At 47.9% G+C, this 60948-nt stretch overlaps 2 protein-coding genes across 7 annotated transcripts; one reads left to right on the plus strand and one right to left on the minus strand.

The window, feature by feature from the left end:
- Nucleotides 1-16192: 16192 nt before the first annotated feature.
- RPS6KL1 (ribosomal protein S6 kinase like 1) lies at nt 16193-32188 on the plus strand. Of its 6 annotated transcripts, XM_061156612.1 has the most exons (12): nt 16203-16317; nt 16476-16606; nt 17713-17997; nt 19341-19465; nt 20383-20475; nt 26017-26064; nt 26450-26582; nt 27522-28133; nt 28577-28666; nt 28821-28903; nt 30313-30408; nt 30658-32188. In XM_061156612.1, the coding sequence occupies exons 3-12, from the start codon at nt 17733-17735 to the stop codon at nt 30766-30768; spliced, it is 1656 nt and encodes a 551-aa protein (XP_061012595.1). In that variant the 5' UTR covers nt 16203-16317; nt 16476-16606; nt 17713-17732; the 3' UTR covers nt 30769-32188. The 6 variants fall into 6 exon arrangements, with proteins under 6 accessions (XP_061012596.1, XP_061012595.1, XP_061012600.1 ...); XM_061156613.1 differs by lacking the exon at nt 16476-16606 and having other exon boundaries at nt 16193-16317; XM_061156617.1 differs by lacking the exon at nt 30313-30408.
- Nucleotides 32189-33308: 1120 nt separating this feature from the next.
- On the minus strand, nt 33309-52487 carry DLST (dihydrolipoamide S-succinyltransferase). The gene is made up of 15 exons (XM_061156622.1): nt 52363-52487; nt 51738-51771; nt 48646-48694; nt 45827-45882; nt 45621-45695; nt 45326-45381; nt 44712-44823; nt 43084-43239; nt 42638-42714; nt 41665-41762; nt 38291-38421; nt 36805-36878; nt 36415-36498; nt 35858-36025; nt 33309-34868 (listed from the first exon to the last, which is right to left on the minus strand). Exons 1-15 carry the CDS (start codon nt 52423-52425, stop codon nt 34734-34736), a joined length of 1368 nt encoding a protein of 455 aa, XP_061012605.1. The 5' UTR covers nt 52426-52487; the 3' UTR covers nt 33309-34733.
- Nucleotides 52488-60948: the final 8461 nt, after the last annotated feature.

Genomic DNA, 60948 nt, shown 5'->3' on the forward strand with positions numbered 1-60948 from the left:
GATAATAAGTATGGGGTGTGAAGGAAGTGACTTGGGAAATGTTGCTACACTACTTCGCTAATGTTGAAGGCCCTAATTTTTTGTTTTGCTTTGGTTTTTTAGCTCTGTAGCTTGTGGCATCACAGTTCCCCCACCAGGAATTGAAACTGAGCCCCTGGCAGTGGAAACACAGAGTCTTAACCACTGCCCTGCCAGAGAATTCCCAAAGATGCTAGTGTTCGTGTCTTTAAATTTTATTTATTTGTTTATTATGTTTGGCTGCCCTGGGTCTTCATTGCTTTCTCTAGTTGCAGTGAGCAGGGGCTACTCCCTAGTTGCCGTGGGCAGGTTTCTCATTGCAGTGGCTTCTGTTGATGCAGAACACAGGCTGTAGGCATATGAACTTCAGTAGTTGTGGCGTACAGGCTTAGTTGGCCTAGCACATGTGGAACCTTCCCGGACCAGGGATCTAAACCTATGTCCCCTGCATTGGCAGGCAGATTCTTAAACAATGGACTACCAGGGATGTCCAGCCCTAATGTTCTTAGGCAGAAGCAGAGTCTAGTGAAAAACCTGGATTAGCTGGGTTGTACAGAGAGATATATATATAAGGCTTCTTATATATATATAGACATCCATATAGATATATCAGTTCAGTTCAGTCGCTCAGTCGTGTCCAACTCTTTGCGACCCCATGAACCACAGCACGCCACGCCTCCCTGCCATCACCAACTCCCAGAGTTTACTCAAACTCATGTCTATCGAGTTGGTGATGCCGTCCAGCCATCTCATCCTCTGTCGTCCCCTTCTCCTCCTGCCCCCAATCCCTCCCAGCATCAGGGTCTTTTCCAATGAGTCAACTCTTCGCATGAGGTGGCCAAAGTACTGGAGTTTCAGCTTCAGCATCAGTCCTCCCAATGAACACCCAGGACTGATCTCCTTTAGGATGGGCTGGTTGGATCTCCTTGCAGTCCAAGGGACTCACAAGAGTCTTCTCCAACACCACAGTTCAAAAGCATCAGTTTTTCGGGGCTCAGCTTTCTTCACAGTCCAACTCTCACATCCATACATGACTACTGGAAAAACCATAGCCTTGACTAGATGGACCTTTGTTGGCAAAGTAATGTCTTTGCTTTTTAGCATGCTGTCTAGGTTGGTCATAACTTTCCTTCCAAGGAGTAAGCGTCTTTTAATTTCATGGCTGCAGTCACCATCTGCAGTGATTTTGGAGCCCAAAAAAATGAAGTCTGACACTGTTTCCACTGTCTCCCCATCTATTTCCCATGAGGTGATGGGACCAGATGCCATGATCTTAGTTTTCTGAATGTTAAGCTTTAAGCCAACTTTTTCACTCTCCTCTTTCACTTTCATCAAGAGGCTTTTTAGTTCCTCTTCACTCTCTGCCATAAGTGTGGTGTCATCTGCATATCTGAGGTTATTGATATTTCTCCCAGCAATCTTGATTCCAGCTTGTGCTTCTTCCAGCCCAGCGTGTTTCATGATGTACTCTGCATATAAGTTAAATAAGCAGGGTGACAATATACAGCCTTGACGTACTCCTTTTCCTATTTGGACCCAGTCTGTTGTTCCATGTCCAGTTCTAACTGTTGCTTCCTGACTTGTATACAGGTTTCTCAAGAGGCAGGTCAGGTGGTCTGGTATTCCCATCTCTTTCAGAATTTTCCACAGTTTATTGTGATCCACACAGTCGAAGGCTTTCACGTAGTCAATAAAGCAGAAATAGATGTTTTTCTGGAACTCTCTTGCTTTTTCGATGATCCAACGGATATTGGCAATTTGATCTCTGGTTCCTCTGCCTTTTATAAAACCAGCTTGAACATCTGGAAGTTCTCGGTTCACGTATTGCTGAAGCCTGGCTTGGAGAATTTTGAGCATTACTTTACTAGCGTGTGAGATGAGTGCAATTGTGCGGTAGTTTGAGGGCTATATAAAAAATAGATACGTAGGGCTATATATTCCTATATATAGAGAGATATATATAGGGCCAGGGCTTCTATATTTTTCTGTATATACAGATATATATAGGGCTAGGGTTTCCCAGGTGGCACTAGTGGTAAAGAACTCCCCTGCCAATGCAGGAGACATAAGAGACTCAGGTTCAATCCCTGGATTGGGAAGATCACTTGGAGGAAGGCGTGGCAACCCACTCCAGTATTCTTGCCTGGAAAATCCATGGACAGAGGAGCCTGGCAGGCTACAGTGCATTGATTTACAAAGAGTCGGACACAACGAAGCGACTTAGCACATGCATATACACACACATACAGAGACAGTTAAGATATTTTCCCTGACCCTAAAAAGAGAGTCAAAGGAATCAGATACACACAGATGATCACAATAGAAGGGGAAAAGTCCATGTAGATTCAGTAAGTGCAGATGGAGTGCTATTAAAGTAGTCTGAACCAATTTACACATGGGGGAAATCAGGGTCAGATTCGCAAAGGCAGTGACATTGAGGAATAGGCCAGATTGAGTGTGGGGAGATGGCTGGGGAACCCATTAACAGGTTGGAGAAAACCCATTAACAAAGACCCAGGGTAGAAAAGCCAGGGGTTTTCAAGTGGTTCAGTGTAGCTGATGTGATGCCTAAGGTACCAGTAGACAGAAAAGGCAGGAAGGGGAAGGTGGGCTGGACCCCAGACACCATCCTAGGGAATTATGACTTTGCAAAGCAGTGGGAGGCACTGAAATGTTTTAAGCATGAGTGTGGCATGATCTTGGCACTCAAGGTTGAAAGAAAACTTAGAAATAATCCATTTCTGTCTCCTTATCTTGCAAATGAAGAAGCTGAGACACAAGGATCAAACTGGATGTCCTGCATTGCAAGCAGATTCTTTACCCTCTGAGCCACCAGGGAAGCCCAAAAGCTGAGGCCCAGGTGTGTCCAAAGCTATCAAAGTTAAGTGAGCCAGAATTTCATGACTGACCTGTGACTGGAATGGATTTGAATCCTGATCTGAATCCAGAACCTGTGCTGTCTACCCTTCACCATATCAACTCGTCTCAGGATGGAGCACAGAGGAGAGGAGGCAGGGAGGCGAACGGTGTCTGCTCCAAATCTGAGAAGCAGGCCAGACATCTATGAGGTGGGTCCACAGAACAGGCCCCTCTGCACACTCCGGTGGGAAACCAAGGCTCCAGACAGGGCGGTGACAGGACAGGGCTGTGGTGTGGAAAGATGGTTCTGTCAGCACCAAAGCCCAGCAGCTGTTTTTTCTAGAGAAAGCTGAACCTCCCCTTTCCTGAGGGGAGCCTGGAGCTCCCCTCCTGGCCCCCCACCGCCCACCCAACATTGGCTGTGACTGAGGCAGATGAGAGCCGGTCCCTGCTGGCTGGCTGTGGGCCCCACCTCCCAGGCTATGGGGCTCCAGGCCAACAAGATGGCGTGTTTCTAGTTTCTGAGGTAACTTTGTTACCATAGAAACCACTAGGCAGGGAGGAGGGTCAGGGCTTCCCCACAGAGCTGGGCAACCCCCACCCCCACCCCACCGCCTCCATTTCTCTCACTTGAGAGGGCGTCACCTGGATGACAGGCAGAGGGTCCAGCTCCCTGTCCTCATTGGACTTAGAATAGGAGAGGACCCTGCCCACCCCCACCCCCCTCCCGACCCCTATCTCGAAGTCTCCCCCTTCTTCTCTCCCCTCTAAGGCCCCTGTCCCACCCACCCAGCCGTCAGCCAGGGTCCCCCATGAGTCACCATGTGGGCCACTCGGTAACGCGAGCCTCTGCACTCACACAGCCGGGCCAGCAGCACTGGTTGTTTACAGACATGTGATTGCCTGACGCCCCCAGTGGGGCCTGAGGTTTAGGCTGTAACTGTGATATCCTCCCCTCCTTGAGCTCTTGATCCCTCTCAAAGCCGTCTCTGCCACAGCCCTCTTTCTGAAGCCTGTGAAGTCTTCTCGTTTGCCAGACAAGCTGGAAGGCAGTATTGAGACGGTGAGAAATCTGCCCAGGGAATTCCAGCCCCAGAGTCTCTGGAGGGTCTGGGGGGCCTGACAGCTGGCCGCGGCTGCCATGCAGGGTGAGGCAGAGGCCGAGGCCTCGCAGGCTCTGATCTGCTTGTGGACCGGAGGGCCGGCCCTGCGGGGTCATGGAGGGCATCACTCAGGAGGGAGGAGGGCCCAGTCAGAACCTGAGGGTGGGGGGTGCCCAGGGGCTACTGAGAAGGACTGAGTAGCCCATCAACATGAAATACACCCTCTCACCAGGCCGGGGGGAGGTAAGGAGCAGGTAGGACTCTTCCCTCACGACCACGTCCTGAGTTCAAATCCAGGAAACTCTGGGTGTCTTTGGGATCCTTCTTTAGAAACCAGTCCTGGCTAATGGGGATTAGCTCCAACACAAAGGCCCCACCTGGGCTATTTCACTGAGACCATTCATCTTCATGTATGTGTAGATTGTCCTGCTGTCTCAGTCCTTCTTCCCTAAGAAAATAACATTTTGCATCCTCTTAGGAAGAGATGAATTGCTGGGAATCCCTGGCTGTCCAGTGGTTAAGATTCAGTGCTCTCACTGCCAGGGGCCTGGGTTTGATCCCTGGTCAGGGAACTAAGGTCTCACATGCCACGGCAGCATGCCCCCCCTCAACACACACACAAAGATAAGTTGTTAGGTAGCAAGTGAGTCTTAACACCGATGGCATTACCGACTCAATGGACCTGAGTGTGAGCAAGTTCTGGGAGCTGGTGATGGACAGCGAGGCCTGGCGTGCTGCAGTCCATGGGGTCGCAAACAGTCAGACACGGCTGAGCAAAACTGAACTGAACTGAACTCTTAACACCAGGTATAAGCCTCGCTTCTATGAGAACTTGCTTCAGTAACCTGGAATTTCGTGCTCAACCAGTAACGGCCCACCTTTCTGAGAACAACCAGGCAGCAGCTGCCTCACTCCATTGACCGTGGTTCTAGAAGGTCAACCATTCCTAAACCCTCTGGAAGCTGACCCTTTGCTGTACTCCTCAATTCCCCAAAGCCTGTGAGAGATGACCCCTCTGCCTTGCTCAGATCCTGCCTTGCAAGAACGGCTCTCCCTTGCTGTCCACAGCAAGCAGTGGACTCAAAGGCTCTTGTTTCAGGTAGTGAGTGGTCACATTTTCCTTTAAAACTGCACGCCCACTCCAAATCTTTCTTGTAACCTATTATATATTCCTCCAAAGTCTAGAGGATGAACAATACATTTTTTTTCAGCTTTGGTATAAAGTTAGCCTAAGCTGGGGCCATAATGCCTTCCTTCCTATCCTCTGCCCTCCCCACAACATCCCAGCTCCATCCTGAACCCACATGGAGCATCCACAAGACAAACAGACTTCTCTTTTGATAAAGTGGATCACTTCCCTTGGTATAATTTTTGCCATGTTTCATTATGTCAAAAGACCCCCTCCTCTCACCCCACCAGGCATGAAGATGGGGAGGAAGGTAGAGGTGGAGGAGACTTCCCGATATCAAAATGAGATCATAACATACTCATTATGTTATAACTGGCTTCTTAAGCCTAATACGCTATAGAACTTAATATGTTCCCCCACAACAATAGATATTATTCTACAAAATGATTTTTTAAGCACTGAATTGCTTTAGAGGAAGATGTGACCACTCATTGTCTGAAACAAGAGTCTGAGTATACTATTGTTTGCTTTGCATCACTTGGATATTCCATTATTCAACAAATTGAACTGTTGTTGGACATTTAAGTTCTTTTTATTGTAATAAACAGTGCTATGGTGAACATTCTTGTGGATGTGTCTTTGGGTGTAAATCTTTCTCATCTTAAATATAACAACAGCCAGCCTAAGTTAAACTCAGCTTTCAATGGCTTGTTCACCCTCCAGGTGCCTCTCTATCCCAGCCTCATCCTTCAGAGTCACATGTTTTGTGAATTGTCAAGGACAACCCACTCCAGTATTCTTGTCTGGAGAATCCCATGGACGGAGGAGCCTGGTGGGTCCATGGGGTCGCAAGACTCAGACGTGACTTAGTGACTGCAACACCACTACATCTTCAGTCTCTTTCTTGGCCTTTCTACCCACCGCCATGACACAGCCCTGCAAAAATGACTCCAGGGATTTCTGTGGTGCCATCAGTGTTCAGTTTTCACCTTACCCAACAGCACACCCTATTCTGAGAATTAAATTCCCAGGCCTTTCCTCAGCCTACCAGCCTCCATGAGGTTGGATGCCTGCCCACATCTCCAGCCTCATTTCAAGCTATGTTCCCTCTTTTTCTGGAGCCCAACACACTTGCCTTGTCTTAGTCCTGGGGGTGTGTGATGCCCCCATCAGGACTGTTGCTCATGCTGTTTCCTCTGCTAGGAAATCTATGCCCCCACGCCCCATCCACACCCAACTCCTCACCCTTGCTGAGTAACACACACACATCATCCACCACTCAGCTCAAAGACACTTCCTCAGGAAAGTTTCCCAAACACCACTCCCCATCAAACCAGGTCTAGCCCACCATTAGAGGCTGATGGAGCACTGCCTACTAGCATCAATCACTGTATTCTTCTTTTAGAAATATTTGATTATTTATTTGGCTGCATTGGGCCTTTGTTGCAGCACGCAGACTTCTCTCCAGCTGCGGTGCACAGGCTCAGTTGCCCTATGGCATGTGGGATGTTAGTTCCCTGATCAGAAATTGAACCTACATGACCCTACATTGGAAGGCACCAAGAAAGTCCTGTGAATCACCACGTTCTGAAAAGTAATTCTGTAATTTCATGTATTGGGTTGGTAAGAGAAAGCTTTTTGGCCCACTCAATATAATATTTAATATCATTTTAAATGCATCTATTTAAAATTAATTTATTATCACAAATAATATACCAGTTTACTTTGCCCTTTAAAAACATAGAACATTACAGGTATTTTAGAGCTTTATTTGCCCACTGACCATCTCCTCTCCCAAGTCTTGGTCCCTGCCTCCCCCACTCCCTGGATAACACCACTGTTAGAAGCTTAATATGATCAGCATAGGGGTCCAGAGCTTGGTTCTGGAGCCAGACTGCTTAGATTTGATTCCCAGTGCTCCTCCTTCTTAAGTGGGTAAGACTAAGCAAATTACTTAACCTCAGTTCTATCATCTGTAAAGTAAGGATTAATAATAGTAAATAATAGTGTAGGATTAAGATTCACATAAGGTGTTCCTTGTTAAATAACTGGGGTAGTGCCAAGCTTGTAGTAAGTGCTGGATAGATGTTAGCTATTACTGTCAGTGATAGTTAATTTTATGTGTCAACTTGACTGGGTCATGGAGTACCCAGATATTTGATTAAACACTATGTCTGGATCTGTCTGTGAGAGGGTTTCCAGATGAGATTAGCATTAATTGGTAGACTAAGTAAAGCAGATGGCCTTCCCCAACGTGGATGCGTACGTGCACGCTCAGTTGCTCAGTTGTATCCAACTCTTTGCAACCCTATGGACTGTAGGCTGCCAGGCTCCTCTGTCCAGGGGATTCTCCAGGCAAGAATACTGGAGTGGGTTGCCATTTCCTCTTCCAGGGGATCTTCCTGATCCAGGGATTGAATGGATGTCTTCCGTCTCCTGCGTCTCCTGCATTGGCAGGTAGATTCTTTACCCCTGAGCACCTGGGAAGCCCCCAAAGTGGATGAGCATCATTCAATCCACTGAGGGCCTGAATAGAACAATAAAGTGGAGGAGGGGAGAATTTACTCTCTCTGCCTGACTGAGCTGGGACACTGATCTGAGACTTAGACCATCCTTGTGCCTCGTTCTCAGGTCTTCAGACTCAGACTGGAACTGTGCCAGGCTTTTCTAGGTCTACAGCATGCAGACAGAGCAGCAGATCATGGGATAATTGCCTCCATAATTGCACAAGTCAATGTCTTACAGTAAGAGTATCTGTCTATCTACTGTCTATCCATCCTATTGGTTCCGTTTCTCTGGAGAATCCTAACAGTCTGCAAAATATGGGTAACATTTAGTATTGACTTGGTGTGTACTTTAAAAATATAAATATAAATGGCATCAAATTGTAGGTAGCTTTTAGGAAATGACTGTTTTTACTCAACAAATCATTTTTGAGATCTTGCATGTTTGTACATATAGACTTAGCCCTAGTTCATTCTTTTAAAATGCCGAATAACTAATAACAAATCAATATATAAATACACCTCATTTTATTAATTCTAGTCTACACTGATATTCCACAATACATGAAATTTGGAATTTTTCCAAATTTTTTTAATATTGCAGGCAATGCTACAATGAATATCCACATATATCCTTATGAATCTGGGCTGGTGTTTTTTTTTTCCTTAAATATCTAGAAGTAGAATTGATAGGTTATAGATAATTTAGGTTAAGTGTATTTCCACTTAAATAGTTCTGATTAATCACCCTCCAAAATGCATTAATTTATATATCCCTCTCTACCAAGAATATTTAAAGGTATTTTCTACCTAAAGATCTTGCTGACAATTCTTTAATTCTTATAAAATTGTGAGGCTGTTCTCTTTTTTTTAATTTAGAATTTGAAACATGAATTTATTTTTGTATATATTGTGAGGAAGGGATCGATTTTTTTCCCTTAAGTCAATTGTCCTAACAACTCTCATGAAGAGTTGTCCTTACCCCACTGGTTCAAAATGCTTTCCTTATCCTAAGTCAAATCCCCCTCAGATGCATGAAGTGCTTTTATCTTTTTTTTTTTTTTTTGGACTCTAGTCTTTTCTTACAGAATTGGTTGACCAAAAAAAAATTTCTTCCATAAGCAGCCTGTTGTCTTTAATTTCATTCAAAACAATTTTGTTGGATTGTATTGTGACAGCTGTTATATCAGCATGTGTTTTTAAAGAAACTTATCAAAATTGGTGAATTTTTGTGTAGCCATTTTAATATTGAAGATGGAAAAAGAAGGAACATTTCAGCATATGCTTTATTATCACAAGAAAGGTAAAAATGCAATTAAAACGCAAAGGAAAAAAAGAAGAGTTTGTGCAGCATATGAAGAAGGTACTGTGACTGATCAGAGTCAAAAATGGTTTGCAACGTTTTGTGCTGAATACGTCTCACTGAATGATGCTCAGCTGTCAGGTAGACCAGTTGAAGTTGGTAGAAATCAAACCTAGACATTCACTGAGAACAATCAATGTTAATCAATGCAGGAGATAACCAACACACTCAAAATATCCAAATCAAGCCTTGAAAACCATCTGCACCAGCTTGGTATGTTAATTGCATGGAAGCTTGGGTTCCACATAAGTTAAGCGAAAAAACCTTCTTGACCATATTTCCACAAGCAATTCTCCACTTAAACATAACAAAAACATTCCATTTTTAAAACAAACTGTGACTGGAGATGAAAAGTGGGTACTGTAGAATAATTTAGAATAGAAGAGGCAAGTGAAATGAACCACCGCCAACCACATCAAAGGCTGGTCTTCATCCAAAGGTGATGTTATGTTTATGGTGAGATTGGAAGGGAGTCCTCTATTATGAGCTCCTTCCGGAAAACCAAACAATTGATTCCAACAAGTATTTCTCCCAATTATACTAACTGAAAGCAGCACTTGACAAAAAGCATCCAGAATTAGTCAACAGATAACACGTCATCTTCCACCAGGGTAACACAAGACCCTGTTTCTTTGATGACCAGGCAAAAACTGTCACAGTTTGGCTGGGGAGTTCCAATTCATCTACCATATTCACCATACATTGCACCTTCAGATTTCCATTATTTCAGTCTTTACAAAATTCTCTTAAATGGAAAAAATTTCAATTCTCTGGAAAACTAAAAGTCACCTGGAATGGTTCTTTGCTGAAAAAGATGAGAAGATGAAATTGTGACATTGCCTGGAAAATGGCAGGAAGTAGTGGAACAAAACGGTGAATATGTTGTTCAATAACATTCTCGGTGAAAATGAAAAATGTGTCTTTTTTTTTAAGCTTAAAAACCAAAGGAACTGTTTAGCCAACACAGTTTTTATGTGCACTGATGCCACCTGCTTTTTTCAAATTTGTTTATTTTTTGCCACACGGGTCTTTGTAGCTGAACCCTGTCTTTCTCTGTTTGCGATGAGCAGGGGTGGAGGGCTACTCTTTGTTGCAGCACAGACTTTTCATTGCAGTAGCTTCTCTTGTGGAGCTCAGGCTCTATCTAGGACCTGTGGTCTTCTGTAGCTGTGGAACACTGCCTCAGTAACCACCTGTTTTTAAAATTGCAGCTTTACAGTAAGTCTTTAGATCTGGTAAAGTGGATCGCAGTTCCCATCATTTGTCTTTTTTTTTTTTAGGGGGCTAATGTAACATTTATATATACTGCATAAAATCACCATGAGATATTAGGTATCTATGTCTGTGTGTTTACTACTGTTTTTTCTGCATTAGAGTAACAGCTCCAGGAAGCCTTTTTTTGTTTTTGTTTGTTTGTTTTGTTTTATTTACCACTGTATCTTCAGTACTTAGAACAAGGTTAGGCCCAAAGTAGGCCCTCTGTAAGTTTTTGGTAAGGAAATGAAGAAACATATGGGTTTTAGAAGCATCCTGTCAAGTTCTACAAAGAGTCTTTTTAGTATCTTGTTTGAGATTGCACTGAAGTTTTCAATTACTTTAGGAGAATTGACATTTTTATGATGATAGTTATCCCATTATTGAACACAATAGCTGTCCAGCATTAGTCACTCAGTTGTGTCTGATTTTTTGCGACCCCATGGACTGTGGCCCACCAGGCTCCTCTGTCCATGGGATTTTCCAGGCAAGAATACTAGAGTGGGTTTCCATTTCCTTCTCCAGGGAATCTTCCCAACACAACACATCTCTTCCTTTTTTGGTGACTTTCAATTTCATTATTTTCTCCAGGAAAGTTCAAGTGTGTTCTCAAGTTATCATTCAGTCGAGTATGACTCTTTGTGACCCCATGGACTATAGTGGGTCAAGCTGCTCTATCTATGGGATTCTCCAGGCAAGAAGACTGGAGTGGGTTGCCATTTCCTCCTTCAGGGGAACTTCCAGACTCAGGGGTCGAACCTGGGTCTCCTGCATTGAAGAAGGTCTTATATAATTCTAATTAGTTTATTCTTAAATATTTCATAGTTTTTGTTACTCTGATGAGTGGAATTTTAAAGTTACTATTAGACTTTCAAATTACTATTTTTTTAAACTTCCTTAAATTTATTTATTTATTTATTTATTTTTGGATGCACTGGGTCTTCATTGCTATGCATGGGCTTTCTTTAGTTGTGGCAAGAGGGCACTATTCTTCATTGCAGTGAGGGTGCTTCTCATTGCAGCGGCTTCTCTTATTGCAGAGCAGGGACTCTAGGCAAAAGGGCTCAGTAGTTGTGGTACAGGAGCTTAGTTGCTCCTTGGCATATGGGATCTTCCCCAACCAGGGATTGAACCCGCATGCATTGGCACTCAGATTCTTAAAACACTAGACCACCAGGGAAGTCCCATCAAATTGCTATTGTTGATGTATAGAAAAGGTCTCTTGATTTTAAATATTGATCTGGTGAACACGTCAGTTGTTGCTCTGGGTTTTCAAGGTGGGTGATTGAATCACATTATCACAAATAATGGCAATATGGCTTCTTCCTTTCCAGTCTGTAAACCTCTTCTTTGTCTCTACTTTCTCATTGTGTTAGTTGTCATGTCCAGTATACTATTGACAAGTAGAAGTATTCGTTCATTTCTGACTGCATTGGGGGTATCTTTCAAAAAAGGTCAAAGTTTGCTGCAATAACAAACAGTTCCAAAATCTAGTGGCTCAACACAATCAAAATTTATTTCTCACTTGCACCTCATATTCAACACAAGTCATGGGTAAGGGAGGCATTCCTTACTGTTCTTTCTCAAAGCTTCAGGCTGATGGAGGCTCTTTTTCTCCATGGACGTGCGCTTCCACAATTACTATGACAGATGGAATTGCACACTGCCTTTGGAAGCCTCTGTCCTGAAGTAACTCATATTCTGTCCACTAGCATTTCAAGGCAAGTCCCATGGCCAAGTCTAATTTCCAAAGAAGTAGGAAGGTGTGATCCTGCCATGTGTCAGAAAGACAGCTGAGCCATGGGAATGTGTCTCATGCTCCATCATCACATGTGGTATTTGCTCTAAGTTTCTGGTAGATAGCCCTTTATCAAGTTTAGAAGTAAGTTCATGAGTTTGTTTAGAATTCGTTAAGCAAAGAATTTATCCTTATCTTGAATAAGTGTTAAGTTTTATCAACTGGTTTTATGCCATCTGTTTTATGTATAAATATTGTTTTTCTGCCTTAATTTGTTAAGGCATTTATACATGATGATTCTCTGCCTAAAACATTCGCCTCCACAGTCCTCTTCAAACACTTTCCTTGTTAATTCTTTCTCATTCTTTGGAGCTCATTCATTCATCCAATCAATACTGATTGAGCAATGCTATGTGCCAGATGTTATTCTAGGCGCTTTTATGACAGCTGTGAACAAAGCAGATGAAAGCCTTGCCCATGTGGATCTTACCCTGGGGGGGGGGGGGGTGGAAAGAAATAGACACATGAAACAAATAAGTAAATTAGATTCATGCCAATAGTCTTTCTTACTTCTACTTATTTGTTTATTTATGGCTGTGCTGGGTCTTCATTGCTTCGCATGGGCTTTCTCCAGTTGTGGCAAGCTGGGGCTACTCCTTGCTGTGGTACGTGGGCTTCTCATTGTGGCGGCTTCTCTTGTTGCAGAGCACAGGCTCTAGGGCACATGGGCTTCAGTAGTTGCAGCATATGGGCTTAGTAGTTGTTGCTCTTGGGCTCTAGAGCTCAGGATCAGTAATTATGGTGCAAGGGCTTAGTTCCTCTGCGGCATGTGGGATCTTCCCGGACCAAGGATCAAACCTGTGTCCCCTGCATTGGCAGGCGGATTCTTAACCACTAGAGCACCAGGGAAGTCCCTGTCAATAGTTTTGGACACAGCAGAGGAGGGCAAGGGAGAGATGGGGGTAGAGGGAGGGTGCAGTCAGGGTAAGTCTCTCAAAGAGGTGGCATCGGGAAAATGACTCAAAACAGAAGCAGAGATTACTAGGTAGGTATCCAAAGGCAGACTGTTCCAGGCAGAGAGCAGCTGCGAGCTAAAGGCCTTAGGGTGGGATTGCCATGTGGATTCTAGAATCAGTGAGGAAGCTCGGGAGCTGAAGCTGAGTGAATGACCCTGGCAAGCAATGAAGCTGGAGAAATAGTAGAGGAGGCTGATCACGAGGGCCTGGGAGGTCATGGCAAAAACTTAAGAGTTTTTCTTGGGCTGATGAGTTTTGAGCTCTGGAAGAGTTTTGAGCAGAAGAGGTACAGAGTCTACTGTGCTTTGAAAGGATCCCCTGAGGCAGTGTTGAAACCTGCCTGTAGGGTGGCAAGGGTAGAAACAAGAAGATAGGAGGAATCCCCCTACGGTAAATCAGGTATGAGATGAAGATGCTGTAGCAGTGGAGATGGTGAGCAGTGATCAGATTCTGGGTATAATTTGAAGGAAAATACCATGATGATATTCTAATGGATTAGATGTAGAGTGTGAGAAAATAAGCGGACGTGGCTTCAAAACTTTGGCCTGAGCAATGGGAAGGATGGGGCTGGAAGAGCAGAAGAGGCTTTAGGTGGATAAGGTTTCAGGTGGGGGACGATCAAGAATTCAGTTGTTTTTCTTTTTCATCATAATGATTTTTTTATTGATTATAATTCACATATCATAAAATTCACCTCTTTAAAATGTGGCTTCGATGCTTCTCAGTATATTCATGAGTTGTGTATCCACCACACTAATTCCAGAAAATTCGTTGACTCCCTCAAAAGACCTATACCCACTATCCACTCCCCATTCCCCACTCCTTGACATCTACTTTCTGTCTTTATGAATTTCCCTATTTCTGGAAATAATATATAGATAGAATCGTACAACATGTGGCCTTTTGTGTCTGGCTTCTTTCACTCAGCATTCTGTTTTCAAGGTTCCAGACTTGTTGAATTTGAGGTGTTTTATTAGACTTCTAAATATTATATCTAGAAGAGAGGTGAGGGCTAAGGGATACAGAAGCTATACGATATCTGTAAATAGATGCACAGAATTATTAACATATAGAATAACACTATTTCAAATCATGAGATGAAGTGCAATCCCTCATCAAGAAAGTAAGCACAGGGAGAACAAAGATGTCAAGCATCTGGGACACCTGGGCCCTGGGACCCTCAGACATCTGGAAGAGAAGAAGCCATCACAGGAGACAGAAGGAGCAGCAACAGCGAGTGGGGGTCCTGAATGCCTGGGGAGAAGCCACATGGAGAGAAGGCTGTGATCCCCTGGGTCTCAGAGGCTCCTAAGAGGTCAAGTAAGATGAGGACCGAGAAATGACCATTGGGTTTAGCAACCAAGAGGTCATGGTAACATGACAAAGAGCTATTTCAGACCAATGCTGGGGAAGAAAGCCTTATCACAGAGAGTTCAAGAAAGACCGGGAGAAGAGAAACTAGGGACAGCAAGTAGTTTCTCTTCTCCAGTGGGAAGTTTCTCTTCTCCAATTTCTCTTCTCCCCTGGGGTGGTAGAGAGGGGAGAAGTGAGGCCATGAGTGTCTTTTGTATGGTTTTCAAGATGTGAGAATCAGCATGATGATTGTTTCAGATGGGAAGAAGGATGCAGTAGAAGCCAAAAATTAATGGTGGAGGAAAGAGGGGATAATTGCTGGAGGAGGGTCCTTGAGTGGGTGATGGCACAAGATTGACCCCGAGGGGAAGGTTGGCCTTTGATGGGGCACAAACAGGTCATCTACGGAAAGAGATGGGGAGATGGTATGTGGATGCAGACTTGGCCAGCAGGCAGAGCAGGAGTCTGTGTTTCCATGTTTTTGAGGGATGGAAGAAGCATGCTCTTTGGCTGAGAGTGAGGAGAGGGGGAAGGCGCTAGGAATCAGAAGGGAATGGCATGATATCTAGCAGGGAGCAAGTGTACTAGGGAAGAATAGTATAAGTCCAGGCAGCAATAGGGTGCAGGTGAAGTCTGTGTGTCCAGTTCAGAAATCACCCCCTCCTGAAGGTCTTCTGACCCCCAAACTAGGTCACTCCCCTTGCTGTGAGTCTCACGGCCCCTATGGTGCTTCTCTCTTAAAACTCTGTTCACACCTGGAATGAAATTTCATTCTTTAGTATTCTTTAGTTCTTTAATCCCTATGTCCCCTCACTTAGACTGTAAACCCCAGGAAGACATGAGCAGAGACTGTCTCCTCAGTTGCTGTACCTTGCCATCTAGCTCCTCCCGCACAGTATTCTCTAAATACATATTTACATAGTTGAATCAGTTTCAGTTCAGTTGCTCAGTCGTGTCCAACTCCTTGCAACCCCATGGACTGCAGCACACCAGGCCTCCCTGTCCATCACCAACTCCCAGAGTTTACTCAAACTCATGTCCATTGAGTTGGTGATGCCACCCAACCTGTTGTCCCCTTCTCCCACCTTCAATCTTTCCCAGCAACAGGGTCTTTTCTAATGAGTCAGATCTTTGAATCAGGCGGCCAAAGTATTGGAATTTCAGCTTCAGCATCAGTACTTCCAATCAATATTTAGGACTGATTTCCTTTAGGATGGACTGGTTGGATCTCCTTGCAGTCCAAGGGACTCTCAAGAGTCTTCTCCAACACCACAGTTCAAAAGCATCAATTCTTGGGCGCTCAGCTTTCTTTATTGTCCAACTCTCACATCCATACCATGACTACTGGAAAAACCATAACCTTGACTAGACGGACCTTTGCTGGCAAAGTAATGTCTCTGCTTTTTAATATGCTGTCTAGGTTGGTCATAACTTTTCTTCCAAGGAGTAAGTGTCTTTTAATTTCATGGCTGCAGTCACCATCTTCAACCATATTCAAATAGTTGAATAAATGCATGAAATAACGAATGAGAAAAGTCCCAGAAGTGGCGCGTGTGCTTTCAGTCGGCCTAAACTTCCGAAGCAACTCCTTCTGCATCCCTGAGAGAGTCTGGACCTCCACCTCCGCAGCTCCTTCCCCACCCGCCCGTCCCCAACTCCATCTCCACCCTCATCCCCATCCCCATCGCATCCCCTGCCCATCCCCAACCCCTCCCCACGCCCTCTCGCGTAGCTCCGCTTTCCCGACGCTGCTGCTTTAAGAGCCCGCAGAAGCAGAGCCGGGCGCTGATTGGTGGTTTATTCTAACGATAGCGGATGAGCTCATCTTCAACCAATGACCAGGCTGCACCGGCCAGACCCCTGCACCTGGGAGGAGGGCGGAAAGCAGCCGCCTGCGGTGCTATGTCCCCCGCGGGGACGAAGGGTAGGTGGCCTCAGGGCTGAGTCCGGCCGCGCGGACCGAGCTCCTGGCTCGGGCAGGTACGGTGTTAGCCTGGCTCCTCCTCCCTCCCCTCTTCCCTAGGAGAGGATGCCCTCACCTCTCATTCCCCCAGTCCCCTTCCTTGGCGACCCTCACGGGGCGGTGCACCTTGCATGCAGGGGACTCGCGGACTGGATGCACGTCTTTCTGGGTCCAGACGCGGCTTTGCAGCTCTGCCTGGAAGGACCCGGCCCGTCGGGTGGACCGTGAAGCTAGGCCCTGACTCAGAGCAGCACACACTGCCGACCAGGGTGCCTCTGATCACCCGCCTCCGAGCTGCATGCCCTGGTGACTGGGCCGAATGGGAAGGGCGCGGCTTCCCTTCCTCCCCTCCTCCACCTCCTGGCCGCATCCTGGCCGGGGCTCAGCTGCCCGCTGGCTTGGCGATGTGGGTTTTCCTCCCCGCCCCACTCCCCATCCTGTTCTCTCGTCCCTCTCTCCACAGAAGTAGAAATGACCTGGGGTTTGGGCCCTGCCCAATGAGGCCTGAGAGAGCAAAGGTGCAGAGGCTGCAGGGAAGGATAGAGGCAGCTTTCCGGCCTCTCTCTGAGCTCTTTCCTTTCCTTCCGCCACTGCTCTAACCCTGGTGGCCACTTGTATCACTTGCTGCTCAGGGTGGAGCTGCTGTCCAGTCCTTGAAGGCCACGTGGCCTCCTGGACTTCTCAGAGCAGAGCCAGGGGGACAGAGCCATCCTCTCCCTAGGGCTGGTTGGGCTCTGACCTCATTCATCTAATTCCATCCAGAGTGGTACTGAATCTGCCAGTCAGTCATTTCATTTGCCTGCAGTCTTTAAGGCCAAGCCCTGTGCCCAGCTCTCCGCCTGGCTCCTTGGGGGTCCTCACTCCCTGGCCACACTGATCTTGGGACCAAGGGAAATGAAATAAAGCAGGGGCAATCTCTCCTGTTCGGGGAGGTACCATGGAGCTGAACCCTGAAGGATAAGTGAGATTTCCTTGGGAGGAGGAGGGAGGGGTGAACAAGGCACAATGTAAGAAATGGCCTCTGGGCCCCGGGCTTTTGCTTCAGCCTCAAAGTATGGTGACCTGCATATGTTTAATGGGCACAGAGGCCCTTTGAAGGCAGCTCTAAATCACAAATATCTTCAGCTCTCTCCAATGCTCAGCACACAGTAGGTGCTCCAGAAATACTTGTTGAACTGAATTTGAATGGAAAGAATTGTAAAAACAACTCAGAGACCAAAGCATATTTTATTGTGTTATGACCACCACTTAGGAAAGATCTGGCTTAGTGAGGGATTTTACCCCTGTTAGCTCTGATCCCTCCAGCCCTTGGAGGTGAGTATCAGTCTCCACAATACTCGGTGGGAGAAACCAGGGTACAGACGGGTCGTTGTCCCCAACTGGGTTCTTCCTAATGCCTCTGCTCATTCCAGGTCCCTGACCCAGGGCAGCCATGAGCCTCGTGGCCTGTGAGTGCCCTCCTGGCCTTGGCCCGGAGCCTGAGCCCTGCTCTCGAGCACGGTCCCAGGCTCGAGTGTACCTGGAGCAGATTCGCAACCGGGTGGCTCCGGGGGCAGCTGACATGACTAAGCACGACTACCTGGTGGATGCAGCCACTCAGATCCGGCTGGCCCTGGAGCGTGACGTCAGTGAGGACTATGAGGCCGCCTTCAACCACTACCAGAATGGCGTGGACGTTCTCCTCCGAGGCATGCATGGTGAGGCTGGGGCTGGGCAGGGGCCGAGGAAGGGCTCATCCTGTCATCTGTCTATCTGTGCTGGGTAAGCAGGGCTCTGCGCTGGCCCTGCAGGACCTATGAGAAGGACAGTAGTACTGATAAGAATAGCTTTCATTTATAAAGCAGTTCCTTTATACTAGGCGCTGGTCTAAGGGCTTTACCTGTATCAATTCATTTCTGATTCACAGTAATACAAACCACTGTGGATGCTCTGGCCTGTACTTCCAAATATACAAGAATGATTTTTATTCCTATTTTCCAGATGAGGAAATTGAGGCACAGGGCAGTTAAATAGCTTGCTTAAGACTCCACAGCTAAAAATAAAAAATAAAAAAAAAGACTCCAAAGCTATCAAGTGACAAAGCTGGGATTTGAACAGTTTGGGCTCCAGAGGCTATAAGCTTGGCCCACTAAGCCCTCCTATCCCTGGGGCTGGGCTGGGGTCCTGCCCTCTGGGTACTTGCATTCTAATGGCAGAAGATTGATGAGTTGATGATGGACAATTATAGTCCCAGGTGGCAAGGACAATGGGGAGGAAGTAAAGGGAGGGAAGAGGGAGACTGAGGCCAGGCAAGCCTGGCACAGGGCATTTTCTAAAAGTCAAAACCCTAATCTGAGCACTGAAGAATGGTAGGCATGCTGTCTAGCTGAAGAGCCTGGAGGGGGAGAGAGAGGGGGCAGGCAGAGAACACAGGCAGAGGCCTGAAGGTAAGAGGGGAGGCCTGTTCAGGGCAAAGGGAGGCATTTCCAAGCTGTGGGAGAGGCTGGCCCTGAGGCCAGTTGGAGACACCCGAGGGCCTTGATGGCCAGCCCAGGGGTAAGAGTCAGGCCCCAATTCACACTTCCGGACCCTGCACTGATGCTACCTCTCAACAGCTGGCTTCATGCCTGTCCCATGAACACCTTTACCCTCCAGGCCCAATGCCTGTTCTGGCCTCTTTCACACTGGACATCAAAGATAGCAGAAGGTGTGTTCTCTGGGGGGCTTCTCCTTCCTCCTGTAAAAAAAGGACAGGGAAACTCCATTCCATTCCTTCCCAGGGTATGACAGTGGCCAGGAGGTGGTGAGTGCCAACTGGTAAAGTGTGGTAGTCCGAGGGGCCCGCCGGCTCCCAGTCTCTCCTGCCGCCATCCTTCCTCCTGCTCCCCTGCTGGTCTGCCACCCAGAAGAGGACCCAAGAACAGATGTGGGGTCAGAATCCACTGACAGCCTCAGAAATAGGCCTTGCCCTCCTGTGGGGGGCATAGCATGGGCAATGGGAGCCCAAACCCCTGCCTCCTCCCAGGGCTGGCGGGGTCCTCTTGACCCCTTCTCCCCACAGTCGACCCCAACAAGGAGAGGTGTGAGGCTGTCAAGCTGAAGATAACCAAATACCTGCGGCGGGCGGAGGAGATCTTTAATTGCCACCTGCAGAGGACGCTGGGCAGCGGAGCCAGCCCTGATGAGGTGAGGAGCCCCCAGAGGCCTGAGGGCTCCAGGGGTAGAGGGCTGAGGCCCCCTTGCCATCCCCGGCAGGGCAGACGGTGGAGAGCACAGGCAGGCTGGCGCGTGTCCCGGGGCTGCCCCCCTGCCCTCCTTCTCCTGGCTTCCTCCCTCTCTCTCCCACACTCTCCGTAGCTCATTCATATTCTAACACTTAGTGAATCATCTCCAGTCCAGTCTAGCACTCTCACAGAGGAGACACACACACAGAGGCAGCTCCTCACCCTCACACACAGCCCATACACACGCTCACCTGTGTACACACTCAGGCTGCCAGAGTGCTTTTCGGCTGGGCTGCAGTGAGTGTTTGGAGTAGACATGAATACTCATGTGAGTATACACAGACACGAATACCCATGTGCATATACACGCTCATGAATACGTGCATATACAAATGTGCACAAATCCTCTCCCCACATCCTGACCCAGCAGGCCCTCAGAGAGGGTTGAGAATGTACGCAAACTTCTGAAGCCCTCAGGTGTGCACATACACACTCCTTCTAGGTCTGATGCACCTTGTAAGATGCTTCTCCCAGTGCAGGTACCTGGGCCTGCCTTGGTCTTTGAGGCCTGTTGCCCGGGTTATTTCCCCACCCCTGGGAGCATCTGCCTCCTGTGGTTGGTGCTTTTGAGAGGGGTTTCTGAGGACTCCCTGGGCCTGGAAGGAGGGCTGGGTGGGGGCTGAGCCGAGAGGGTGGCCTGGCCACCCTGGACCGAGGCCAGCTTCTCCGCTTGGTCTGTCTCTGTGATGTGGGGGTCTGCCCGTACCCTGGTCCTGCCCTCTGTGGCCACTGGTCTCCTGGCAGGCCAAGGCGTGCCCGCCGCAGGGTGAGGAGGCTGTGACCCTGAGGCCACCGTGGGGTTCTCTCCTGCCGTTGCAGGGTTTCAGCAGCCTGAGGCTCCGGCCCATCCGCACGCTGAGCTCTGCCCTGGAGCAGCTGAGGGGCTGCAAGGTGGTCGGGGTCATCGAGAAGGTGAGCGAGCGACGCCCAAGGTGTGGGAGGACACGATGTGTGTGACCAGGAGTGGCCGGTGCTAGAAAGGGGTCAGGGGGTCCAAGCGGAGAAGGGCAGCCAGGTCCAGGGGTGCCCACCCCTCTTCCAGACCAGCACACACCAGCCCCGGAAAGGAAAAAGTGAGGAAGCCGCAGAGGCAGACAGCGCCTCTCCACTGATCCTCCAGACACAGAACCGCTCCCTCGGCAGTTGAGGACAGAAGCCGCAGGGGCACCCGGCCAGCCTGTGCTGCCTCGCGCGCCCCCGCTTCCCGCTTCCTCCGGGGCTGCAACCAAGAGTCTCCCCCGCCAAGCCCAGCCCAGAGGTTCCTGGGGCAGGAATGTGCTCATCGCTAGAAACCTGCCTTGTCCAGGGCCTTGGCAGCTCTGCCCTCTGTCTCCTGGCTTCTCCCGTGGTCCCCCCGTCCGGGATTGGCTCTCTTAATTCAGGGCAGACAGGAGTCGACAGTGCAAACTAGACCTGGACACTCAGCAGGACAGACAGGTTGAGTCAAATGAGATTTGAGCCAATATTCAATTGCTCTCCGCCCCGACCCAGAGATAGCTGGAGTATTTGCTGAAGTGTTTGTTTTTTTTTTCAAACTGAACTGTTCATCAGAATCACCTGGGGGAGTTTTCTAACCACACAGATGCCTGGGCCCCATCCCAAACCCATCGAGTGAGAATTTCTAGGGTTGAACCCAGGCATCTGTCATTTAAGACTCTCATGGGGGAGTTGGGTGGGTGTGGGAGCTGGCAGAGAAAAAAGGACTGGTGTGTGCTCCTTCACACGCCGCCGAGGATGAAGTGCTGTCTGGACGGGCACCGCGTGGCCCCAGGCAAGCTCTTTGCCCTCTCTGGGCACCGGTTTTCTCATCTGGAAGTGGAGAAGGGATCCTCCCACCCGCCCGCACCCTCCCACCCAGGGGGATGTGGGAACTAAAGTGAAATAATTTTTGGGAAAAGCCTGGCACACACTAAAGTGTTTGATACAAGTTTGATGGCTGAAGCCTGATGACAAGAGTGGGTCAGAGGCAAGCAGGCTTCCCATCCCTGGCCTCGTTCCAGCGGCTGCTCCCCAGTCCCTGGAGCAGGCACCCAGTCTGTCAGCCAAGGCCCAGCCAGCTTCCATCTGCCCAGCCCTTCCCGCCCACCGCATTCGTCCACGTGGCTTGGCCGCCCCCCTGGGCAGGCCCAGGAGGCGACAGCCACCACTGTTTGCCCATGTGGGATCCCACTGAACCGATGGTGTCATGGAGAGGGGGGTTCTGGGTCAAATAAGCTTTAGAAACAGTGAGTTAAAGTTACATTACTTCATAGCTTTAATTCTAGGAAGTTTCAGGCTTTGAGGATGCAAATGTACACAGTGAATCTCCAAGAGGGAGGTCTGTGACAGAATTCCCCGAATTTGAATTTGTTTAACCCCAGACACACATGTGCAAAGCATTTTTGGAATCCTCTATTCCGAGGCCTGTGCATATGGGAAAAACAGATACAGGCCAAGCCCAACCGTTCTGTCTTACAAGTGCCCTCTTTTTTCCTTTATTACCCTTTCTTGGGCACTCAACTTAGCCACTCCACATCCCTCGTAAAATCCTGTGGCCTTTTCCTGTGTCATTCACAAGCCAGGAAAATCAGTCTCCCCAGTTAGGAGAGATATTAGGGCCACTGGGCCCAGGTCCCTACAGCCAGGCCTGGATGGATGTCCCTGCCTTTCATTCCATCGCTGTGCCCAGACAGACCAGGGTGGGTGGTTGGCAGAGCGGTGCCAGTCTGCAGCAGCCCCCAGACTCAGAGCAGCAAAGGTCCCCACCGAGGAAGCCTTGAGTGCCCCCAGAGAGGTCCCACCGTGAGGGTTCACAGGGCTGAAGAGGGGTAGGGGGTGGCAGAGAACAGTGAGGTGGGTAGGTCAGGGACTAGGTGGGCAGCTGGCCAGGATGCCCAGGGTCTGCTCTTGGGGAGCCTTGGTGGGCTTGGGAGACAACACTGGCTGTTTGCTGAGCTTCATCCGGGAGCCAGGCCCTGAGTCCGGGATGGGGAGGAAAGAGAAGGACAGCCAAGTCCCTTCTGTGTTTTTGGCTCAAACACAAGGGTGTTTTTAAAATTATTACTATTTATCAGTATTTAAAAATTGGCAGGTTTCATAAAGAAAGTCCAAGTTTCCTACTTCTCCTGAGAAATAAGAGGATCTGGAAATGCAGGCTCACATTCCGGCCTGTCAGCCCGGGGCCAAGGAAGGGCTGCCCACTTTAATGAGGCGCTAGCCCTGCCCCTTTCCTGCCCTGCCCACTGGCATACATGAACAGCCCCTTCGGACCTTCGTGCTTGAGAACCTATTTGAAACTTCTGGATTTGTTTGCTCCAGGAGGGAGTCCTCCTGGCCTTGACACTGTGGACATTTTAAAAGAAAGGGTTTATATGTTTTACCTAAGTTTTAATTGTCCTCACATCCCGAGAGCTCAGTGGGTTTTATTTTTTAAAAAAGAGACTTCCTTTTTTAAAAAGATGGGAGCTGGCACTCAGAACTGCCTTATACCTTCCGGATAGCAATCTCACCTGGCATCTGTAAGGCCCATTGTAGTTGGCACAGCTGTTGCATTAAACCCACTTGGTCTCCCTGCGGGGGAAGAAGGGTTATACTGTACAGTCAGAAATAGTAGTCACCACCCACACGAAATGGAATGGAATTGTTGCTTCAGTTGTGTCCGACTCTTTGTGACCCCATGGACTGTAGCCCACCAGGCTCCTCTGTCCATGGGGATTCTCCAGGCAAGAGTACTGGAGTGGGTTGCCATGCCCTCCTCCAGGGAATCTTCCCAACCCAGGGACTGAACCCAAGTCTCTTACATCTCCTGCATTGGCAAGCAGGTTCTTTACTACTAGTGCCACCTGGGAAGCCCATAAGACTATTAAAAAAAATTTTTTTTGGTTGCACCACGTGACATGTAGAACTTCCCCGAGTGGGGATTGAATTCAGACCTTCCACAGTGCAAGCGCAGAGTCATAACCACTGGACCACCAGGGAAGTCCAGTTTTAATAAAAATTAAATATTCTCTCAGTGGCACCCAATATATTTCAAAGACTTGATAGCTACATGTGGTTCATGGCTTCTATATTGGATAGATAGACAATATTTCTGTCACAGCAGAAAGTCCTCCTGCGCAGTGCTGCTGCATTTTAATCATTCTTTTACAGAGAATGTAACTGAGGCTCATAGAGGTCAAGTGACAAACCAGTGCTGTCTCCCATAGCACAGAACAAAAGAGGAAGGGGTGTTTTGTTTTGTTTTGTTTTTTTTGCTTGGTTTAATGGGGTGGGGGTGGGGGATGTCCCTTTTGCTACCCTTTTGAAATATGATGTAAAAGAAAAGAGTTTGAAACAATAAATGGGAATTCCCTCATTATCCAGTGGTTAGGGCTCTGCAGTTCCACTGCAGGGGGGCACAGGTTTGATGCCTGGTTGGTGCAAGCCATTCAGTGTGGCCAGAAACAACAGTGACAACAACAAATATTGCCCTCCATCCTACCTCATTCCAAGATCATCAGCATTAATGGTTTGGCCTAATTTCTTGATTCTTGTGTGTGTGTGTATGTATTTTTTCTTTTCTTTTTTAACACATTGTTTCAGTGTACTGATCATGTTTTGTTTCTGGCCTCCCTGACCTTCCCTGCTGGGTTGTTTTTTTTTTTTTTTTTGAATCTGTAAACGAGAAGCCTTGCCCAGGACAAGGTGGTGGGGAATCCCACTTGGCAAGAGGCAGTGGGGAATTATCCGGGGTGTCAGCACTTGTGGGAAACCGTGTTATCCTAAATGACCCCAGAGTTCTCTCTTGCAAACTCGGCACACATTGGGCGGAGGAGCCGGGATCAGGCTGGACTCCATCTCCGGCTGTTTGGGGAGAGACCTCTAGTGGTCAGAAGGGGTACCTCACTCCTGATGCCCCAGCCCTCAGAGTCCACCACCTTCATCTCACTGATGACGGGGAAACTGAGGCCCAGAGCAGAAGGCATGTGCCAGGTCACCTAGTTGTGTCCCTGTTTTCAGTTATGTCTTCAAGGCTCCTGGGTCAGCCCATCTGGATTCGCATCCCAGCTCTGTGGGACTGCAGGCAACGTTACCTCTCTGAACCTCTATTTCTTCATCAGTAAAATGAGTCACTAGTAATACTTGGGGTTGCCCAGGTGGCGCAGTGGTAAAGAATTTGCCTGCCAATGCCGGAGACACAAAAGACGTGAGTTCGGTCCCTGGGTCGGGAAGACCTCCTGGAGGAGGAAATGGCAACCCACTCCAGTCTTCTTGTCTGGAGAATCGGATGGACAGAGGAGCCTGGCGGGTCTCAGAGAGTCAGACATGACTGAGCACAGCAGAACAGCACAGAAATACTCACCTGGTAGGGCTGTAAGAACAAAATGAAGTAAACTAGATAAGGCCCTTAGCGCAGAGTAACACTATACCGTATACAGTATAATACTATCCTATACTATAATAATACTATACAGTAATACTATACACAAGTTTCCCTGTGCCAATATTAATAGTCATCAGCAAAGACTATAGAGAGCATGTTATATGGCAGGCTCGAGCTGCCGCCCTACTTGAGTTGTCTGATTTAACAGCATCCTCTTAATGGCCTTCTGAAGGAGGGACTGCTATGACCCAGGGTGCTGGTCTTGCCCTCACGTGCCCCCGTCTGGGCTGAATCTTCCACCTTTCTGTCCTGACAGGTCCTCTCCTAGGGCTGGGGTTCACCCCTGCCCATAGTGGAGATGAGTCTAGGGCCCAGCTCCAAACAAGGCTCTGACCCAGCAATTGCAGACCACTGCCTCCAAGCAAAACCAACAGGAGAAGGAATGGGTTGCTCACCAAAGACAGAGTCCAAGAATAAGACCATCGCACCACTGGGGGTGGGGGGCAGGGGGTGCGACCTGAAGGAGCTCGCCAAGCCCACGTGGCTTCAGGCCCCACTGGGGCTACATTCTCAGAGCCTTGGCTTCTTCACCTATAAAATAAGAGTTGAGAGAAGGTGACTGGCCCTGAGGTCCCTTCCAGCCATGCCACCCTCAGAACCTGCAGATGTACCACTCACCACTCGTGTGGGAAGCTCTGACTGCCTCCCTGTGCAGTGCAGGGCTCTGGGAATACAGAGCTAGACAGCATGGTCTCTGCACTCTTGGAGCTCACAGCCCAGTGGAGCAATAGGAAATCACACACAGTGTGATGGGGGTGAGCCCACAGAGCACTGCAGACAGGTTAGGAGTCCTGGCCCCATCTGAGGCTGGGAAGGCTTCCTGGAGGAGGTGGTACCTGAGCTAAGACCTGCAGTTTCTAGCAAGGGTGGACGAATCAGACAGGTTCAACATCATGTTGGTGGAGGAGGGCATATACTCTGTACCATCAAAGCCTGACGTCCCTGCCTAGCCTGGGTGGAGGAGCATGGGGCCTGGGCGGGGGTGGGGGGTGGGGGCGTGGAGCCCCAGGAACTAGCTTGTGCCTTGACTAGTGCCTCCTGGACCTCTGCAGGTGCAGCTGGTCCAGGACCTAGCGACTGGAGGGACCTTCGTGGTGAAGGCAGGTGCCACCCCACCCCCTGCCATTCCTCCTTCCCCTTGGGACCTTCTCGGAGCTCTTGGAAACCCCTGCCCTCTGGGGAGCCTCTACCCAGAACCGTATGGGAAGCCCACATGCCCTCCAGATCCCCCAGCTGCTAGTTCTGCACCCTGGGCATGTGCCCAACTTCCCAGAAACACATACACATATACTGCCTTACCCTTGGCCCAGACAGGGAGGGGAGGGCCTGCCTTCCATGGTGGAAAGAGGCTTGAGGGTCAGGACAGGAACTGGGGGGAGGCAGCTGCTCCTCGGGGGGCTCCCACACTTCATCTGGTTGCCCCTGAAGAGCAGAGTGGCCTCTGGCCAACCCCCAGCTGATCTGCCCGGCCTGCCCCCTCCTCAGGGCCTGTCCAGGTGCCACGTGGCGAGCCGGGAGCGGCTGACCATCATCCCGCACGGTGTCCCCTACATGACCCAGCTGCTGCGGTACTTTGTGACTGAGGACTCCATCTTCCTGCACCTGGAGCACGTGCAAGGTGAGCAGGCCCCAGGGGCCCCGTCAGCTCCTCAGGCCTTCGGGAGGTTGTCCTGCCTCATCCCCTTAAAATGCCGAGCTTGGTGACCAGCCACAGGCCCAGCCTGCCTGGAGGGTGAAGGCAGGACCAGCCTGCTATGGGCTTCTCAGTGATGCCAGGGGGCAGGGGACATCCTGGGAGGATGTTCACGTCTTGGGCGAACGAGGGCACGTATGCAGGTGTCCCATTTGTCACCATCTCCCCCAGTCTTGGCTTTTTTCACTTTTCTAGTCTGTGCCCACCCCTCCGAGTGGCCACATGGGATGATGGTGCCAAAAGCTGTAAGGACAGGAACTGGGCCACAGCAGATATTTATTGATCAGTTAGGATTTTTTTTGTTTTGTTTTCAATGAGGTACACCTCTCTGGATCATGACATGTAGTCATCACAGATCCATGTCTAGCCTTCTTTTGTTTTACTTAATTGAATTGATGACACCATTCTCCCTTTGTGCTGTGCTTAGTCGCTCAGTCGTGTCCGACTCTTCGTGACCCCGTGGACTGCAGCCCTCCAGGCTCCTCTGTCCATGGAATTCTCCAGGCAAGAATATTGGAGTGGGTTGCCATGCCCTTCTCCAGGATTCTGCCTTTGAAAAATACATAATACATGGAACACCAGAGAACCCGTCACCTAGACCAAGGACATTAGAGAATAATTTACATCTCCTTAGGGGTTAAGCACCTATTTTTGTGCCAGGTTGTGAGCCTGGGGCCCCATCACGGGTGGGTGGAGAGGAGGAGAGAGGGCATCCTGGGCTTCGGGAGGGGAGAGAGCCAAGTGAGGACCTGAAGGCAGAGCGTCTATGCCCAAGACAGAGGGGGAGCAGGCGTAGGACAAAAATGCATCCACATTCATTCCCTCTCCCATCCCCATGTTTTCGGCTCCCTCTGCTCGGCCCAGGAGGTACACTCTGGTCCCACCTGCTCTCCCAGCCGCACCCCCAGCAGTCTGGGACAGGGTCTGGCTCCAGCCTGGAGAAGACAAAGGCTCCGCTAAACTCCCACCTCAGCCTTGGGACCCCAGCTCGGGTGCCCCCGGGACACACCCGCCTGCAGGACGGAATCCCTCTGAAGCCTCCGTGGACTTCTCAGAGCCTCACCCCAGCCAGGGGTGCAGCATTCGTTAAACCCCAGAGAGAGGCTGGGGGTGAAGCACCAGCCAGGACGAGCACCGCCTGCTTCTGGGACCTTCCAAAGGCCCCCGGTGGCCACCTGCACTGCCAGGCCAGGCGAGGACCTGGCCGGAGCTCAGAGCCCACGGCCCCTTGGGGGCTCCCTTGGGTTCGGGCCGGGGCCGGCCGGGTGCTGGGGGGCTGCGGCCGAGGCAGAGGTCCGAGCCACCCCTCGGCCTCTCGAGGGGCCAGCCCGGTGCCCGGCGGGGGCGCCTGGAGTCTGAAGGAGGAGCAGGTGAGGCAGTGGGCAGCCGAGACGCTGCTGGCCCTGGAGGCGCTGCACCAGCAAGGGGTGCTGTGCCGGGACCTCAATCCCCGGAATCTGCTCCTGGACCAGGCCGGTAGGTGCCCCGGGGCCGGGGGTGGGGGGCTGGGGGCAGAGGAGCGGGCCCTAACCCTACCCCACCCCTCAGGCAGGCAGGAGGCCCCCAAAGCCTTGAGATTTCCCCAGAGCCAAGAGGAGGCAGACGTTATCTGCCTGTTCCCCTGGGGCACCCCCGCCCCCTACCTTTTCGGGAAGGCCTCGGCCAAGCCTGCCTGGCTGGCCGTGGTTGAGCTTGGAAAGCAGACCCTTTTCCCCACCCTGAGCTCCGGGGCAGCCGCTCATGTCAAGACCAGGTTGTCTCGGGGACCTCGGGGTGGAGGGGCCGTGCCCCTAGGGAACCTCTGCCCAGCACAGCCCACTGGCTCCTGGGGTCCCCTGCCCCACGCCAAAGGCTCCAAGATGACTAACTGCAGCTCTCGCCCCCTCTGGCTGCTCCCTGCACACACACGGGATGACAAGGCCACATCCGGCTCACGTATTTTGGCCAGTGGTCAGAGGTGGAGCCCCAGTGCTGCAGGGAGGCTTCGCACAACCTCTACAGCGCCCCAGGCAAGAAGGGAGGGGCGGGGCAGCCCCTGGGCATCTGGGTGTGGGCTGGGCCGGGGGCCAGGCACATCCCGGGGGTGGGGGTGGTGGGGAAGGGGTTGAGGGGAGACTTGCCCGCTCAGCGAGGCTGAGGACTCATGTGTTCTGGCTCCCGCAGAGGTCGGTGGGATTTCGGAGCTGACCGAAGCCTGCGACTGGTGGAGCTTTGGGTCTCTCCTGTATGAACTGCTGACCGGGACGGTGAGCTCTGTGTGGGCAGGGTGTGGAGCCTGGCGGGTGTCACTGAGCATAGCATGGGCTGGGGTTAGTCCAACTGGTCAGTGTTGGGGGCTGAGCCTCCCTGATTGCTCGAGACCTGGCCACTGGGCCCAGTGTCTTGTCAGCACAGGCCCCCTCTCCCCCAGCCCGGAGGCCGTGAGCGAAGGAAGAAGCAATTCCCACTCAGGCCTTGGCCACACTTTGCACCCTGACCCTCGTCAGGCAAGTGGCGATAGCTAGGGAGATGGTCAACTTAGATGAGGGAGAGTCAAGCTGCGATGCTCAGGGAAGGTTCCTGGAAGAGGGCGCCTGGGCCTGGCTCTGGAGGGAGGCTGAGTGTGACACAGCCCTTTTCCTCGGATCATCCCCCCTAGGCCTCCTCTCCCCACTGCTCATACCACGTCCCCTCATCCACACCCTTCAGAGCTGTGACTCCAAGACTTTGGCTGGAAGGCCAGAGAGAGGGTCTCTGTCATCCCAGGCCGGCAGCTGCCCTGTCCAGCCTGGGTCGACGCAGAGCTTGAAGTTCCCCTCGCAAGCACCTTGCTCAGGGTGGTGGGCTCAGCTCTCTGTCCTCCCCCATGAGCTCAGAGCTGCACCTGGGGCCGGTTAAATCAGGCATCAGGGAGAGGCCAAGCTCCATTTGAGCAGGAAGTGCCCTGAGAGGACGCAGTGTAACCGGAAGTTCAGAGCTGACCAGTCACTCCTGGCTGCCTCCTGCTTTGGTCCCGAGAGGACCTCTCAGGCCTCTGAGAGCCCTGGCTGCGAAACAGCCGCCCAGAGTGGTTCTCTCCTATTAGCTGGAGCCCTCCCACCTGTCCAGCTCAGGGCTCCTGACCTTCCTCCAGGTGGCTTCTTGCCTGCCTTCCTGACCTCCAGACACACCTCTCTGCTCCCTGCAGCTGCACCCTTCTGGAGCACAGATAGGTCCTGCCTTCTTGTCTCACCACAGCCCTGCCTTGACCCTGGCAGGAGCACACCATGGCAAAGGAGCCGCCCATGGAGATTTGCTTTCTGTAAGGAGAGAGGTTTCGGTGCTACTCCTGATAGAGTGCCTGCCCCGATGGCAACCCAAGACCGGTGCTTCCAGCAAGCTTGGAGCCACAGGGGCCTGGGTTCAAACCCTGAAATCAGCACAGATCTGTCGACCTCTCAGAGCCTGCTTCTTGCCCTTAAAATGGGGATGCCAATTGCTTACTTTGAAGGTTGTTGCAGAAACTAGGGATCACAGGTGTCAGGCACTTCCTCAGCCCAGCAGGCAGCAGATCCAAAGCAGAAGGCGACAGAGTGATGACCGTGCCCGTGAGGTGTGACACAGGGGGAAGAAATAAAATCCCGGCCGCCACTGGAGTGTACAGACTCCTGGGGGCCGCCTCCCCGTGTCTTCCCAGGCGCTGTCCCAGAGCCACCCCTCAGGAATCCAGCCCCACACCCAGCTGCAGCTGCCCGAGCGGCTCAGTGGCCCGGCGGCCTCCCTGCTGACTGAGGTGAGGTGCAGGCGGCCTCCCAGTGGTGCCTTCTCGGCCTGAGGGTGGACAGAAGGGAGGACAGAGCCCTGTGTATGAACAACTCACCCCATGTACTAGGTGTCCGGTGTGGGAGCAGGAAGGTCCTAGAGCCAACAAATTTCTATATCTCAGTGGCCAAACACCAATGTCCGCCTCCCCCACCAGGGTAACACGGGATTCCGGGGGTCTGGCCGGCCTGCCCAGGGCTGACTGGGCTTTTCTCTGCAGCTGCTGCAGTTTGATCCGGCCCAGCGCCTGGGCGCTGGAGGAGACGGTGTCCACAAGCTCAAGGCCCACCCCTTTTTCAGTTCCATCCAGTGGAGCAAACTGGTGGGGTAGGAGGGTATGACGTCGGCAATCGGAGCAGCCGGATTGGTCTGGATCTCCTCTTGTCTCTTTGCCTGCCACATCCTATCAGTGGCCCACGGGCAAAGAATGCAAGGCAGCTTTGCCTTTCCTGGTCAGGACCCCACCCTTGGGCCTCAGAAGTCTCATCGCCACTGACCAGGAAGGGCCTTGTGGACTCCCCCAGCCACCTCTTGGGGAAATGCTTTCTAGTTGGTGCTGAGGGGCAGAGATCTCAGCCTGTTAGGCAGCTTGAACGTCTCCACCTGTCCATCCTCCGCCCATCAGTCAACAGTCACCTGCTGTGTCTACACCCTGTACCTTGAACTCGGACCTGCCCTGTTAAAAGGTGCCTTCCTTGGCATTAGCTCTGAGCTACTGACCACCTGCTGAGCCGAGAAATCTTGACTTGTGATCTGCCATGCGCCCCACTCAGGATGTCTCTGGAGACTCATCTCAGGATACTAGTCCCCTGGCTTCCTGGCTCCAAACCAGGGCTGTCCTAGTTGGTCATCTCAGCCACGCAACCAGTGTGCCCCTTCTATCAAAGGCTACTTCCCCAGGGGATGGGGGAGGTGGGGAAGCAGGGAAGAAGTCTGTAGCAGACATGGGGTGGAGCGGGAGGGACAGGACAACCCACCCCCTCCTGACCATGCCGCATATCTTGTGATTACAGACCTTTGAGAGCAAAAGGAAAGGAGAGGAGGAAAATAAGGATAAGGAGGAAGGGGAAGAAAGAGGGGAAGGCACAGCTCTGCCACTTACAGAAGTTTTGAAAACAGAATAAAGAGCTCCCTTCCCCAGCTAGCCCACTCACGTGGAGAGAAAGCAAACCCTGGCCCGTGGGTCTGAGCCGGGGGAACCAGGATTCTGTTTCCAGCCTGAAGCCGCTTGAAGGAAAGTTGTCTCCACTAGGATTCCCTTCTTGGATATTTGTCCTGTTTACCATTTTGCATTTCAGTGGTGAGGGTCCACTCAATTCACTACCCACTGTGACTTCATTTCCTTTTGAAATGAAACCAAGCAACACCCAAAATGACTGTCCAAGCTTTTAGCCAGAAGCAAGAAGTTTCTGGTCTCTGAAGAGCTAGGATAAGTAGTTACCCCTAAAGATAATTCCCTCCCCAGATTTGCAGGCCCCCTTCTTCCTCTCAGGACTCGCCCTGTCACTGGGGTGTGGCATCCAAGACAGAAACTTCCATAGACCTCTGCCCACAACTCCTTCTCGCCTGAGTCTCCATCACCACCAGGCGGCCTCTCTGACACCACCCTCCAGCCCCGGCTGTGAAGGGCTGGGGACCTGTGTTGTGGGGAGGTCCTTGGGATGAGTCTGAGGCAAAGGACACAGGGAGGTGCTGGCTCTCCCTGGGGCTTGCCCACCACCTCCACCCCCACTCCAATAAAGCCTGCTCTTGCCTCTGGTGTCCTTGCCTCATTAACGCAATGAGAGGGGCCCTGCGAGAATGGGAATAGAGGAGGAGGAACTCCACGATAACCAAGAGTGTGTCTGGAACCTGCTAGGAAGGAGGAAGCAGGGCTGGTAGTGAACAGCATGCCAGCCTGTGCCCCACAGAGCAGCTGTGAACCCACAGAAAAGTCCCAGCACGTAGGGGACACTGGGCTCTGTGGGACATAAAACAGGGAAGTCTTCAAAGAGGGTCATGGTGCTTGCGGGTGGGGGTCCAATCCTCACAGTGACCCCTTGAACACATGGTGGCTCCTGAGAAGACTGGAATTCAAGGAGGTAAACGAGAGGACCTGGCCAGAGCCTGGTGGAGTCCGCTCACAAGTCTGTTCCTTCTATTACACTCCCTAAGTCAGGCCAGACCACCTCCAAGCACCGTACGAAGCACGAGTTGCCTCTGGAACTTCTGGGCCTCATTCATGCAATAAGTACTGCACATCTAACACGCTGCTAGGCCTTGGGTTTAGATCTGTGGTCTCAGCGGGGCTTATAGTCTGTCTCCATTTGATAAAAACAGGGCTAAACATACCTCCTTTGTAGGTTTACTAAAGATATGAAAGCTTGCAGCTCCATGCCCCAGACCTGATCATTCTAAAATTCTTTCACTGAACCCAAGTTTCTTCTACTAGCTCTAGTTCTGCCCGGTAGGAGCCACTCTGTTCCTGTAACAGACCTTCATATAAAGACGGTACCACTGTGAGCAAGGTCAGCAGGCGGGGGCTGCGTGGGGAACAGCCAGACTGTTTCAGCCTGATCACTACCAAGCACTGTCACAGGTACTCCGCACACAGCTCTCAGCCCCATCTGCTAGCCCTCACAGACCAGTGCCCCAAGGAGGTGATCTACCCTCATTTGTCCTGACCAACCTTGAGCAACTGAGTACCGATGTAGCCATCAACTGCAAAATGTGAAATTATGAGTAGCTCCACCTCTCCCCAGTCCATCCCAGAAATAACACGAGGCCCCACCAAAATGTAAATGTTGGCATTTGAAGGGCCTCAAGCAGGGTGGAACAAGTTTTTCTTCATCAGTACAACCTCAGTAACCAAAAGAAGTACAGAAGCAGGAACACTGTTTGCGAACATTTGCCCTTTAATTTGCATTTAAAATCGATTTCTTTAAATATTGAGTTACAAGTTCTGAATAGTGAAGACAGAGTAGCTGCTGCAGGCACTCAGTACTGGCTCCCACCCCTCCCCCACCCAGCCCCCAGGCCTTGCTTCTTCCCTCAAGATACCAATGGGCATTCCACGCTAAGTAAATGGCTCCGGGTTGTCAAGGGTCAGCAGCCTCAGGCCTGGATGCAGTTGGAATACAACGTGATGAAGCCCAGTAACTTTCCTGACAAGATGTGTGCATTTAACCATGCTCCGAAGAATTCCAATGTCGGTGCCCAGACCCAAGGCAGTACCTCAGAGGTGACACTGGCCTTTTCCCCACTGTGTACAAGCATCTTGGGCAGGTTTCCATCCTCCACCAGACCTGTGTTCTATAGAGGAAGAGCTGAGGGTCCACTCCTGAAGGGCACTGACACAGGAAGGAACAGAACCGCCTCTGCAGCCCACAGGTTTATACCAACGGAATTTAAGAGCTCAAGACAATCTGAGCCAGTCCACAGGAAGTCACCTTCACGCCAGTCTCTACCAGGAGCCCGAGGCTGGGACGTGCTCTGTCTCCCTGCCAAGAGGTGCTAGCATCTAAGTGAGAACAAGGTGGTAGAAATGGCTCCTAGCAGCCTGGAAAGGTCGGCACAACCACAGCTGTGTGTGCTTGCGCCAACACGGGTCTTCCTGGTGCAGTTATGACGGAGAGTGTGAGGGCGGGCCCGGGTTCTGCTCCAGTCCTGTTTATGACACACGACCTCAGAACCTGCCTCCTCCCCTGCTCTGCCCCTCCAGATCCCCCAGCATGTGCTCCCTGGGAGAGGTACAAGAGGCAGCTCTTAGACAATGACAGCTGAGAAGGCAGGCACCACCGAGGCAGAGCAGCACCCGCAGCCTGTGGTCGGCACCTCCTCACGGGGGGCGGGGAATCGAGCCAGGACGGCGCCGCCAGCACGGAGGCGGCTCCGAGCCTGGGAGGCAGAGCACCCTCCTCAGCATCTCTGGAGAACAGACGTTCAAAAGACAGAAACTTAATCACATGGTCCCCGGCAGTTTCCCTATAGTGTACTGGACAGGAAGAAAGCGAAATCATCTCTGTGGAGGGCTAATGGGAGGAAAGGCAGGAATAATAACAAGCATCCATTAAGGCTCTCTCTCTCCCTCAAGCCTAAGGAAATCAGATATTTGAGTGTAGGAGAGGGTGCAGAGAGGGAGAGAGCCCGGCAGGAACACCAAGAGAGACCTGTGACTGCTGGTTACATAGTGCCCTGGTTTCCTTGCTTGAGGCCAACAGCATGTGCCTGTCACCAGGCTGACCGGGGGCCTGTGAGGGGACAGGGAGAAGACTGGTTTTCAGTTCCTGCATGGTTGTGTGGGGCACAGGCTTCCTCCTAAAGGTCCAGTAGGAGGACTCTGGGATCCTCTACCGCTGCCTTAATTTTGCGGAGGAAAGTCACAGCCTCTCTGCCGTCGATCAGCCGGTGATCATACGTCAGGGCCACGTACATCATGGGCCGCACCTCCACCTACAGAGAAGAGAGGCCGACAGGTTTGTCTGCAGTGGGGCAGAGAGAGCCCTGATGAAGCGGGGAGATGACTAAGCACAGCCCACAGGTAAGTCCCCAGGTCCACAGACTTTCCTACTTTGCTTTGTTGCTTCTAGATACAATGTGTTCAAAGACCAAGCCAGACCCTGAGCGCAAAGCTCCCACACTCAAAAACAAAAAGCTTAACCCAAGGAAACAGGAGTCTCCTTACAACTGTCTCTAAATAAAAACCATGCTCTGCCCTCTCACCTGTCTGCCATCTACAAGGAAAAATTCCTCTTCAATTTTGGCTACCTGCAGTTTTTTCTTTAAAGATATAATAATAATTTTTTTTAACTTGGGGTCCACAAATTCTCTGAACCTCTATGCAAGGTTGGGTATATGAGCATTTTCAGCAGATATCTACAATTTTTGGATTCAAGGAGTTAGGGACTTCAAAAGGTTCTAAACACAGGGGTCCCACAAAACATTTTCCTACCAACATATCTTGCGAGGCCAGCTCAAGACCCTCCGACCTCATTCCCTGACTCCCAGAAAAGCTCTAAGCATCGTCACTATAACCGGGCAGGCTGACAGCAGCTCTGCACTGCTGTCCCCCACTTCCCAAGGCAAGGACCACGCCTTCAATGGTACCCCCACACTCCCTAGAGAAGGAAGCCTGTTGACTAGTCCCAGATGAAGGAGCAAGCTTTCTCAGCTCGATGGTGTTCAAACCTTAATGTGCCTCAGAACTATCTGTACTCTCTGCTTCACTAGGTCTGGGAAGGGGCCAAGAGTTTGCATTTCCAACAAGTTCCCAGGTGCTGCTGTTCCACACACAATTTGAGAACCAATGCCTTAGCTATTAATTAGAAACGAAGAGATTCAACTTAGGCCTGAAATTACAGCGAATCTTTAACGAGCATTTAGTTAAGACTTCCCTCACCTCTTCACGTAGCTGCTGGGACATTAACAGTGATGGTTCCTACCTTGCCTCCCACAACCACTGGCCTATCAACGATGGCATGCATGCCTAGGATGGCAGACTGAGGGGGGTTGATGATGGGTGTTCCGAAGAGCGAGCCGAAAACACCTCCATTGCTGATGGTAAAAGTACCACCATCCATATCTTCAATGGCAAGTTCATTCTTCCGGGCCTAAAAACAGATTTTATAATTGAAAGGTAATGTCAACCCAGCTTCCTCCACCTAAAGGAAGTCCAGAAGGCTCACATCTGCGATCAATGGTCCAAGTTCTAGCTTTAACTGAGATGCCTGTGACTAGTTACAGGCTGGAGGAAAGGACTCTGGACCTTCCCTTTTCCGAGCAGGTTTACCCAGATGAGATGAAATCTTCACTCACAAGAGCACCGTAAGCTCCACCAGAGCTGTACTTCGGCTCTTGCTCGTGACTGCCGCTCTCAGGGCCACGTCCTCTTTCCACAACAAAGGGAGGCCCCAGCTCCCTGAGCATCGCTCACTGCCCAGCCTCCCCAGGCTCTCTTCCCTGACCTGCCCTGCAGCTCACACACACCCTTCCATCTTACCTTCTCTCCCAGTTCACTGATGGTTCGCTCAATATCGGCGTAATTCATCGTTTCCACATTCCTGATGACAGGAACCACCAGACCCTAATGAGAGTAAAAAGCTCTTTTCAGGTGTAAATTAACAGTACCCTTTATAGTTACAACTCTCTTGATTCAAGCCAAAGGTCTCCCCACCCCAGAGTATCTTAATTACTCAACATGATTAATGTAGTCTAAAATATTTAGACTTGCAAAAGATAAAATAATGTGGTATGGTCAAAAACAGGTTTATTCTTCAAACAACTCCCTTCTAGAAAAACGAAATTACAGAAAAAAGTCTCTCAAGAGGTCTGCTTCTTCAAATGGGTAAGAGTCAAAGACCAGAGATCCCCACTTCTTGCTCCAACATACCCGAGGGGTGGCCACCGCAACGCTGATGTCAATATAATCCCTATACACCACCTCTTTGGTTGCATCATCAATCACTATGAAAGAGAAAACACGCATTACATATAACTCCCCAGGCCGAGGCTAGTGAGGAAACATTTGCATTAGTAGAGTAAAAATCCGAGATGCTTCGTACGGTGTGGACTGACCAGCCAGTACAAAAACCACCGCATTACAAGTGGCAGCTGGCACTCCTCTTACTCCCAAGCCAACCAATCATAACTTCTCCCAAGTGTCCTGACTAAGCTTGAGCACAGGAGCATCCGTCTCCTCTGCAGCCCTGAGAAGGATCGGTACACGGGCTAACACAGGGTAAGTATGTGCCCAAGTTCTCACTCACCACCTCTACTCCAGCCCTCCCTCAGCTAATGGCAGGTTTAAAAGTGCCCCCCAGAAAGGGCAAGTTAGTAAAGGAAGTGGACGTGGGGGGATGTTGCCCATTCTGCTGCTCACTCCCAACAAGGAGCAAGGGAAGCCTCTTTCCAGAAGACTCAGTAGGAAGCGGTGTGGTCTGTCTTTAATATGCTAGCCTGAGAGAGCAAACCAGTAGCTAAGAATTTAAGTCTGGTGCTCATGAGAAAATACAGGCTTGAGAATCTTTTCCATAGGAATTCTATGATGTTTTGTAGATAGGATACCCCGGAAAAGCATATAAAGTGAGAAAGAGGTCAAGGGAACTCTGAGAAATGCCTACATGTATGGGCAGGCAGAAGAGATGCAGAGAGTCATCAGGAAGCATAAGAATGGAAGAAGTAAAAAGGTTTCACATTTGGATGAAACAAAGCCCTTCCCCTACCTGAGGGCAGAAGGGATTAGGACTTCTATTTCTAGACCTTTCGGGACCCTGCACTGCTGAGGGTTGCAAAAGTGCCCAATGTCCTCTCTCTAATCTTCCAAGGACACAGAGAATTGTCTCAATGGAGAAGAGAACTGCTTGTTAGGTCAACATTTCAACGATGTAGGTGAGCAAAAAGTAAGGAAAATGAGCACCAAGCCCACAAAAGAGGGGCCAAGCCCAAGGCCTTCCAGTGAAGTCCACTGGCCAGAAATCAAAGGTCACCATGGAGCTATGCCAAGTACAGAAGTTGGGTCCCAAGATAACAGGGCTTGTGGGAGGGTGGGCAGCAGCCACAACATGAGTTTCCACACTGACATGAGAAGCTTGGAGAAATGGACTGGCTCAGAACCGCTTGTCGCCAGAGCAGCTGCCAAGCTCTGCACTGGGAAGGGAACCTGTTCTGTCCGGCTGGTAGGGAAGAAGCACTCGTGATGCCCATTCAGGAAGGTCAGTCCAGAAATCCCTAGGAAAGGTACTCAAGTTCTCACACATCTGAAATAAGAAGCCTCAGTCACAGGACCATCGTTTTTGTGTGCTGAGTGTGGGGGAGCATTTCTGTATTTACACATATACCTCCAGGACCTCTGTTGATTCTGGCCACCACAAACTCACCTGCATTTACCACAGGCTGCTCCTGCAAGGCAAAGGCTGAGGCCTTCACAAATGCCGACATGAAGCCTAGTTTGAGGTTATGTTTCTTCAGAAAAGCATCTTTGTGCCGAGCCCGCATCTCCTGGATATTACTGCAAGAACACATTACAAAACAAACTGACCATAAAAGAAACCTCAATTCTAACTTTCACACCGGTTTCTAACTCCAGGTATACAACTGGGTAAAGTTTTCCCTTTCTCTGGACCATCTAAGCTCAAGTTTTGAAATATTCCACTAGAGGGTAACACAATTACTTCATTCCTTTAAAAACCTGGATCCAAAGGAATCAGATCCACTCTGTGTAAGGGCGTTTTCATGCTCCAGAAGTCAGAGATTTTGTGACAGACAAAATGAATGAGTTCATACAGAGCATCAATAGCCTCACCCTGGACAAGAAAGTGACTTCTAGCTACACTGAATTCATGAGCTATCTACCCTGAAAATAGTTTTTTTCTTTTCTTAAAAGCATAAAGTCCACAAAATAAGCACCATTCTTTTTCTTTTTATTAAATAGGATTCCCTGGTGGTTCAGATGGTAAAGAATCTGCCTGCAATTCAGGAGACCCAAGTTCGATCCTTCAGTTGAGAAGATCCCCTGGATAAGGGCATGACAACCCACTCCAGTATTCTTGCCTGGAGAAGTCCATGGACAGAGGAGACTGGCAAGCTACAGTCCTTGGGGTCACAAAGAGTTGGACATGACTGAGCGACTAACTTTTTCATTAAATATTTCTTGTTTATTTTCAAAATACCCCCAAACCTAACTATGACTTGTGACATTTCTAATAAATGAAAACAAAAAAAACCCCAAACCACACAGGTGCACAGGTTTCATTTGAGCAAAAGCAGTCTTGACTGCCTATGCATGGATATAATCCAGTGTTGTGTTAGGCTCATGAGAAAGGCAGTATATTCAAGCATCTCCCAGAGTGAGCAGTTCCATCTGCTTGGTTCCTTCAAATGGGCACTAACACCCACCACACATGGTGGTCAATGCAAGGCACCAAGACATAAAGATAATATACACAGTTCTTGCCCTTAAAATTAATTTAATGGACATAGTTTCCTTGGTATTTAGAAAAGTGACCATGTGTGGACCTAAGCTTTTTAAAGTATAAGCAGCAAGGCTACTGGGAAACCTTTGCAGTGTGACCATTCTTTGTTCTTTTGGGGCTGGTTTTTCACAAACATACAACAGATGTACTAGAGTTAGCGGGAAATGGCTTTCCCATCATTTTGCTGCAGAAATCTCCATATTTATGGGAAGACAGTTCCGTGATGGAAATCGAATTTAACTTTATCTCAGGCCCAAATGCTCAGTTTTCTCTTTCTCCCTGTAATGGCTTAATCTGACATTAGCACGAAAGATAAGATGGTATAACTTTAACTCCCCTCTTTAGACCTCTTGTTTTTTAAAACGGAAGTTTTCCTAGGGGGACTGATTGGGTTTAAAATGTTTGTTTTCCTGAGTCTAACTACATTTAGTGCTAGGATTACCACCCTAAAGACATTACTGGTTCCCAAGACACAAGAGCTGCAGAAGAGGGAAAGAGAAGCGATAAACATCTCTGCTCTCAAAACTGCCCAAATGCTATTGTCTGGTCATTAAGTAGTTTCTATTTCAGAGTTCTGTCCTTGGAGGCAGAGGCTGGGACAACAGGGGAGAGGAGGAGGTCTCAGAAAGGCCCCTTATGGGTTAGCTGATCAGCACAAGACCTAAAGGGCACTCAATCTAAACCAGATTACTGGCTGCAGAGGGACCCCAGGCCATCATTAAGTGACACCTCGATTAGCTGCTGAAAGGAGATCCAACGACTGTACTTACTTTCCAATCAAAGCTGTTGGGCCAACTGCATCTTTCAAGGCCACAAATATTTACATGTTTTGTCTTAAGGAATTGGGTAGAATTTCAAAATCCAATTCAATTTGTGTACAATTTGGCCCTAATGCACTGAAACATAAGCTGCAGCCTTTGTGATTCATTAGTCAAGGTCCTTCCCTACATCCTATGGATAAAAGAGAAATCTTTGGCTTGGATGACGTCTAGTCTTTTGGGGAAGCTTCACAATAGAACAGATGACATCCAGTGAATGGACCCCAGAACCCTACTCTGTGAACAGTGCTGCAGCATGCTGTTACTAAACCATCTCCCACGCTACACTTTCCAGACCCTTTCCAAAGAAAACCATTTACCCTGGTGAAATGCAGAGTAGCAGACTAAGCACTTGGGATAAAAAGCAACGAGATGACCTAAAGACTTGATGATTTTACTTCCTGTATTATATATGAACTCTTACCCTGGCCCTTAAAACATTCTGAAATTTCCTACACGTCTTCCTCACAGTGATTGTCTCTCAGATGTGCCCTGTACTTTCCTATCTGTGCCAGGTCCATATTGTTAACATCTTCTGCAATGACCTTTCTCCATTATGCCAAAATGTGAATTGTTAAGGCCCCTTAAAGATCTTTTTCTCCAGGAAGCCTTTCCTGACTCCTTCCTCCACCTCAAAAACAATCTCATTTTCTTCTCCACCTCACACTTTTTGTATGTTTCTGATACTTGTTTCTCTAGATTTTACTTTGCATTTATCCAACAAGATGGTAGCTTCAGGCTAAAGGTTCTTTATCACTCATCTTTGCATCCCACCAAAATATAGTGTAATATCTTGTACACAGTAAGCAATCAAAAACCATCTGTTGACTCTTAACTATATTCTCTTCCCTACACCTGTAAACAAAGTCTTCAAGAAGAAAAGTGAGTCAACAATTACCTCACTATAGAAAGGGGCATACTGAATCAGCCCCTTTGGTTAATATTCTGAGGTTTTTTTCTTTAAAAGCAAAACTTGCTTCCCATTTCGTTATCGAAGTTGAGAAAGGTGAAAGATATGAAAAGCCTATGCCTTTCTACCCACTCAATCCTGAGTCGCTTAGGAACACACATAAGCAGCAGTCACAGTGAGAAAGAAGCAGGGTATGGCCCCCTGACTCTGGGCATGGTGTCAAATGATTCTCCATCCTGAAGGGGAGCCTTGTTGGCCTGGCTCCCCTATCTCTACTTGTTAACAGTGGTCATTAGAGTTTAAGACTATTACCAGCCTCATTTATCAGAAATCACAAGATTCAGGTATAAATCTACAAGGCTAAGTTTTTTAAGTCACAGAGGAGGCAGGCATAGTATTAGGAAAAGTCAGAGAATGAAACCAGTGGGTCACTCTGTATAAGCCAAGAAATAGTGCAAAGAAGTACTTCTTTCCTGTTAAGTTAGTTTTGGGCAAGTTCAAGAGCTTTGCAAGAAAAAGAGCACAGGGAGGAGGAGGACTAGAGCTCTCACCTCATGTCGATCTCATTGAAAGTGGTGAGCATCGCACAGGTGTTCTGAGCCTCCTTTAGACGCTGAGCGATGCGCTGCCGCATCCTGTTCATTTTCTCCTAAAAGGGAGAGTGGGACAAGTGTTGCCAACCTGGTGTCTTTGGGCCTAGCCCTCCCACTTAGTCTGCAGGAGCATAGGCATGCTAGGAGGGGATAATTAAGGACCGTAATATCTAAATACAGGAAGAGATCCAGGCTTCCTTTTTCCTGTGGTGGCTTGCTCCTCTGAGCGAGAACAAGGAAACACAGACAAAAACTACTCACTTGGATGTGCCCTGAAGTCTGACGAAGAATAGAGGCCCAGGAAATGGTTTGGTTTATAAACCAAAACCAATTTATGGAAAGGAAGAGTGTGGTATAGGGCGAGCCAGCCCAAGAGTCATTATAGACAAGGCAATTTCTGGTGATAAAGAGTGCATGAGAATAGCTACCTGTGGAATGGAAACTCAGAAGCAACACATTTTTCAGGCTATCATATTTTTAGGAGGTATTCTCAGGCAAAGGAACCCACACTCTTGACCATACTTCCTTGAGGTTTTATGCCTGCCCCTAACTGCCACTGGGCAGACCTCAGCTAAGCATCCCGGAAGAACAGGAATAGAGCTCACTAAACCACCTCTCTGAAGTGTGGGAGGGAGGAGAAGCGTTACTAGGCTACCATCCCCTGCATATACCTTTCTCACCCACAGCACTTCAGTGGTAGCATAACAGAGTGGGAAAAAAACCAATGGACAAGTGTTCAGAAGACCTCCAGTTCTAGTCTTATCATTTAACAGTCATGTGAATGAACAAATCACTTCCTAAACTGAATTTCCTTGCCAGGCCAAGGGAATCAGCTGCCGGCCACTCAAAGGCAGGCATAGCATACCCATATTTTATTAATCTCAACACTGCTCCTCGGCTTCATTCTTGGAAGTGGTCCTTAGAGGCTTACCCGATGTTCTGAACGCAGACCTATACCAGCTCCTGCCTCAGCTCTTGGAGGGGCAGCAGTGGGTTTTACAGCAGACACTGTAAATGAAGAGAGGGTACACTGAATCAGAAAATGAGAAACATTTACTTGAATATATGCCCATGCTTTCACACTGCACTTGTCACTTAATCTTCAAGGTATGCTGAGATATATTAGTATCATTCCTACTTCACAAATGAACAATCTGATCAGAGAAGTTAAATAACTAGTCTAAGGTCACACAGCTATACACAGGAAGCTGCGATGCAAACTCAGGTCTTCTGATACAAAGTCTAGAGTTTCTTCTACAACACAGCCAATGAAGCCTGTCCAGAGCCATAATTAGTCTTAGACTTTGCCCTCTGAGGGAACGTGACATTAGATGAGATGTTCTGCCGTAGAAACACACGTGGGAGGCAGAGGCTTACCTGGCTTGCTAGTGAGCGGCTGTGAGGGTGAGGGCATAGGTGGCATCTGGGGGGGTATAGATGCTGCAGGGGGAGGAGGAACTGCAGACACTGCGGGTTCTGCTTTTGGCGCTGCAGCAGCAGGGGCTGCGGCTGGCTTGGCCTTAGCAGGAGCAGCTGGAAAACAAGAAAAATAGATGCCATTGGCACTATGTGGAACGGAAAGCAACCAAACTGCAGATACTAAGTAGAATTCAACAGCAAAAGCTCTCTCTCTCATCAATTAACAAATGCTTCCTGAGTACCTGCTATACGTGTAAGGCTATGAGATACACAGAGTGATTTAAAGCACTGTTCTTTCCCCAGGACTCCTAGATGTCCTACGTTAGATAACTGAATTCAGGTGCCTTCCTGATTGCATAAATATCTATTAGTCATCAAGTTCAGCCAATACTTTCAAAGCACCTAAGTCAATGGTAATAGACTTCAAAGCAAAAGAAACCCAGCAATTTAAGATGTTGAAACACACAAATAAAAGAAACAACTTTCCAGTTACAGTAATACTGATTGTCTCCTGTGTCTCCTCTTTTAACATCACATGTGGAAGAACTCTCTTAACTATTAAAAAATAAACGCTTAAATAATCCAGGACACATTTAGAGTTCAAAGCATTTTATCTAGAGTAACTCTCAGAAACTAATGAGGTGGTCAAGCAATGAAATTCACAACTTTAAATATTTTTTATTTTACCCATTTGGATATCACCATCTGGGTTTATATTTAAATCAGAAGAACATCCTCTAAGAAATGGTCAGAAGATGAAATTCTCCAACTAGAAGAATCAATCTTATTCCCTAGTCTTCCACTGTATGTGCATTCCATTCTTGGCTTTTGATCTTATCCTGATCGAACATAATGATGCCATCTACCATCTTTCTGCTTAACTATCTTAACCATGAAATAGACTTTAGTAGTTACAGCACTTAACTAAAAATCAAAAGTTTTCTTTCCTAATCGCTAATACTGACTATAAGATCCAATATAAATTCATTTCCTTATTTCTCATTTCTTTCCAAGAAAAATTCAACCCTCCCTAAAAAATGTTGTGACAGAACAGATGTGAAAAAACTAGTCCAAAATTCTCCATAATAGACATGATGAAACGCTGCTTCTTCTCACTTTAGAATAGCAGCTCCCAGCCCTGGCTATGTATTAGAATCACTTGGAGAGTGTTAAAGACAATAACAAAAACTATGACAGATAACCAGAAAACCCCAAATTTAATATATCAGAATCCCTTGGCCTCAGAATCTGGGTATTTGTATTATTTTTAAAGTCCCCATGTGACTCTGCTGCCAGGGTGGGGGGAGGGGACAGGAAAAAAAAATTATCTCTAGAATCTTCTTCCTATTTAAGAAAAGGTCAAGCACCAGAAAGAACACTGTTGTGAGATTTATTTTCTTAATACCCTTTCTTCTAAAATTTGACATTTAAAGTTCACACTGTATATATATCTCCTCTTACTGCCTCACTAAAGGCAGTGGGAGTGCAAAATGGTATTTGATGTATCAAGGAATTAGTATATTATGCTCAGCCCCAATTCCAAGGGGGAATACTGGAGACCTTGACAACCAGGAGAACTTCTTTACCGCCAGTTTTCCTGAGTGTGAAAAGAGGAGTGCCTCCTTCTACTTTTCCCCCATCAGGTACCAAAAGAGCTTCAATCACGCCATTTGCTGGTGATGGAACCTGCACAGAGGTCTTCAAAAGGAAGACAGACGGAGAAAGAGTCCAAATTTTTACTCAGCATTAGAAAATTAATTGTATAGAATCTCAAATGAGTCACAAGAGTTGCAACACAGATATACAAGACCCTGCATAAACATCAAGGCCACACTTTCAGATTAAGAGTAATCAATGCTACTGTGAAGATTCACCTTGTCTATCCTTTCTCAGAAACATTAAAGCAGGATTCAGTTAGTGTGTTTCCAAGTGATACATAAAAAACAACTGGAAACAGTTCATGTATACACACACAAAAGCTATAAAACTAAAGCTACTAAAGTACATAGTACATACACCTAGAACAATCTAAAACTAAACTTTACGTATTTTTTTTTCTTTTTACTGAGGTATTCCAACAATTTTACAACTGAGGCAGCTAAAAATTATCTTCAAACAACAACTAAGCCCCTGTTCCTCTCATTAGGCTGAGAAACCAAGGGGAGACCATGCAAAGATGGCACCAACAGGGCAAGCCTACCTTGTCAGTTTCAATCTCACAAACCACTTCATCTTCTGCAACTGTGTCTCCAACAGCTGAAAAGACAGTCAAAGGCTACCTGTTAGGGGTGAGCAGTGGGTAACAAGAAAAGTAGCCATTAAATCCCCTTTGGCAGGTGTTACAGGACCCCTTTCCTACAGGCCAGGGGAAAGTACACTGTATGTAAAGAAAAGGGTGGAGCCAGAGGTTCCACTGATTATCATGAGGTGAGGGGAGTAAAGGGGACTTTTCAAAAGTATTTAAATTTAAGAAGTGAGAAGGCAGTAGATCTTACCTTTCTCCCACCTGACATCCCCCTCTGTGACAGATTCTGCAAACGCTGGGGTCTTGACTGTAATCACATCATCCTCTAGGAAAAGGGGGGGGGGGGGGAAATCACGCAGTCCATATTTCTCCTTTTTCTGCCATTAAATTCAGTCAATTGTTATTCTTCTCACTAAAATTCCATTCCCAAGAACGGAGGGAGCTGAAGGTACTTACTGCACACAGCTGTAGTTCTAAAGAAGCGAACGCTGAGGATATTACTGCTGCTAATGCTACAAAACAAACATAAAAATAAACTCCTTTAACAGGCGAATCACTCACAGTTTAGTCTAGATAAGGCACGACAGATCACCTTCCCTGTTTTTTATTTTTAATTAATCTTTATTGGAGCACAGTTGATTTTCAATGCTGTGTTAGTTTCTGCTGTACAGCAAAGTGAGTCAGTTATACAAACATCCATTCTTTTCTAGATTCTTTCACCTTCCCTTTAAACCAGTGATTCTTGACTAGCAGCGCCCATCACTGTGACCTGGGGAACTTTTTCAAAGCATACCTATCTAGGCCCCATTTCAGAGACCATGACTCAGCAGGTCTAGAGTAAAGCCTGAATGACCTGGATGCCTTAAGTAGTAGGCCCTTGGGTGAGTGAAATGTGCTGCAGTGAAATGCCAGCTCTTCCAGAAGACTTAACAGACTTACGTTTGCATCTCTGAAGAAAAAGACAGCGTCTTGGTCCTTTGCATAACCACAAAAGGACTCAGCTTCCTGATTAGGTTTTTTCTTAACTAAATCCAAGTAAGATAAAACTGTGTGCCTTCAGGGTACTTGCCACTATGCCACGTAAAACAGAATTTCTGTCTATGTGATTACAGATTTAGATAAGACAGCAAGATGAAAGCAAAACAAGGTGTTATATGCAAAACAAACAAACAAACAAAAAACCCAATGAAAACTTCACAATCTCCTGTTCTCCTGCCAGAAGGCAGCACATCAGTCCACTCTGGACTCATTGAAGAGGAACTTCAAAAGAGCAAGGTATTCTCTGATATGACACTAACTTGAAATAATGTAACCTAGAGAATGATATGACTTTGTATGCACAAAACCATGAACAGTGGTTACCACTGGAGAGTGGGAAATGTTGATATATATTGTATCTGTGGTTATCTGCCACATACACACACGTTTTGGAAGAGTGATTTGGACTAATGGACACTTTCACTTTCTACACTTTCAGGACTGTCTAAATATTCTACAACAAGCACCTTTACAATAAAAAGTGAAATAGATTTAAGTTGCCTTTGGTATGTTTAAGTTCTATGTAAAATCAAGGGAAACTATGTGTTATTAAAAAAAATACAGAACACAAACTGTTCTGCATAAAAGTTTCCAACCATGTATAGGTACATGTTCATGGGCAAGAACTAACAGGTAATGTGTTAATGCAGACTGCTCTCTGAGGACACCCAGAACCTGGCACACAGGCTATCTCTGGGAAGAGGAACATAGTAGCACAGGAGAACAGGATAAAATCTTCTCATGGACATTCTTTTTACTTTTGAACCATGTAAATGTGTAACCTATTAAATAAAAACATAAAACCAAACATATTTTTACAATAAAAGATTTTTAAGTAAAACAGATACCTTATTCAAAGAAAAAAGACAATATACAACACAAAAACAGTTACTAGATTAGAGTAATTCCCTAATCTGTGATCCTCAACACTCAAAAGTTTAGGAGTTTTTAAAATAATTTACTTTCAAATAGTTATTTGTTGTATTTATTGCATAGGATTTGTGGTCGCTCTAATTTTCATTTAAACTGTAGATAAGAAACACACTTTGACTCTCCCTAAATTATTTTTAATTTACAAAAGTATTAGATGTTAACAGTAGAAAACTTAAGAGCAAAAAGAACATTTACAATGGGACTATACCATACAATACAAAAGGAATAATTCTATAACCCGCTTTTTCCCACTTACAGAATGAACACATAACATAGCATAGCCTAACCAATCCACTGTTGTCTGGCCATTCTGAGAAACACAGGTACACTAGGAGCTCAGTACAGATTCCTAGAAATGGGATTGTTAGATCAAAAGGTACACATAGTTCAAAGACTCATGAATGCCAAATTGCCATTGTAATGCACAGAAAAGAAGGAGCAATCTGCTGACCCTTCATTTTGAAGATTCTACCTATAGAGAAAAATAGCTTGACAGCTGCTCAACAGGAAACTAAACAGCGTCCTCTCACTACCACCCTGAAAATACTTGGAATGCAAAGTAGCATTAAGCAACGTTCACAAGCAGAAGTTAATCTGAAACACACATGGGTGGCCTCTCTCCAAATTTTGCATTATGCAATAGTAGCATTCATTCCCTCTACACTAGTCAAAGTCCCAGGACTTAAATGACTAGTCTCTTGCTTTTACTGTTTCTAAAATGCGTTAACTATGCAACCAAAAGTGAAGGAAAGTGAAGTCGCTCAGTCGTTGTCCGACTCTTTGTGACCCCATGGATTGCAGCCTATCAGGTTTCTCCGTCCATGGGATTTTCTAGGCAAGAGTACTGGAGTGGGTTGCCATTCCCTTCTCCAAGGGATCTTCCCGACCCAGGGATCGAACCTGAGTCTCCCACATTGTAGGCAGATGTTTTTACCATCTAAGCCACCAGGGAAGTTGCATGCTCTTAATCTCCACAATAAATGTAACCTCCAGTCCTTCAGCTTCACTTCTATCCAACCAGAATATTTAGGAGCACCCTTCTATCTAGTCCCATAAAAAGAGGATTCCAGCCTCACTTTCATTATAATCTGAACGCCTGGTCCTGACACACTCCTGGTCCAATACTTCACATGGGGCTGAAGTTCAGGCTCATAACATAAATTAACATCAAGGTCACGTCAAGGGACTCAATATAACCAGCTTGATTACTAGGCTTGAAAGACAGGAAAGAAAGCAGATGGTCAAACTGGTGGGTGTCTTCAATACCCCGGGTCCACATATCTGTGCTCCCCAGTGATACTTACACAGTCTTCCTGCTGTCAGGGTAACCTGGTCCCTGACATAAGGAGATCCCTGCAAGAAACAAAACAACTCTTAACCAACAACTCTTTATCTCATACAGGATACCTGCTGGGAATGGAGAAGAAGTTGTTCACCCCCTAACTCTGAGATAGAGCAGGATCAACAGCAGGCAATAATATAATCTATATCACAGAGTCCTGCCTCTTAAACTTTTCCACCATAGTAATTTTAATGGCAGAAAAGAACAGGTATGTGCAACTGTGGGGAATGGGTTTGAGGAAGAAAGGGGAGAATTCTATAATCTTATTTATCTCAAAATTCATAAACTTTCATTATCCCTATGTGTTTTCACGACAGAATGCCTCTATTTCCCAAGTTTTCAAATACAACTGAAGCCTGAAAGAGACACATGAGAGTTTATCCTGTGACTACACACAGGCTAGTCAGAGAAGCAGTGGAACATTTGGTGCAAGTTTGTTTCCCTGGTTACTTAAAATGCACTGAGCTGGAAGTCTTGTTGCCTTGAATCCCAACGACAAAGACTAGGCTCCTTCAGGCCCAAGGTCTTCGGCTCGCTCAAACTACTACACCTCCTCTCAGTTCACTGCCTCCCACTCTTGCCGAGACCTTCCCTTCTGGTCACACTTAACAAGGTGAGAGCTTCTTTCTGCCCCACCAATTGTCCTTATTACAAATAATCGCACTGCCGCAACAGACAACTGCTCTATCTGCTTCACCAGATTATATTCTTTCATGTGTCTTATTTTTTCAGATCAAAAACAGCTCTTTCTGAACCATGGGCGTAAGAAATACCAACTGGAAGACAATTCTCTCTTGTCCCAGCTTCCCACAAACATCCTCAAGGTTTCAGTTAAGTAAGTCACCTCTTGATGTCCAACAGCCAAAGACTATAGTACAAATCCCAAACATAGCATGTATGAGCTTGCAGCCAGCAAGCAGCCCATACTGATTTTTGGAACTCTAAGTCCACTTTAGAGTTTATCCTACAGCAAGTTTCATTTGTACAGTGCTTTAGAATTTATAAAAAGCTTTCACACATAATGACCTCATTTTGATTTTCATCTCACACTCCCTGAAGTGGAATGACCATTGCCATTATTCTCATTTCATATATAAGTAGGGCTTTTGGAGGTTAAGTGGCTAGCCCAAGGAGAAGCCCTGAATCACAACACAAACGGCAAGAACAAGGCTCTTCCCATTGTCCTGCCAGTCTATAAAATGGAGAGAATGTTTACTGACATTTTTCAAAATTCCAAGTTAAAGAGTTTATTACTGAGAGACCCCTGTGAGCTAACACTGTGCTAGGTGCTTATGATCTCATGACTCTAAGGATAAAGTCCAAAAACTTTACACATTCCTGTCCAGCCCTTCCAGACAAGCTTCTTTTCCATTTCTATGACTGGTCATGTCTCCTCCTGTCTGAAAACTTAGCATAAGCAATTCCCTTTGCCTAGAATATCGTTCTCTTGGCCAACTCCTATATACTCGTCAAGACTTGGCATAAATGTCACTTCTCTGGGGAAGCCTTTACTGATGGTGCCACCTCACTCTCCACCCTCCCAAGCCTGGCTTTATCATCCCACCCTCTACTACTCCTTCACAGTAATCACAATGTAATCATGTTCTTATGTAATTCAGGGTACTCATGTACCCTCCTGGAGAGTAGCTGCTGCTGCTGCTGCTGCTAAGTCACTTCAGTCGTGTCCGACTCTGTGCGACCCCATAGACGGCAGCCCACCAGGCTCCCCTGTCCCTGGGATTCTCCAGGCAAGAACACTGGAGTGGGTTGTCATTTCCTTCTCCAATGCATGACAGTGAAAAGTGAAAGTGAAGTCGCTCAGTCGTGTCCAACTCTTAGCGACCCCATGGACTGCAGCCCACCAGGCCCCTCCATCCATGGGATTTTCCAGGCAAGACTACTGGAGTGGGGTGCCATTGCCTTCTCCGCCTGGAGGGTAGAGACCACCTCTATCCCTGCCACCTAGCATAGTGTCTGGCATATAGTGAGAATTCAACAAATAATCTATTCATTACGAGTAAATGATAATATGATGGGTTAGGAGTTCAGGCTGAGGAGCAGACCTGGCTTGACCAATAGTTGGCAGAGTGACCTTGGTCAAGACACTTAACCTCTCTTAGCCTTGAGTCATACATTTGTAAAATAGAGAAAATATTTATTTTACTGTTTCTTGATGAGTAACTGAAAAAAGGCACAGAAAGCACTCAGAACAATACTTGGCACATAGAATGCCCATAAGAAAATCAACTCATTCAATGAATATTTATGCCAGGCATATAAAAAACTATTGGGATAAAAACCTGAATTCTTTCCACTCCTCTCTCTGCCATCTTCTATCTCATGCCACTCTCTCCCTCAACCAAAATGTTCTGGCCAAATCACCTCTTTTGCTAGTTCCAAAATATTGACAAGAGCTTTCCTTCCTCAGGGACTTTGCACAGGCCATTCCCTTCCCTTCTGCTCTTCATCTGGATGGCTCCTGTCACATCCTCTGGGTCACAGCTACTCAGTGTCCAGCCTCATTTGTTTCCTTTTCAGCATTCATGATAGTCCATTCTTTGAGCAATTTACGTATTGTCTTTCCCTAACTAGGTTGTAAGTTCCCGGAGGGTGAGAAACCGCCCCCGCCCCACCACTTCAGTGCTGTATCCCTTGTGAGTGCCTAGCAGCAGAGGTGCCTGACACTGAGTAGATACTGAGTAACTATGTGCTAAATGAACAAACGGCAGCTGTTACTAAATAGCAATTGGGGTGGCTTCCAGTGGCTAGGACTCGGCACTTTCAATCAATGCAGCGGAGGTGGGGGGTGGGGGGGGCGATCCCCGTTCCATCCCTGGTCTGGGAACTAGATTCCCAAATGCCTCAACCAAGACCCGGTGCAGCCAAATAAATCAGTAATTTTTTTTTTTTTTTAATAAATAAGAATCTTTTGTTTCGCTCCTCTCTCTCTCTCTGAACACGAGGCGGAGAAACACAGGCACCTGATTTCCTCACACGCGGCTCTGCCCAGGAGGAGAGAACATTTTTAGGGGACGGCAAAAGGGCAGAACTTACCGGGCAGGGAACGTCTCCCTAGAGGGCAGTTCCCCTGTTGAGAAAGAAGACGTCGGTCACCCGAGACGAAAAGTGAGGAAAGAAACAGCTTTTTCAAGTACAGACTTAAAGCTGCCCCCGGGACTGCTGACAGGTGAACCTCAGGCCTCCTCCCAAAGGCAAAGGCAACAGCAACAACGCGGGTGGGACGCCTGGCCTGCCAGACTATCTCAACCTTCCCCCACGGGAGTGATAACCCACTGGCTTTTTAACAGAGAAGAAAAGAAGTCCCCGGATCCAGTCGGGGGCTTCCGCGGCGCCTCCCCCCGAGCTCTAATAAGAGTCTGGTGCCCGGGCGGGCGCGGCTCTGGGCGGCTCCTCCGCCCGCGCGGACGGAGGGTGGGGTCCGGCAGGGGCCGCGGCGCCGGCGGCCGCGAGAAAGGCGCCCGGCCGCTAGGCTCCACAAGACGGCCGGGGAGGCGACAGCGGCTCCGGGCTGCCCAGCACCGCGGCGGCGGCCTCCGCGTCCCGGTGCCCTTGGTGCCCGGCCTGGCCGGCGCGCCACGCCCCTTGTCCCCACCCTATCCCCGTCTGCCCGCCGGCGACTTTCTCACCCACCGGGGGTCCCGGCTCCGTCGGACCGTACCTTCTGGAAGGCGGAGAGCGAGCGGCTGAACGCCCGGGACGCGCAGCGGGACAGGGACAGCATCACGGCGGCGGAGCCGAGGGCGGGCGGACACCGGATATTGGGCCCGGCAGCAACCGGAAGCGGGGCGGGCCGCGGCACCCGCTGCGCGGGGAGGGGGGTGGGAAAGGGTGTCCGGACCGAACCACTGCCGGGCGGGACGGGGGGGGGGGGGGGGCCGCTGCAGCTCAGGCTGGGCCTCCCGAAGGCTCCTGAAACCGTCCGGCGACAGATCGCCCCGCCCCGGGGTCCCCTCTTCCCCGTATCTCCCCGCGGAGCGTTCGGATAAACTCGGCGCCCATCTCCCTTGGGACAACCCCCACCCCCCCCCCCACCCAGGACACCGCGCCATTCTTCCCCCACATTCCCGGGGAAAAAAAAGCAGAAGGCGGCGTGGGCTTCTTCGGACTCGGACCTTGGCTGACGTGCACGTGCGATCTTAACACTTCGTGTGGCCTTGGGCAGGTGACGTTGCTTCCCTAAGCCTCAGGTTCCTCAAAGATGGGGGGGTGGGGGCGGAAATCACTTCCCGGAACAAAGAAACGGAACACCGAGGAACCTCTAAAGGGCTCCCTTTGCCCTTTAACTGACCTGAAGATGTTCAACAAGCCGCCTTCTGCATCCTTATCTCCTCGTCGTCCTCTCTCCAGCCGAGCTGGTTGTTCCCCATACCTCTTGCGCGTTTTGGAGGCTGTTCATTTGTCATTCTACCCCTAGAAAATAAACTCCATGAGATTTAGGAACCTGGTCTATCTTGTTCACTTCTTGTATCTCCGGCCATTTATTAAAATTACAGTTTCTGTTGAAATATTATTGACTTGTAGCACTGTATAAATTTAAGAGCGTAACTTGATTTATGCATCTCATGAAGTGATTATCACAAAAAGTTTAGCGAGCATCATCTCAGCATTCAAAACACTAAGATCTTGTCAATCCATTCCCTTCACGTCATGGCAAATAGATGGGGGGAAAATGGAAACTGTGACATGCTTAATAAAGTCTCCAAAGTCACTGCAGACGGTGATTGCAGCCATGAAATTAAAAGACACTTGCTCATTGGAAGAAAAGCGATGACAAACCTAGACAGCATATTGAAAAGCAGAGACATCGCTTTGAGGATCAAGGTCCATCTAGTTAATGCTATGGTTTTTCCAGGAGTCATGTACAGTTGTGGGAGTTGGACCATAAAGAGGGCTGAGGCTCTCCAATTGTGGTGCTGACGAAGACTGTTGAGAGACACTGGGACTGCAAGGAGATCAAACCAGTCAATCCTAAAGGAAATCAACACCGAATATTCATTGGAATGACTGATGCTGAAGCTCCAATACTTCGGACACCTGGTGCGAAGAGCCGACTCATTGGGAAAGACCCTGATGCTGGAAAGATTAAGGGCAGGAGGAGAAGAGGGCAGCAGAGGATGAGATGGTTAGATAGCACCACTGACTCAATGGACATGAGTTTGAGCAAACTTCGGGAAATAGTGAAGGACAGGGAAGTCTGGCGCGCTGCAGTCCATGGTATCTCCAGGAGTCGGACATGACTTAGCAACTGAACAACAAATCATCTCATGGGTACAAAATTAAAGAAATTTTTTTAAAATGTTTTTCTTGTGATGAGAACTCTTAGCACTTATGCTCTTTGAAACATTCATATAAAAATAAATAAAAGCAAAAGAAAAAAGATAAAAACATTCATATATATTAATAACATACAACATAATTTATCATGTTGTACATTAGGTCCCTAGTACTTACTTATAACTGGAAGTTTATACCTTCATCCAATTCCCCTTCTTCTGGTAACCCCAAGTCAGATTTCTTTCTCTATATGTTTGTTTGTTTCTGAAGTATAATGTATCCCCAGCACTTAGAACAAAGATTGTCATAGTTTAGATGTGCACTAAAAAATTCTGGGTTGAATTGGCCTGCCCTGCTTCAAAGTGAAAGCACGTGGCACTCCCTCTATTCTTTAGCTCCCCCTCCCCTTAAAGCCCCAAGCTCCTGAGTATTCACTTTCATGGTTCACTTTCCTAATAGAAAAGGTGTTCTATAGGCTTCTGCTTGAATTAAGAATGAATCAATGAGCTGCTTGGTGCCTACTCATGTTGGTTTCTTTAGTTGAGTCCTCTTGCCTGGTCTTTAGGAACTTTCTGGTGCCTTCAATGACTCAAACCCTGAAAGCACTTCCACTGGAATTCTGGAGGGGTGAGCAGAAGCCCTAACTTGAAATAGAGAAAACATCTTTGCCCTATCACTGCCCCGATCAAGTCCTCAGCATCCTTCACCTGGATTATTTTAAAAGGCTTCCTGAAAGGACCCAGGGGGCCACTCCCAAACTCTCTTAACTCTTTCTCCACACCTGTGTCAAAGATGCCTTTGAAATGCAAATCCTGTCACTCCCTGGCGTAAAGTCCTTAGATTGCTTCTCCCTATCAATGGGATAAAGTCGAAACTCTTCAGTTTCACCTGATAATCTGGCCTCTGGCTATACTGTAATCCTACTTGCCCATCCCCATTCTCACAGGTGCTGAGCTTTAGTAGCTTTAGCTATTTCACTCTTTCTGAATCTTTGCCTGGGCTGTTCCCAACTCCTGTTCACCTAGGCACTCCTAATCATCCTCTAAATACCTTTTGAATCCCTTCCAATCCCATGTAGCAGAATTAACATATCTTTTCCATTTTTCCAAAGCATGTGTCTGTGTCTCTGCATTGCATTGTAATGTCATTTTTACCTGTCTGTCTCCTCTACCGGGCAGAATAGCAGGAGGAAAGAGTTGACTCTGTTTTCCTGAATGCTCTGCACAGGATGCAGTCTCTGGTATTCCATAAGTACTCAATAAATACAAGTAGAATGAATACATACTGCCATGCTGACAACACTTGATGGTTGCAGCTGAAGAATCCAAAAACAGTAATCAGGAGTCATGGCAATCTTTTGCAGGTGTAGCTGTTAATATTTCTTAATAGCTACTTAATTTTTGCAGTTTTCAATAATTAGTTTTTGAGATTCTCATTGACAGTTTAGAAGCTCAGGCCTGGACAATGTGGCAAAGCATTTCTCCTGGAGTTTCAATCATCACCCAAGTTAATTAGATGTTACAGTATTAGATACCACACACATGTAGGAGTATACATGTGTGTGTACACGTGTGTGTACACACATATGTGGTAACATGCAAAGTTTATCTCACAGGATAAAGGTCGAAACTAATTTTCTTGAAATTCTCATATGAGCTTCCATGGAGCCCAAAGTCCAACCCAATCAGCTTACACCTTCTTCTGTATTTAAAGCCTCCCAAGACACAGCATCATCTATTGGGACAGGAGTTGATGACGACAAGTTCATAAACTTGTGTTTATGGCAGGGGTCATAAAATTTTTAAGTTTTTATGGTAAAATATATATTCAAAATGGCATATAAAATACATGTGTGTGATTTAAAGGAAAGGAATAAAAAGAATACCCATACTCACCATGCAACTTAAGAAATGACAAAGCCCTGTGTGACCCTCCTTGCTGGTCATCCCAGAGTTAACCCCCTGATATACTGGACTATATATATTAACCATCTCCTCATTTTCATCTCAGTTTCAGTATGCCTCTGTCCTAAACTGTACACATGTTTTTGGCCCTTCTTTAAACGAGGAAAAGATGTATTTACTTTCAAATTGTACAAGAAAAAATATGTATTTGTAGGGAGAATAAATGGCTCAGTTAATTAAAAATAAAATAAACACCGCAGAGAGGACATGTGCGTGCATGCTCAGTTGTGTCGGGTCTTTGCAATCGAACCTACGTCTCTTGCATCTCCTGTATCAGCAGGCGGATTCTTCACCACTGTGCCACTTGGAAAGCCCCACAAAGAGGGCAGCTCAGCCTAAATAATACACACAGACTTGTTTTTCTTTAACTGAAATCCTCCAGTATTCATAAGTGTGGCCTGAACTACACACTCACATCCTTTCTTACATTTTTCCTAATATTTACCAGATGGTAGATAGGGCTAGAGCCTGGGGTCCATAGAGACTATATCCTATATTCTCTTTGTATTGCTCATGATACCCAGATTTCATCCATCTATCTCTTCATTCATTTGTAATTAAAAATAATGGATGGATAAGTACTCAGCAAATATCTAGACATTTTGGCCTATTTTTAAATGTAATATAAATGGAATCACAGTACCTGTTATCATTCTATGACTTAAGTCTTTCACTCAACATTATGTTTTGAGGAGTTATCCATGGTGAATTGAGCTTTGAGCTCAAAGATTTTCATTGCTGTGTTTCACAGCATTCACTTTACTTCCCAAACTGAAGGAGAAGTTGCTAAAATTCAAGTGATGTTTGGGGGAAGTGATTTGGCCAGTGAGTTCTCCCCAGCTCTGCCAGAGAAGGGGGCTTTGGGCCCAGCAAATGACCTCCCCAATGGTTTCCAGACCTCTGCTGGAGGGAGAAGTCACATAGCTTTCCTGCAGACCTGAGATGCCATGTTTTTGGTGCTGGACTGGTTTTTGTATCCTCAAGATGAGGGACAGGGAGAAAGATGATCCCTTTGGTGCTGACTCCCTGGAGAATCTGGAAGCAGAGGTCAGGAGCGCTATGTAATGGGAGAAGCTGGATAATTCAGTCTCAAAATTTCAAGAGGCACTGTGGATCCTTAGGCAACAGCAGAAGAGATGGCATTTCAAGAAGGTCCTCTCTGAGCTGGCTCTTCTGTGCATCTGAGTTGGGGTGGGAATGGGAGATGGCAGGGGGCAGCCAACCAGCTCCGGCCTCTATCTGCATATTCATCAGCCCCCCCGCCCCCCCACAACACTGGTTGGCTGTGCTAGGCAGCCCCCACTGTCCCCAGTGCCTGCGGCTGCTTCTTCGGAGCTGGGTCTGTCAGATAGTGCCGGCTGAGAAGAGGTGGGAGGCTTCCCTCACCCAGCCACAGGCACCAGGCCTGCCTGGGGAGGAAGCAGGGAAACCAAAATCACTTCCTGACCATGGCTCTGTACCCAAGGCTGGTAAAGCATGGGTTTCTCCCACTCCTGGGGTGGTGAATCCCACCAGGCTGAAGATCCCAGGACCAGAACTCCCCGAGGGCGTCTTCTCTGTGAGTAACACTGTCTCTTCCGTTTACCTTGCTCGAGCACTTTTTTGTATGACGATGGAATGCTTGCTATGAAAAATTTCAAATATGCAGAAAAGTGTAGAGAAAGGGTAACTATACCCATCTACACACCCGTCACCCAGATTAACCATTGTTCATATGTTGCCGTATTTGCTTCATCTCCTTTTGTTGACTGAAATACTTTTAAGCAAATCACAGACCGTGAAACTTTTCACTCCTGATACCTCATTCTCTAATACCCTGGAATGCATCTCCAAGCAGGTCTGTTTTTTTGTTTTTTTTAAGATTTGTTGATGTGGAAGTCTTTATTGAATTTGTTACAACATTGCTTCTGCTTTATGGTTTGGTTTTTTTGGCCCCGAGGCATGTGGGATATTAGCTTCCCAACCAGGGATCGAACCCACACACCCTGCATTAGAAAGTGAAGTCTTAACCACCGGATCACCAGGAAAGTCCCTCCAAGCAGTTTTGAAGCTCTTCTTTCATTAGATTCTCAGACAGTCTTGAGTGAGGGGGTGATGATCATCCCTATTTTAGTGAAGCAGACAAGACAAAAATTGTGGCTTGAGGGCAAATGGCTGGGAGTGGAGCCCAGACCTACTGACTGTCAGCGCAGAGCACCCATCTCAGCCACAAGAAAGGGCTTCTCCCGCTGAGCTGTGTTGTTCTAGACAGCATGGCCACATGGCAGCCACTGTGTAACCTTGGGCATGCCGGTCCACCTCTCTGGGCTTCAGTGGACTCATCCGTAAAGCAAAGGCCTGACTTGATCACGGATCGTCAGTGATGTTTTCACTGATTTTCAGAAAAGACAATGTAAAGAGTTTTGCTTTTTTTTTTTTTTTTTACAAAGCTAAATTTATTTGGATATTATGCCAGTCCTCTTTTTTTAAAACAGGGTGGTTTAAGATTCTTTTTTTTTTTAAGATTCTTTTTTTATGAAATAAAATGAGAGTAGGTTCAGTCTTTGTATGCTTATTTTTTGTGCCCTTACCTGCAAATAAAGTGTCAGCAACTCTCAAGCTGATCCTATTTTTTTTTTTATTTTATTAATGATTGAAATCTAAAATTCTGGAATGCACTCACTGTACCAGGGCATCCCTAAGCCCATTCCAGTGCTAAAGTGCCAAAGCTATGGGGCCTCCCAGACTCGCCCAAGGGGGAAAGGAAGCTTCAATTTAAGGAACACCTATTATCAGTGCTGGAGAGTGCAAGTTCAGGCACCCGGCATGTGTTAACACCTGTGATTCTCACTAGAAAATGGCATTGTTAGCAACGCCATTTCACAGACAAAGAAACTAAGGGAGGAAAGAGGCAAAGTTAGCTTGCATGAGCTGGTGAATCTGACCCAAGTCCAGCACCAGAAGACGATTCCACAATTCATGGGCACTAGTCACACGGACCACCAGGGCTTCTTAAGTGGTTCTATCTCAGCCTGTCAACGGTCAGGGCTGTGCCTACTGGGCCGTCATCTGACCTCCTCTCACCATCTCCACTATCGGCCAGTGCAGCAGGGCAAGCTACTCAGGGCTGGACCAGAGATGAATGGGTGCCTCCGCTCCTGCCCACAGCCACATGGCACTAATGCGGGGGGCCCCCAGAAGATGAAGCAGAGGTGAGGTCATATGTGAAAACCCCTGAGTAGAACATAGAAATGCTGTATGTCCTTGAGATATGCCACTTCGCACAGGTCTTAGGTGGCAGCTAAAGTTTGCTGAGCCTGCTAGGGACTTGGATGGAAAGCTGTTCAGAAATACTATGGGTCAGGCAAAAATGCCAGAGAAGGCACTGGCGGCCCACTCCAGTACTCTTGCCTGGAAATCTCGTGGACAAAGGAGCCTGTTAAGCTGCTGTCCATGGGGTTGCTAAGAGTCAGACACAACTGAACGACTTCACTTTCACTTTTCACTTTCATGCATTGGAGAAGGAAATGGCAACCCACTCCAGTGTCCTTGCCTGGAGAATCCCAGGGACAGGGGAGCCTGGTGGGCTGCCGTCTATGGGTTCACACAGAATCGGACACAACTGACGCGACTTAGCAGCAGCAGCAGGCAAAAATGCATTTGTATATAAACGTGATTAAGTGATCATTATTATGAATCACTGGTGGTGGGCCCTTAGATCCCATGATAATCTGCTCAGGAGAGACTGTTTCAGGATAAGGTGATTCCTTCCATATTTCTCTAACCATATTGGGGCAATGATCTACTAGGCTGGTCCAATCAAAATCCAACTGAGTCCAGGAAGTGAATGAACAAAATCCTGCAAAGACAAACACTAAATTTTCCCAACCCAGACCTGGAAGGAACATTATCAAGGAAACAACAATAAACCTCATATAAACCTTGGGCTGAGCATCAGTCACAGGGATGAGAATGAGTCAGTATCTCTTGGGCTTCACATGGTGCTTCTTATCTAAGGACTCCCCATGGCCAACCTTGTTTTATTGACTGGTTCTCAGTGGGCCTGCTGGAGTCTGTCGGAAGTGCTTGCTGTTCCACAAATGTGGACACATCACAGAAGGAGAGACACAGCCTGTGAGCTGCTGGTCTCACCCTGGCCTACTCTGTGAGCAGCTCTTCCCCTTTGTCCCCTTGGGGAAGAGCTTTTGGGAGATCTCGAGAGAGATCCCGTGGAAGGGCACAAACTCACAGGGAGAAAGGTTCTCAGGTCAGGAGGTGATCTGTGTAGTTGAGAACACCCCAGATCCTGACTGTCTTTTCAGCTGGTGCCCATGACCTCAAACACTTCAGCTGAAAAGAAATGACACAGAGCTGCTTTCTTATGTCTGTTATTTACTTGAAATTCAACCTCACCCGCATTTTGCCCTTTCGAGTTATAAAATCCTACATAACTCTGGAGTGATCTTAGGAGGCCTGAGTTCTGTGCTTGTGTTTGTAACTGAATTTGCTTCTCCAGCGGGGCTTTTCCTGTCTGGTGCCCAGAAATGTATGTCTGGGAAAGAAAGATGCCTGTTTTGTTTGTTTGTTTTAATAGATCCCATTTTTTTAGAGCAATTTTAGGTTCCTGGCAAATTAACCAGAAAGTACAGAGATTTCCTATATATTCTCTGCCCCTAAATATTCACAGCCTCCCCTATAAATGCAAGTTTTTAATTATTCAAGGCAAGGGATCCCTTTTTTAAATTACAAGAGTGAGAACATACCCATTAAAAATATGGGAAATACAGAAAAGTTAACAAAAAAAAAGAAACAGAGAAAAAAATTACCTAAGGTTCCATCACCCCCAAAGAACTATTGCTAACAATTTAATATATTTCCTTCTCGTGCTTTTTTCTTTGTATTTTTAATATGTGATTTTTCTCTCCCCCTTTTTATTATAAAATAATGTCCTACAAACTCTTCTCAAACATGATTTTAAGTGACTGCATGACATAGCATCACATAGATGATCCCATACTTTATAATTT

The sequence above is a fragment of the Dama dama genome, chromosome 12 (genome assembly GCF_033118175.1).
Source record: "Dama dama isolate Ldn47 chromosome 12, ASM3311817v1, whole genome shotgun sequence".
Taxonomy (NCBI): Eukaryota; Metazoa; Chordata; class Mammalia; order Artiodactyla; family Cervidae; genus Dama; species Dama dama.

Bases quoted from the DNA above. Each gene is read 5' to 3' on its own strand.
- RPS6KL1 (XM_061156613.1), top strand. From the start codon at position 17,733: ATGAGCCTCGTGGCCTGTGAGTGCCCTCCTGGCCTTGGCCCGGAGCCT. The intron at 26,065-26,449 runs GCAGGTGCCACC...CCCCCTCCTCAG, and splicing joins GAGGGACCTTCGTGGTGAAG to GGCCTGTCCAGGTGCCACGT. The intron at 28,134-28,576 runs GTAGGTGCCCCG...CGGGATGACAAG, and splicing joins TCTGCTCCTGGACCAGGCCG to GCCACATCCGGCTCACGTAT.
- DLST (XM_061156622.1), bottom strand. From the start codon at position 52,425: ATGCTGTCCCTGTCCCGCTGCGCGTCCCGGGCGTTCAGCCGCTCGCTC. The intron at 43,240-44,711 runs GTAAAGAAGTTC...CTTGTTTTCCAG, and splicing joins CACACTCAGGAAAACTGGCG to CTGCTCCTGCTAAGGCCAAG. The intron at 36,026-36,414 runs GTAAGATGGAAG...ATCTGTTTTTAG, and splicing joins TCAGTGAACTGGGAGAGAAG to GCCCGGAAGAATGAACTTGC.